The sequence below is a fragment of the Echinops telfairi genome, unplaced genomic scaffold (assembly GCF_000313985.2).
Source record: "Echinops telfairi isolate 266 unplaced genomic scaffold, ASM31398v2 ScPeMD7_7467;HRSCAF=8505_1, whole genome shotgun sequence".
Classification (NCBI taxonomy): domain Eukaryota; kingdom Metazoa; phylum Chordata; class Mammalia; order Afrosoricida; family Tenrecidae; genus Echinops; species Echinops telfairi.
The window spans coordinates 31,237,241-31,309,329 of record NW_022111368.1 but is presented as its reverse complement, the minus strand read 5'-3'; positions in this window follow the sequence as shown (position 1 = coordinate 31,309,329).

The following is a 72,089-nucleotide window of genomic DNA, read 5'->3' as shown; positions in this document are numbered from 1 at the left end:
GAAATATAAGGTTAAGGAAAGCTCATTTGGATACATTTGCTCCAGGATTTCTAGCTTCTCAGAGCACTGCTGACATGCAGATGTAGTAGGCTGGACAGTTGGGGTCCATTGTGCATATTGAGCACTAAGCACCTCGCAAGTATTCCTCCTCATTCTCAGTTTGCTCCCAAAGTCTCTGGATTTGATTTATTTAGCTTTCAAGCCATCCCCTGGGATTTCAGATCACCTAGAATATTTCTCCTGCCAATTTTCTGCTGAGGATTGTAAAGGCAATGACCTATGTGTGCACTCAGTCAGGCATATTTTCCCAGAAGTCTGACCCTACTTTATTTAAAGTGCAATTGCTTTTCATTTTGATGGTGTCTAATTTAATTTTTCATTTCTGAAAATCATTTCATTGGGTGCTCATACAATTCTTGTCACAAAACATCCATCTGTCCATTCTGTCAAGCACATTTGTACATTTGTTGACATCATCATTTTCAAAACATTTTCTTTCTACTCGAGTCCTTGGTAACAGCTTCTCATTTTTCCCCTCCTTCTTCCACCCTCCCTCACGAGTCCATGATGATTTATAAATTATTATTATTTTTTTCATGTCTTACACTGACTGATGGCTCCCTTTGCCCACTTTTCTGCTGTCCATCCCCCTGGGAGGGGTTATAATTAGATCCTCGTAATCGGTTCTCCCTTTCTCACCCCACCTTTCCCTTATCCTCCTGGTATGGCTACTCTCAACATTGGTCCTGAGGGCTTTATCTGTCCTGGATTCTCTGTTTCCACCTGTTATCTGTACTAGTGTACATGCTCTGGTCTAGCTGGAGTTGTAAGTTAATATTAGGGTCATGATAGTGGCAGGGGGCTGGAAAGGATTAAAGTTGAATGTTTCATCAGTGCTATACTGCACCCCGACTGGCTCATCTCTTTCTTGTGACCCTTCTGTAAGGGGATGCCCAGTTATCTATAGTTGGGCATTTGGTCTTCACTCTACCCTCCCCTCTTTCACAATGATATGATTTTTTTGTACTGGATTTTTCATGCCTGCTTCCTGATTCCATCAACACCTCGTGATCACATAGGCTGGTGTGCATCTTCCATATGGACTTGGTTTCTTCTCAGCTAGAGGGCCACTTGTTTATGTTCAAGCATTTCAAACCCCAGATGCTATATATTTTGATAGCTGGGCACCATCAGCTTTCTTCACCATATTGGCTTATGTACCCACTTTGTCTTCACCGATCATGTCAGGAAGGTGAGCATCACGGAATGCCATATTATTAGAACAAACTGTTCTTTCCTTGAGGGAGTACTTGAGTAGAGGCCCAATGTCCATCTGTTACCTTGATACTTAACATGTAAATATATGTACATAGATATATTTCCCCATCATCATATATAAAATATATTTACATATGTACTTTTCTATACTTAGACTTCTATAATGCCCTTTGGCTCCTAGCTCTTTCCCTTACTTCCTTTTACTTTCCTTTTGTCCCACTATCATGTTCAGCCTTCATTTGGATTTCAGTAATTCCTCTTGGTTACATTGCCCTTGATCAAGCTTTACATTCTCCTCGCCATTGATTTTAGATCACTTGTTGTTTCCTTGACCCTGGGTTTGTTAACACCCACTTCCTTTCCCCCACCTCCCCATGTACCCCTGGAACATTGGTCCTGTTGTTTTCTTCTCTGGATTGTTTATCCCACCTATCTTATCTAGATAGACATATAGGGATAATATGCACAAAAACAAGACAGAACAAAACAAAGCAACAAAAGAAAACAAAACAACAACAACAACATGGAAAAGCCTATAGACAGTTTAGGTCTGTTTGTTGACCTTTATGAGTGCCTGGCCCCATGGTCTATTTTTAGTATTTCCAGGGACTTCATTGCTCTGCTCCCCTTGCTGTTCTGTTGCATGCCCTTAGCATTTTGCCTTGGTGTAATTCTTCTTTTTTAGTTTTTGCTTTTAATGTAATTTTTAATCCAAAATCACATAAGATTTACTTTTGCTTTTTTTCTAGAGTTTTACAGATTTAGCTCTTAAGGGTATCCAAATCATTTAAATTTTTTGTACATGACAGAAGTCCAATTTTGTTCTTCTACAAGTGGATATCTAGATATCTCAGCATTGATTGTTGAAAATATAAATACTTCAAAATTGAATTATTTTAGACCCTTGTTGCCTATCAATTGACTATTATTTATAATAATAGCCCACCATTTATAGAGGTCTAAATAAAGGCACATACATATGTAAATATATTTATATATGAGAATGGGGAAATAATTTTATTTACATATATTTATAGGTTTAGTATTAAAGTATTTAGTATTTAATATTTAGATGAACATTGGCCCTCCACTCAATTACTCCCTCAATGCAAGAATATTTTGTTCTATTAAACTGGCATTCCATGATGCTCACCTTCCTGACATGATCGCTGAAGACAAAGTGGGTTCATAAGAAAATGTGGTGAAGTTGATGGAGCCCGACTATCAAAAGATATAGTGTCTAGAAACTTAAAGGCTTGAAGGCAAACAAGCAGCCATCTGGCTCAGAAGCAACAAAGTCCACATGGAAGAAGCATAACAGCCTGTGAAGGATGAGGTATCAGGCATCAAAGAACAAAAAATCATAGCATTGTGAATGAGGGGCAGTACGGCATGGGGACCCAAAGCCCATCTGTAGGAACTGGACATCCCCTTACAGAAGGGTCACAGGGAGGAGACAAGCCAGACAGGGTGCAGTGTAGCAAAGATGAAACATGCAACTTTCCTCAAGTTCCTTAATGCTTCCTGCCCACCACCACCCCGCCCCCCCACTATCACGATCCCAATTCTACCTTACAAATCTGGCTAGAAGAGAGGATGTACACTGGTACAGATAGGAACTGGGAACACAGGGAATCCAGGACGGATGATCCCTTCAGGACCAGTGAGGAGGGCGGCGATACCGAGAGGGCGGAGGGAAAGTGGGGTAGAAAGGAGGAACCAATTACAGGGATCTACATATAACCTCTTCCCTGGGGGATGGACAACAGAAAAGTGGGTGTAGGGAGATGTCGGACAGTGTGAGACATGACAAAATAATAATTTATAAATTATCAAGGGTCCATGAGGGAGGGGGGAGGGGGGAGCGAGGCGAGAAAATGAGGAGCTCATGCCAGGGGGTTATGTGGAGGGCAAATGTTTTGAGAATAATGAGGATAACAAATGTAAAAATGTGCTTTATACATTTGATGTATGTATGTATTGTAATAAGAGTTGTATGAGCCCCCAATAAAATGATTCTAAAAAAAGCAAGGTGAAAAGAAAATAATAATAATGGGCCACATGTAGATATCCACATATAGAAGAATAACGTGGGTCTTCTCTCCTATACAAAAATTTAAGTGATTCAGAGACATAAATGTAAGAGCTAAAACTAGAAGCATAGTGGTTACAAGTGGGGCTGATAACTGCAAATTCAGCAGTTTGAAACCACTGGATACCCTGTGAAAGAATGATATGTCTTTTTACTTCTGTAAACAGTCATGGTCTGGGAAATTCACAGGGAGAAATTCTACCCTGATTTATAGGGTCAATATGAGAGGGAATTAATTCAGTGGCAGTGAGTTTGGTTTGGTTTCATTATTATAAAGTTTGTCCCTAGGCTCTGAAGTCTACCTTTGATCTGTCTACCTTTATGCTACACTGTCTTAATTGGTTATGTAGAAGGCATTATGTTGTGCTGCTAACTGCAAGGTCATTAGTTCCACTCTACCTGCTGCTCCACAGGAGAAAGATGAGGTTTTATGCTTCCATAAAGATTTACAGGTCCTAGAGTCCAAAGCAACTGTTCTACACTACCCTGTTGGGCGGTTTTGAGTCAGAATCACTTCAATAGCAGTGGATAGTGAGTTTTGAAATGCAAAAGTACTTTTATTTTGCTTTTCCCCCCAAGGTTATTTTGACTATACTATTTCCATTGAATTTACAGAGGGCTATTGGTATCAGGTAGTCATTGTCTAAGGAGCCTTCATGATGTAGCAGTTAAGCAATCAATTGCTAACCAAAATGATAAATGTTTCAATTGGCTCTTCAGAAGAGAAACATAGCAATATGCTCCCATAAAGATTACAGCCTAGAAAACGGTATGGCGCTGTTTTACTCTATTCCATGAGGGTCATTAAGTCAAAATTAGCTTGAAGACCCCTAACAACAGTCAAAGTTTACAACAAAATCAGGTGAGATTTTGACAGGATCAGTTTTTTTCATAAGACCTTGAAAGGACATTGTTGAAACTCTAAATAGCCTTATACAGAAGTTCAGGGATGTTATAAATGTTTTCTTCATTAATTTAAATTTAGGATCAGTCCAGTCACTTAAATGAATAAATTGTATCAGTGGTCTCTTTGTGCCCCTGATGTGCCTCCCTTAGGGAATGTTGTCAATTCCCCTCCCATAAGCCATGTCCGTGTATCAGAAAGATTCCAAAGACCAATGATGAGATAACGTGTCCCTCATCTTGTCAGAAATAAAAATTTACATAACTGAAACATCAATTCCAAATACCATCTCTTTCCTCTCTAATATTTCCTTATTAATTATCACCATTGATATAATTCTTTGACCCCAACTTCTCAAAGTGTGTGCTAACATCCTTAGTGGATGACCTCACTCTATGATTCACTGATGAAATGGAATATTACTGTCCTAACCTTCTTACACCTGCTTTGACACCCACCTCCTTCATTTTCAGCTCTATTGTAATGGAGAAAGTGTTTTCCCTCCTAACGCAGTAACATTGCTGCTCCTCTGTCTCCTTTTCACCTTGCCTCACAAATACTTTGATTTTCAGTCTTTTTTTGTCCTCTGGTATGAATTTTTTGCCCCTCTTTTTCTATGGATTATTCCCCAAAGAACACAAACATACCCCAACAGCTCCCTTTGTTTCTAAAAGTATGTTCTCCATGACTGCCATTTCCCTTGCCAGTTGCCATTCAAATTCCTCATTGTGCATTGTCCAATTCCTAGATCAAGTTGCTACCAACCCTAACTTCCATTTCCTTCGTCAGTTCCCTTTGGTATGATTTGATACACAGTTATTCTAGACACCATGAATAACCCTGTTGTGAAAGCTGGTGGACACGCATTTTTCTTCACCTAATCTGTTCCCTCAGAAGCAATCAAAACAAATGGTCATTTTCTCCTTCTTGATACGTGAGCTCTTAGGGGCAACAAGAACATCCTACCAAATCGGCTTCTGCTGTTGCCTCTGTTACTTCTTTGGGGCCACCTTTTCTCTTCTTTCTGTTCTGCTGTACTTCTAAATGTTGACATTATCGGTGCTTACCCCTTGTTCCTCTTTTCCCTTTAATTTCTCATCTTGAGTGACTTTGTTTACCCCAATATATTTGCATTTCAACGTCTACTAACATTTCTAAACTATCTTTATATTGTTTCCTTTGAATCTTATTGTTGTTAGCTGACATTCAGTCAGCACACAACTTATGGAGATACCATTCACAACGGGAATCAACTATTGTGGCTCATAGGTTTTCCACATGCTGATTATCTTGGTAAGTAAACCACCAGGCCTTTTGTTCTGATTGATCTTGGTTTGAAAGCTCCACTGAAAGTTATTTAGCATCATATCAACATACAAGTCTCCAGTGACAGTTTTATGGCATCTCTACTTGAGGTGCATTTTCCAGGGATGGAACTTGGGTCTCCTACAGGGAAGCCAAGACTGTCACCACTAAGCCATCACTACCCTCCTTTTGATCCTCTGTGCCACCATTTTCTACCTGGGGAGTACTTGGCAACACTGATTATATTCTCAATGTCTCATTTTCCCATCTATAAAATAAAGGGCAATAATAATGTACCTACCTCATAGGTGTATTATGAATATTAAGTGAGTTAGTACATGTGAAATTATTAGAATCATGACTGACACATAATAAGTTGTCAAAGGGGCTAGAGTCTAGCTATGAATATACTTTCATCATCATTTTTATTTCCATCCAAAAAGTATCAGTTGAATCAATTATTTAAAATAGAGAATAAGCCCACTTTAGCAGAGGAAGTATAAAAATCTAAGACAGAGTACTGTTAGAGGCAGATAGAAGCTGAAATGGAAAAAGGGAAGCAAAGAGCATGACCTTGTGAGGGATAGGCTGTCAAGACCACCACTTGGCCACGAGAGGTTCTGTTGGGAATATTCTAGCTCTGTATGCTGTCCAGGTTCTAAGTGGTTTGGCATTTTCTTTTTCTCTGACTTTCTCCAATGACCCTTTCCATCTCTCATACTTAAGGCTTTGTGTCAACTTGGCAGGCCAGGATTCTCAGTGAGAGCTCTTGTGAGCAAGCAATCGGTTATAAGAAGGTTCATGTAGGATGCAACACTTCCTTAGCCCACAGCTCTGATTTAATCAATGGAAAGGACACGTCTTCAGCAGTATGGCCTGTTTCCAGTATATTAGGCCCCTGTGCCAAAGCTTTCTTTCTTCTTGATGGGTCATCAATCTGCAGTTTTTTGAGCTTGAGCCAATGGCCTGCTATATTGACAGCCAGTGTTGGGAGTCATCAGCACCCTGCTCTCTGACCAGCTGATCTTAGAATAATTTCTTTCTATAGTCACTCTCCTGTGGTCTTCATACCCACCTTGGCTACATCAATTCCTGCAGCTACTAGAGTCAGCAGAAGTCTCTAGCCAATCATCTGACCAATGTACCTAGGACTTGCAAATTTCTACAAATGTATGAGCCATTTTCTTGATGTATAGATATTTCACTTTTTGCCTCTCTAAAGAATCCCGTCTAAGATACCACCTTAGATAAATAGCTTGTAAAACCTTTTCCTTGTAATATGAAACCTCAAATTAACTTCTCTATCTGTTAAATTACTTCCTTAGAACACTTTCCAGGGATTATAATTACTCAGTCAATAAGAACAAACATTTGTATGTGTCTTGATGTAATCTATATGCATTTTTTAATATAAATACAGAACCAAGTCACAATCCTACCAGCATTGTGGGAGGGGTCTAATGAAAAGGAAATGAGAAAATGAAAGTGTCCCTAACTTCTTGAAGGACCCTAGTATGCACATCTTCAACTGTGACTGCATTTCGTATTTTACCTTTGTGTCATTTTTCACTGAGTTTACAAACTTGATGTGGAAGAAATATAAAGCATTTCCTCTTTGATGTGGTTTGTGGTCTTCATTAATGGGAGTATTTCATGAATACTTTAGTGGAATAAACATGGTCATGACTTCAGAGAGATTCCAAATGAAGATTCATTTTCCAGTTTGAATCTCAAGTGGCTTTCTAACATAAAGTAGAAAAATGATTCTTCCTACGACAGAGTGCAGGTATTTGATACATTTTTGCTCATTGTTGGGTTTTTGGAATTTGTCTTCGTGCATTATCTCCTCTCAGAACCCCAGTCAGGCATTTGCTCATGGGTATTTCCTGCCTTTGTCTCTGGGCAGATGAAAACTAAGGATCATAAACTTTTCTTATTTCAAATTGGCAAAGCAAAACACCATCTTTATATTTGCATATAGAAGGTTGTCAGCTATGCAATTTGTCAGCAAACTTCCTGTGATCCAGTTTCTTAGGTTAAATGTATTTATTCGACTGAAACAGATTTATAGACCATGAAAAATCCATCAATGATATTTTTTTCAGACAGAATAAAATGCAAGTGTGGGTGTCTTTGGAATAATACCTCCAAAATAACCTTAGGTTAACATAAGAAAAGGAAATGGAAAATAATTAAATATGTTTTCCTCTCTCATATTAGCCAGTAAAATTTAATCCATATCCAATCTATGCTCTTAATAAAGTCCCTTCCACTCCTGCATCCAGCACCTAATGGTATTTTTCTCATTTAAATATTATTACTATTATTATATTTACTTCTGAGGAAATTTTGAAGAAAAGTTAGTTTATATTCTTTTTCTAACCAAATGCTTCATTTCTACAACTGTATGTCCCATTTCCCCATTTCTGGAGGAAAAAGAATCATTTGTTTATTATATTTATTATATTTGCATCCTCTGTAAAAACTACCACAAAAACCTATACTAATAGTAAGGATGCACCACCATTTATTGATCATCTTAATTATCACCCAAACTCTTACTATTTATCAGTGTTTTAGATAGTGCACCAATAATGACTTTTCCTGTGGTAATCTTTAGTTCACTTCCATTGAAGCTATGATAAACTCATACTCATAAGGACCCTAGAGGACACAGTAGAACTTCCCTTTTGGATTTCTGAGACTGAACATTTTCACAGGAATATAAGAGGAGAAAGCCTCCTCCTGTCCCCATGGAGTGGCTAGTCCTGCGGAGTTTCCGACCTGGCAGTGAACAGTCCAAAGTAGCCCACTCTACTATCTGTCAGCACCAACCCAGTGGCAATGAGTTTGAGTTTGGAGATGATAGACTACCTTTCAGCATATCTTTAAGCAAAAACAAAAATAAACAGCATGTGGACACTGGAAAGCCATTATAGCCAGGGTTTGAGGATCTTATATATTTAAGGAATTTTTTAAAATATTGAGGTGAGCTAGTCTTTGTACAATATTTTTTCTCTCAAATCATTTGCTTACATGGCCATATACTTAAGGAGCTGGGCAGATAGACATGCCAGCCCACAAAATGAGCACCAGAATAAGACTCTTAGCAGTTGTACAGAGACAGGAACACAAATAATAAAATTCAGCGCTGCCAAGGCCCCTAGGGTTTACAGAACTAAGACTGTAAAGCATAGAATTTTTTTTTAAGGCACACCAGTTTGTGCCATGTAACAACTTGAAGCCTTTGCTGAATAATATGCAGCACAAATCATAAAAGAAAACCAACATAAAGTGGCAGCTGAAGAGCCAAAAAGTCATGGAACTTGGAGGGCTCATAATTTTGTTAACATAGATGGAAATAAGAATTTGCTAATGAGAAGGATATCTTGTCAAAATCCCACAATCTCAACTGAACCTGGAAATTGATTAACTCAGTTTATAAATTGTTCATTCCCAGAATGGATGAAAGTTGACTGATTCTGAGTACTGTAAATGCCTGCAAGAAGCAAAAATAAAATGTCAGTGAGTGAAAGATATTTTGCTAGAGTATCGTTTTTTTTCATAGTGAAGTCTCACATTTCATTAAAATACACCCCACATATACAGGCAAGCAAATAAAAATAAAGGACCAAAGAAAAAAAGACAAGAGAACAGACCAAGGCAATATCCATATCCTGACACTAACAGACAAAAGTTATTCAATATTTTGAGTCACATGTTCTAGAATGATAAATAGAGGTTGAAATAGAAAATTTCTTCAAAATAAATGGAAACTTTGAAAAAAATCTAGAAGAAAATAATTACAAATTGAAAAATAGAGACAAAACCAAACCCAATTCATGCACAAGAAGGAGAAAACAGAGGAGTGGGTTAGAAAAATGAAACACATCAGAAGAAATTGTTTAGACAGAATAAATGCTTTTAAATTATGAGTAATATGTTCATTATATGTGAGCACAGTCCAAGAAGAACTGCAGAGAAAGGAAGATTAGAACTATTTTATTATTATACATGTAAATAAGTCAGAGCCAAAACAAGGTCATTATATAGCCACCAAAGATCTTGGATAATGGTAAATGTTTGCAATCAACAACTATTCTAAAAGTGGTGATTCTACATCCCAGCCCACCAAGCCCTGAGGACAATATTATGACAGAGCAGCCAATACTTAGAGAGGATCACAGGGCAGGCCCCACCATGAGACATGATGTCCCTCACTGACCCCTAGTGCTATGCGGGACAGCATTGGGGACACAGTGCACGAGATGTACCTGATCTGACCCCACCACACCAGGGCAAAACACTAAGGGTGTGCAGCAGAAAAGCAAGGGGAGCAAATCTATGAAGTCCCTGAAGAATGTCAAAGGTGGACTTTGGGGCCAGGGCATGATACCCCAGCAGACTCGACTGGAAAACACTCATAAAGGTCAATGGACAGACCTGGACCTGTTTGAGGGCTTTTCATTTTTTGCTGTTGTTTTGTTTTTCAGTTGTTGTTGTTTTGTTTTCTTTTGTTCTTATGTTTTATTTTGCTTTGTTTTTGCACATATTATTGTCTCTGCAGGTCTATCTGGACAAGATAGGTGGGATGAACAATCCGGAGGAGAGAACAATGGAACAATTGGTTTTGGGGGAACACGGGAGAGGGGGAGTTCAGGGAAAGGAAGGAGGTTGCCAACAACCCAGGAGCAAGGGAAAAATAAGTGATCTGAAATTGAGGGTGAGGAGGGCATAGGATACTTGGGGAGGGGCTTGATCAAGGGCAAGGAAGCCAAGAGGAATCAAGGAAGCCCAAGGAAGATCAAGGAATCAAGGAAGCCCAAACAAAGGCCAAACATGATAGTGGGACAAGAGGAAAGTAAAAGGAAATAGAGGAAAGAACTGGGAGGCAAAGGACATTTATAGAGGTCTAAATACAGGTATGTATATATGTAAATACATTTTTATATAATGATAGGGGAATAGATCTATGTAAATATATTTATTAATAAAGTTTTATGGCAGCAGATGGACAATGGACCTCCACTCAAGTATTCCCTCAAGACAAGAACACTTTGTTCTAATCACCCAGCATTCTGTGATGCTCACCTTCCCAACACTATCGTTGAAGACAAAATGAGTGCATAAGCAAATGTGGTGAAGAAAGCTGATGGTGTCTGGCTATCAAAAGATACCGTGTCTGGGGTTTTTAAAGACTTGAACATAAACAAGTGGCCATCTAGCAGAGAAGGAACAAAGCCCATATGGAAGAAACACACCAGCCTGCGTGATCATGAGATGTCGATGGGATCAGGTATCTAGCATCAAAGACCTAGAACAAAAAATCATATTGCAGAGTCGAGACCCAAAGTCCATTAGTTATCAATTGAACATCCCCTTACAGAAGGGTCACAGGGAAGAGATAAGCCAGTCAGGGTGCAGTATAGCACCAACAAAACACACAACTTTCCTCTCGTCCTTTAATTCTTCTTCCAAGTCCTCCACTATCATGACCCCAATTCCACCTTAGAAATCTGGCTAGACCAGAACATGTACACTGGTACAGATCAGAGCTTGCAATACAGGGAATCCAGAACAGATAAACCCCTCAGGATCAATAATGAGAGTAGTGATACTAGGAGGGTAAGGGAAGGGGGGAGGAGTAAGGGGGAACCAATCACAATGATTGACATATGGTCCCCTCCTAGGGGGACAGACAACAGAAAAGTGGGTGAAGGGAGACAGTGGTCAGTAAGACATGAAAAAAATTATAAATTATCAAGGGTTCCTGGGGGAGGGAGGGTGGGGGAGAGGGGAAAATGAACTGATACCAAGAGCTCAAGTAGAAAGAAAATGTTTTGAAAATGATAACAGCAACATAAGTACAGATGTGCTTGACACAAAGGATACATATATGATGGATGGATTGCGATAAGAGCTGTATGAGCCCTCATTAAAATGATATATTTTTTTTGTACAAAGGTGGTGGTTCTAGCCCACCTGGTGGCCCTGTAGAAAAAATACCGAATGATCTGCCTCCATAAAATGTGTAGCCAAGAATGATGTGTGGAGTTCTACTCAGTAGCACACAGGATTAGAATGAACTTGACAACAACAAGTTATGTACCCACAATCATGACTAACATAAAATAAAACACCTGACAAATGCCAAATATTTCCAAAGATGCGGCATAATTGAAGGACTATTGTCCTGCTAAAGTGTATATTAGTACATCACTCAAGAAAACTGTTTAGAATACTATGTTGAACATACATACAGCTTCCAGCTTAAAAATTCAATTTCTGTTACAGGTAACAGAAACATATCCATACAGGCATTGAAATAATTATTAAAGTGACTTGTATCAATATTATTAGTAGCCAAAAATAAGTTAATATATAAAATTTTATCAACAATACAAAACAAAGCCAAACTCCTTGCTTTTGAATTGATTCTGACTCAAAGTGATCATACATTGAATTTTGGAGACTGTAAATCTTTATGAGATTAGGCCAACTAATCTTTCTATCTTAGAGCATCTGGTGGATTTGAACTGTTTACTTTGTGGGTAGCAATCCAAGGCTTGCCTGATAACACCACCAGAACTTTTTTTTTTAATAACAGAGTGAATTTTTTTAGTAATAGAGTGAATTTTTTAGAGTATATGACTACAGCAGAATATGATACAGTAATGAAAATTAACAAACTGTTGATACTTCTGTTGAAAGTCAAAGAATTCAGTATGGGTTGAAATTTATTATAAAGAAGATAGAAAACCCTCACAACTGGACCACAATGTGACATCATTATCATATAAAAAACTAAAATTTTCAGGATTTCACTTTACTTGAACTCACAATTAACATTTATGAAATTGGCAGTCAAGAAACCCAATGACATACTGCCCTGGGAAAATCTGCTGCACAACATATCTTTAAAGTGTTAATGACCAAAGAAGTCACTTTGAGTACTAAGGTGCCACTAACTCAACACAATATTTTTAATAGCTTCATATGCATATGAAAGTTGAACAAAGAAAGAAAAATCAGAGAAGAATTTATGCATTTAGATTAAGATGTTGGCAGAGAATATTGAAAACACCGTGGACTTCCAGAAGAACAAAAAAATCTGTCTAGGAGGAAATTCAGCCAAGGAATGTGAGACTTTGCCTCATATACTTTGTACAATTGTCATGAGAGACCAACTCTTGGAAAAAAGGGCATCATGTGTAATAAAGTAGAGAGGGTCAATAAGAAAGAGAAATAGCCTTTGGAGGGAGGGAAAAGATGAGGAGCTGTTCAAATAGAAAGAGAATGTTTAGAAAATGATGATGGCAACATATGTACAATATGTGCTGGACACAATGGATGGATGGATGGTGATAAGAGCTGTACCAGCCCCCAACAAAATAATTTTTAAACAAAGAAGAATAAAATGTTCTAAAATGAATTGTATTAATGATTGTACAACTCTTCTTTATATGGTTGAACTACTGAGTTGTGGATTATGTGCCAATAAAACTGTTTTTAAATTTAATAAAATGGATTGTTAAAAAAAGAAGAAAAAGAGAGAGACTGAAAGATCCTCAACAAAAAGGCTTGCCACCGTGATTGCCACAATGGGCTCCAACCTCACAAAGGTGAGTTTGGCGCAGGGCCAGACAGGGTTTTCTTCTGCTGTACACCAGGCTATGATGGAGAGCTGACATGACCGTACCGACCAACAATTGCCTCTCACAGAAACATGGATACGTCTCATACATAAAATGTTTACCAGAAGTTGTAAAATGCTAAATGGTACATTTATATAAAATTTGTATTTTTAATATTAAAAAGGATGCGTTAATCTATAATCCTAAAAGTCAAAGTAATGGTTACTTTAGTAGACAGAATAATCACTCTTCTCACAGATGTTCTGGGATTTATGGCTATATCATAAGGTAACATATATATATTATAATGGATATTTTTAAATGGCAGTAGGGACGTTGGGGATATGATTGCGGGTGTTGAGATCGAAAGCTTAACCTGAATTGTCCATATGGTGCTGACATCATCACACGCCCCCATCATGGAGCTGATTCTAAATCATAACAACCCCATGTAAGGTTACAAGAAGTCAATGGATCAGATAGCCTCATCTTTAGTCTGGGTTGCATCTGGTGGGCTAGAAGAACAGATAAGGAAATGGATTGAATTCTGACCAAAACCACCATATCAGAGATAGACTGGTGAATTGTTGTCTGACTTAACATGCTAGACCTTAATCAGCTCTGCTTGCTCAACACCAGTATAAGCACCCACATCTGTGAGTAAAAAGAAGAAAGATCATTATTTAAGGATATGGAAAAAAAAGTATATACCAGCTTCATATTGACAGGGAAGAAGCCCAGGATAAGCAAAGTATATCTCAGAAAGAAGAACAAAGTAGGAGGCCTTGCATGACCTGATCTCAAAACCGAATCCCCATCCACAGTAGTCAAAACATCCTGATACTGGAACAATGATATGTAGATACATAGAACAATGGAATAGGATATAAAACCAAGAAATAAAAGCACTCAATAAAAGCTAACTTATTTTTGACAAAGGATCAAAAATCATTAAATGGAAAAGGGGCATCCTCTTCAACAAATGGTCATGGAAAAATTGGATCACCATCTGCAGAAGAATGAAACAAAACCAATACCTCACCTTATGTTAGAAAACAAAACACAAACACTCAAGATGGATTAAAGACATAACTGTAAATCCAAAAGCTATAAGGATCATCAATGACAAAATTGAGACAAATTTAAGGGCAATATTGCAGGGCGCGCACATATTTACCAAATATAATAAAAGAAGCACACAGGGGAAGACAAAAATAGATGACTGGGACCTATTAACATTAAAACACTTATGTGCATCAAAAGACTTCATCCAAAGAGTAAACAGAGAGATTACAGACTGCGGAAAAATCATTAGATATGACACAACAAAAAAGGGAGTAATACTTTAAATAAATAAAACTCTACAGCATCTCAATAAGAAAAAAAATTATCTGATTAAAATGTGGGTAAAGGATATAAATTGATAATTCAAAGGGACAGCACTTGAATGGCTAACAAGCACCTGAGTAAATGCTCACAATCACTAGCCATCCAGGAGCTGCAAACAAAATAATGATGAGATATCACCATACTCACAACCACCATGCCACCAACCCCTCCAGGTCACAAAATGATGGTGGCCTTTATTTTCCTGGCTTTATAGATTCTTTTTTTTTCTAATTGTAAATCATTGTATTGGGAGCTTGTACAACTCTTATCACTATCCATACATACATCCATTGTGTCAAACACATTTGTACATATGTTGCCATCATCATTTTCAAAGCATTTTGTTTCTACTTGAGCCCTTAATATCAGTTCCTCATTTTTTCCATTCCCTCACCCTCCCTCCTTCAAGAACCCTTGATAATTATAAATTATTATTATTTTTTCATGTCTTGCACTGTCCAATGTCTCCCTTTACCCCCTTGTCTGTTGTGAGCGGGTTATAGGTAGGTCAGTGTGATCGGTTCCCCCTTCCTGCCCCCACCTTTCCCTTCTTGTTATTTCACTATTTTAAATAATTATCATATATTTTCTTGAAAAGCTAGCACAAAATAAAACTCTTCGTATTAAATAAGTTCCAGTGTCAGGCACTTGTTTTTGTTGTTGTTGTTGCTGTTAGTCGCCATTGAGTTGGCTCTGAACCATAGTGACTGTATGCATAACAGAATGAAACATTGCAAGATCTTGTGCCATCTCACAATTGTTCCTATGCCTGACCCCATTGACACACATAACCGCTATGTTAATCCATCTCCTCGAGGGCCTTGCTCTTTTCACTGCACCTCCATTGTACCAAACACGATGTCTTTCTCCAGGGACTGGTCTCTCCTGACAATAGGTCCAAAATATGTAAGCCAAAGTCTTGACATCCTTGCCTCTAAGGAGCACTCTGGCCTTACTTCTTTCAACACCGATCTGTTTGCCCTTTTAGCAATTTCTCACAGTCTCAAAAATTATACCCAACCAGGTGAATTACAAACAGTTGTAAACAAATTTGATTTTAAAATATTAAATAAGACAACCAATTTGCTTGGGACATCAGACAAGAAGATAAACTAGGCAGACTTATTAAACAGACTCACAACAACAAATACATAAGAAACCAAATGAACACATGCACATGAGAATCCTGCAATTCTGAGCATCAGCAGAAAGAAGAGAGAAGTGGATTGAACAGAGGAAGAAACTAGGGGGAAAGACCAAAGAAAGCAAGCAGCATTGGATAAATACCTGGCTTGGCACACAGTTGACTGGCAACAAAGAAGATTCTCCTTTGTTCCTTACATTTTCCTGGTGACAAGAATGGTGAACAGACTCACTCTGAGCCAGTGACCACGCCATGCAGCCCCTGCTCTGCCCAAGGGTACAGCCACTCTCTAGTGTACTGGCCATCATAGCCATGTGTATAGGTGTCTGGACTCAGCCTGATTAGACCAGAAAAAACATTCAGTGCTAGGTCGCTGGGCACCCTGGATGGGAAGGATCTCCTTTTATCATAAGACACTTTGGCCTAATCTGCCCTTTGAGCCTGAAATAGTTCCTTCCTGAAATGAGTGTCCTGGCTTTAATCGTCCCCTGTGCCTGCAGGAGCTACATCTGGGTCAGGTAGCCGGATCCTGATCATCTATAGGCTAGCATCCCAACCCTTTCTTTGCCCCCTTTCCCATGAACTCCTCAGCTGACAGAAGGGGCTGATCCATGCTGGGTGCCCTAAACTTGCAGGTTTCTCCTTTATTTTGTGTTACATTTTCTTTCACTTATCTTGTTTTCTTTCTCTTTTCTCTCTCTACTTTCCCCTTTCATTCATTTCTCTTAACTTTTTTCCTTTCCCTTCTTTAATTTTTCTCTTCCTATATTTTGATTTCACTTATTTTTACTTTTTTTGGTGTTGTTTGTCTTCCACCCAAACCCCACATTTTTTATTTTCTTGCCCTGCCTGATGGGAGAAAAAAATGTGCCTCTTGGAGTCCCACCTGCTGGGTGAGGGCCAAAGCTCACTTTTATATAATTTGATCATTTATAGAGAACAGCCACCCTAGCCAAACCAACCCACAACTTTGTTACATAAACAGAGCTGCCCTCACACTTATGTTCTCCATCCCACCAACCAGTAGACACGTGGTGATTGCATAAGAATGCTTCAAAATAAAATCATCAATTCCACACATGCACACAACAAACAAAAAATAACACCATGAGAAATGATACAATTTTAATTCACACAGAGAAACAAGTCAGGCTGACTTCTTCAAGCGACCTATACGCAGAGCCAAAATAACTTTCTCAGGAAGAAAGGGCTTTGGAACTACTTGATAAGGCATCCAAATGGACAGTACATGCAGACTCATTCAGTGAATTGAAAGACTGATCAAATCCAGGAAAACAAAGGTAGATGAACTTTACAAGAATTTAGGACACATTATAAGAGCAAATGAACAAATTAATGAAAAATTTAGAAACTATACAAAAACAGTAAATAGAAACCGAGAAGATTAATACTGAGATTTCAGAAATAGATAATATATTGAAAAGGCAAAATAGTATAATTGAATCAATGGAAGGCTGAATTTATAGGCTTCAAGACAAATCTCTTATTACAAATCTCCAATTTAAAAAATATATTTGTTTTAAGAATGCCAAGCATTTTATGGAATACAATCAAGAATAGCTTACACATGTTCAGAATTCTAGAACAAGAAGAAATGATGAAAACTACAGCGAAAATTGTTGAAGAGTTGATGGTAGAATATTTCCCTAACATCATGAATGAAAAATAAATATGCAAATAAAAAGCTGAATGAACCTCAAACAGGATCACAAGGAAAATCACCAAGGGATAGAATAATCAAATTTTACAAAATTATAAAGATAAGAAAATAATTCTGTCTTAGGACAGTTAGGGGGAAAATAGTTATCTGCTAAAGAGAATCAATAAGAATAAGCTCTGATTTCTGCAGAAGCTATTCAGACAGGGGACTAAGGATGACATATATAACATATATAAATGAATGAAAAAGGAAATAGCAAACTGTGGTAGGCTGGATTTTCTGGAGAAGCAAAATTTATGTCATATAATATATATCAATAAAATGGCTTATACAGTTGTAGAAGTGGGAAAGCATAAGTCCAGGCAGATTGCATGTTCTGGGTGTTACACTGGAGGCTTTGACCTACTTGCACAGTGCTGGAGGCTGATGAAACTAAGACTGGAAAGAAGATCATGGGCTGGTGGAAAATGAATTTAAGGTCAGTGGGTTGGGCTTGTGAATGGAAATGTGAATGAATCCAAGGCTTGCAGATCAATTGGCAAGTCAGAGGCCATGCAGCTGATGGCTCCCAGGATCGGCAGGCAATATGGCATATCTTTAACTAAGTCCAAAGAGCCAGAAGTCAATGGGCCAGATGTAGATGCAGACCCAGTACAAAACAAGTAAAGCATTTTCAAAGTGCCCACTTCTATAGGAAACAGGGCACAGACCTAAGGAAACCTTCTTTAAATAGCACCAGAGTTGTAATCTGAGTAAGGGGTTTGTATTCATCTCCACTATTACAACTGATTGACTCCTCACAGCACAACCTATCATGAAGTTGATCACACTGTGCTAGGTCACATCATGGGGGACTACTGTGTCTTAATTGCCCAACCACTGAGCATGTTGGCCCAGTCAAGTTCACATAAATCCTAAGTCTTAACACAAATCAAAAATTATATGTGCTAGTTACATAATTTCATGTCAACTTGAAGATATATAACAATGGAAGGGTGTAGTTTAGCCTGCCAAACAGGTCACAGACTAATAGTAACTACCTAGAGGCATTGTCTTCTCACAAGAAGGTTCCTGGGAACTTCTCCTCTCTCTCTGATATCACCTTCCTGTTGACAGACCTGGTTGCTGCAAGCCCTGTGATGCCACTACCACCATTGGTTCCACATGGTTCCACCCACCAACCTGTGATCTTCCTGTACTCTGCATCATTGTCTGGGGCTGTGTGAGTCTGAAGAGAGACTTGTGGACTAGTATGGACTTATGGACTTTATCTGGGCTGGGCTGGGCTGCTTGCTTGATATATAACTCTCCCTGATATAAAGCTCTCTCTTCTACAGCTATGAGTGCCAATGGATTTGTTTCTCGAGACAACCAGGCCTAAAACAATATGCCTATCATATGGTCTCTGAAATTAAAAAAACAAAAAAGAAGCACCCTCAAATTCACTGCCATCAAGTCAATTCTGACTCATAGCAACCCTAATTCCAAGGTCAGGAGTTTGACACGACCAGCTGCTCCTCTGGAGAAACATGAGGCTTTCTACTCCCATTAAGAGTGACAGTTCACAGAGGTGGTGCTTATCTGCTCTCTAGATTTATGAAGAGTTTGGGTAAACTTGATGACAGTAAGTTTTGAGTTTCTCAAATATGACAGAGAACTTAGGAAGTTTCAGATAAACAGAAATTCAAGAAATATTTAATACCAAGACCAACCATATAGAAAGTACTACAGGAAACTCTTCAAACAGAGAACCAAAAATGGCAGGCAGCAATCTGACATTAGCATAAATGATTAGAAGTCAACCTAGATATAGAAGAATTCAAAGTAAGACATAAAATAAACCTACAAGACTGAAAATTGGAAACCAATGATATCAATTGGGATAAAGAAAATCCCAAAGTAGCAGGAGGGACTAGTATAGTTACAGGATTTTCAAATTGAGGGGAAGTAGAATTTAAGAACCTTAGAACAAGGAAGATTGCAAAGAATGGTAGAGGCCTGGGTAGACAGACACTGGGAAAAGTACAAAATGTAAAGGTAACCGAGACAAATATATTTTTATGTTCATTATCCTGCAATAATAGTAATCTATGAGTACATGTGTAGATAGAGAGGAGAGCTGAATGGTTGTGGGAAGGAGAGTACCCCCATCCAAAATGGAATCTTTTTTCAAAGCTATGTATTTAAATTTTTTACCAAACAACCTTATCACCTTCAAAGTACTCTCCATTACACTTAATACATTTGTCAAATCTGTGAGCCCGTTCTTGGGAACATTTTTCAAACTCATCTGTTTGAATGGCTGACAGAACCTCCTTCATTTTTTTCTTCACCTCTTCTACCTTGCCAAACCGCTGTCCTTTCATATCCCTCTTCATTCTCAGAAGCAAAAAGAAGTCACATGAAGGGAGGTCATGTGTGTAAGGTGGTGGGACAAGAGTGGCTTGCTGTTTTTGCCCAAAACTGGAGATGGCTGCATAAGCGGGTGCATTGTCGTGGTTGCTAAACCAGTTCCCTGTCTGCCACAAATCAGGCCTTTTTCTGTCATACACCGTTACCCTATCTTTTCGAACCTCTAAATAGAAAGCTGGATTAACAGTCTGACCTGTTGGAAAGAATTCCAAATGCACTACATTTTCGACCGTTTGGGAGCTGATGGATGTCCAGGACAAGGTTTGTCATCAATCCACATTTCACCTTTATTTGAAATGAGAAAACCACTCTTACACTTGAGTTTTTCCCCACAGCGCTGTCCTTGTAAGCTGTGTTCAACATCACAACAGTTTCTGCAGCATGTTTCGTGAGCAGGAAACAAAAATTCACAGTTGCATGCTATTCTTTTAAATTGGCCATCACAAAAATCTCAGTTTAAGTGAACATGCTTTTAAGAAAAAGTTCACTGTGACCAGAAACGCCATTGGGTATACTAACTCAGATCCAGGTGCTGGATGCTTGTCTAGTCAGAAAAATGCTTACTACGAAAGCTCCACTTCACCCCGAGCCATTCCATTTTTGTTTGCTTATTTGTTTAGGGGGGATGGAAGTGGGATTGATACTACCCTCATATAAACTTGACAGAGCATACTTGTACAGTCATATTTAGCTTTGCTGCAACTATGTCTGTGGGGACTACATTATGAAAAGTTCTTAGCCATAATTAGACACCTTGGCAGAATGAACAGCTGGGCAGAGGGACTCAGGGCCAAAGTCTTCAGGGGACACCAAAGCCAATTGGCATGACATAGTCCACAAAGTCTACATTGTACTTTGATGAGTAGCAAAAAGCTCATGGTTGGCCATGTAAGGTGCAACTATACATCTTTCCTTGTCTGATAGAAAAAGAAAAGTGGTGAAAAATTGAAAACACATGTAAATAATTAGTCTAATGAATAAATCAACCTTGCAAATATCAATCTCTATGACCCCCCAGACTGAAAGAACTAGAGAGTTCCAGGTTGCCATTAGCACGTACTCTGAAAGAGATCTCATTTTGAGAAGGTCCTGGATAGAGTTGGAGAAAGATGTGGTACAAAATTCAAAATCATGAAGGAGACCAGGCTTGCTTGGGCAATAGAGCCTTGTGGAACCAGGAGACTGTAGTCCTTGGTCACCTTTGATCCTCTAGTTCCCTCTGGAACTAAACTCACCTCTGCTGTTTAATTTTTGGCCAAAGAATAGTGAGGTCTGCAATGGTAATAATTACAGTATTGATGTTTTTACACCTTAGAATAATAAACCCTTTGGGATCGAGAAAGCATTATTTACCCAAGGACAAAATTCAGAAGGATTAGAAATGAAGGAGGAATAGAGAGATAGAGAAAGAAACCACAAGGAGTGGGTGAGGTGGGTGATGTTACATTGCAGGTATTGAAATGAATGAGCTGAGACAGACTAGTTATGAATCATTACATGCAAAACGTATGTTCTGCTCTGTAAACCTACATCCAATTAACAATGATAAGTTTTTAAAAATTAAATCCAGGTGGGACAGAGTGACAAAGTGATAAAAAAATGAAGTTTAGATGGGGATATTAGAAATATTTCTAGATTCTGGTATTTAATAGACTTTGAAATGGTGAGGAAGGATGCGATGAAGATGGGTGCTCACGTATAAGCCACTGTGGCGTTTTCTATGTGCTTGTCCCTTGGTCCTCATAAGACACTGCGACACAAAACCACACGGCTACCTAATGTGTGCGAGACTAGACTGTGCTCCAAGGGATTTTCAAACGCTGCTTTTCCAGAAGTAGATCCCCTATCCTTTCTTTAGAGGCCACTTTGGGTAGATTCAAACTGGTTACCTCTTAGCTAGCATCCAAGCACATTAATTGTTTGTACTACATAGGAACTCCATGAAAATGTGTGCTATTGTTAGCTCAAGTTTACAGATGAGCCACCTGGGCCTCAAGGAGGTTAAAGGCAAGGCTGAGCACGCACCAGAGCTGAACCTCTGTACCTGACCCCAGTGTGAGCTCAGTTTGCTGCAGTGTTGTTCACATTCATGCCTGGAGCTACCTGAGTTGATATATGTGGAAGCATCAGAAAAGGTTTTAAAGGAAGAGAAAACAAAACACGTCAAGAATCAATAACCAAACTAATATTTTGAAATATTAATTCCCCCCTTTATTTTTCTTTGTCTCCTCTTACATGACCCTGCCCCGGGTCAATCAGAGAAGCCCGTGTGGCCTGCAAGAGAGTTGGGGTTATAAAGTGTAGGGAAGCAAGGAGAGAAAAAGAGTCATCAATAATCTATGTTGTTATTTTTGTTCATTTGTCTTCTTGACATACAAAAGGGTCTCCTGATACTACAAAAAGAAGTATTTATTTTGAAACCCTAAACTTTTATTTGCAGAAGGCAGACTGCTTTATTTTGTATTTTTAAGCAAATGGAATGATATTTTTTTCTATTAAGTTAAAAATAAAAAGCTCTGGAGAAAGCAAGGTTTTTTGTGTGGATATTAGAAGACTGAACCTCCACTGCCCTCTCGGAGTAAATAAGGAGAGTGAGTAGAGTATAACCTTGGGAGAGGCAGGAAGCATCACAAGATGAATCGTGGGGACCCCACATAGGAGTAAATCCATAAAAGGTGTAATTCCAAAGAGATAACTAAAGACTGGGATAACTATTTCTCACTAGCCTAGTAGCTTCTTCAATCCAATGCCAATATCAACAGAGCAGGTCTATCCTTTAAGTGAAGGTCACGTTTTGCAAACAGCTAGGCTAGCAATCCCCATTACAACTGGGAATGACTGTCCTTGATCAGTGCCAGCGGTTCCCAAACTTATGTGGACGACTGCACACTTTTCAGGACAAATACTGCTCAGAGCTACCATGCAATGAAAAATATTTGTACTTTATCCCATAATCCAGGATAAAGTGTAGGTATCTGCATTTATAGCCCTTCTTGGATTGTAGCAACAAAATTCCCAAGAGAGGCAGTATTATCTACTTTGGAAAACATTTATTAATACCTTGGTACAACTACCTATGCATTGTCTCATAACACTGCTATTCATTCAGGCAAATAGAACTTCAACACAACTGCCATGAACAAGAACCCCACTTCTACTTTTTTACAGACTTGTGGCACCTCCAATAGAGAGTGTATATTTTCTATCCAGAGAGAGTAGTGTAACAAAAAGAATGCTTTAACCTCTATGCATGCACTAGGTACACACTGACAGATTCAAAGCAATAAGATTTTTAGAACTATCATTAAGCAAAGATGTAGCAGCAGCAAAAAAATGAAAAATGAAATATAATTAATTCACAATTGAAAAGGTTGACTTCTGGAACAGACTTAGAAAGGAACAGTTTTAGCAATGCTGACACTAACATCACATTGCCATTGTGTCACTTCTGCCTCATAGTGACCTCGTAGGACAGAGGAGAACTGCCCTGCAGATATCTGAGACTGGAACTCTCAACTGAAGTCCTTTCCCCAGAGGAGGTGGTGGCTCAAGCTGCTGACCTTTCAGTTAACAGCCCAGTGCACAGCCATTGTACCACCAGAGGCTGGGTTCTAGTTTCTTCTTTTGTGATCACCTCATATCAGAAATAAAGAGAAAGACCCTCGGTTGTCACAGTGGCTACCACAATGGGTTCAATTACAACAATAATTGTGAGAGTGGCACAAAAACTGGAAGTATTTGGTTTTATTGTGCAATAGTGTCTTGTGAGTTGAAGCCAACTTGATGGCGCTTAACAACCTCATCAACTCCCTACCATTTCGTAACCATAGTTACACCCAGTTCTATTGAGTCCATTTCAACTCACCGCAATACTATGGGACAGCGTGGAGTTGCCCCATGGGGTGTCCAAGGCTGTCAATATTTACAGAAGCAACTTCCATATCTTTTCCCCACAGATTCACTAGTGAGATCCAACCCCTGACCTTCTGGTTAACAACCTAGTCCTTAATCTCTTAGCCAGGAGGGCCCCTTCTGGCACCAAAGTAAGGGTAAATAAGAATCTTATGCCTCTAATTTAACTGCAACTTTGACTTGTGTGCCCACACAGGATTTTATTTCACTTGTAATCAAAGGTGTATTATATATAAGCTGATCAGAAACAGGAAGATGGAGCTGGAAAGTCACAGGGTGGCAGATGCTGAGCTGAATTAATCCAAGATTGACCAAAGTAATCCAAGGTAGGCAGGCGACATAGTAGGAGGTCAATGAACTAGATGCAGGATCTCCACCGAGCAGCAGGAATCAGCTAACTTGCACGCACTGTCAATTTATACTAAGAGTAGGACACACCCTGAAGAAACCCTCCCTCCATCGTATCAATACTGTGACCAGATTAAAATGATTGAGTCTCTCCCCAAAAGCTTGGCTGCTTCAAAAAAGCACCCATCATGAAGTTGACCACGTGAGAATCCTGGCCCACAAAAATTGACATGAAACCTATCACACAGGAATTGCTTGTCAGTTTATATAGAGAGGAATGGAGAAACAGGTGTAGATAAGGAGCCCTAGAGGTGCTGGGTATTAGGTGTTGGGCTGCTAATCAAAATATTGGTGGGTGGTTTAAACGATTGAACGCACCACAGCTTCCCCACAGAAGAGGGATGATGCTCCTGTAACTATTTGTCACCAGAAACCATAAGTAGCAGTTTTAAGGGTCTCTATAAGTTTAAATCAACTCAATGGCAGTGGGTTTACAGAAATAGATACATGGAGCCACCCCTCATGTCTCAGTTTATCATAATGTGTTAGGTGGCATGTTGTTGCTAGAAGTTATGCCACAGGTATTTCAAATACCGGTACACTCACCCATGGTGGACAGGCTCTGTGGAGCTCCAAAACCAACACAAACTCGCAAACAACACTGTCATCAAGTCGATACTGAGTCATCGTAACCCTATAGGATGGTCGAACTGCCCCCTGTGCCTTGGCTTTCCAAGACTGTAACTCTTTATGGAAGTAGAAAGCCTCATCTGCCTCTTAAGGAGTAGCTGGATGTTTTCAAACTGCTGACCTTGAGGTTGGTGGCCCAACGTATATCCACAATGTCACCAGAGCGGAGAAAAAGAATCTAGTCATTTACTTTCGAAAAATTGGCCATGGCGACCTTACGGGTAATGGCAGAATATGAGCTGCAATGGGGCCAGAAGATGAGCTCCTTGCTGAGCTGAATGATGTAAATGGAAGAAACCTCTCAAACTTGAGGTTGTTAACGTGGCATGACTCTGCAGGAGATGAAAGATCTGTAAATATCCACCTATTATCAAGCATATAATGGACAAAGGATGAGTAAAAGAACAATGGAAGTTGTCCAAATGAAAGCGAACACGTGAAGACTGATATCCTAGTGAGTGGAAATGAACTAGCATTGGTCATTTGAACCAGGGAGTCTGATTGTCTGCATTGCCATTAATGAGAAACAGAAGAGGAATGGTGTCCGAAGCAGCATCAAAAAGATTGCTTTGAGCATTATAAAGTGGATACTGGAAACTCCAGTTTGGCAAAATATAGCACTTCATCATTTGATCGACCTTTTAACTCATTTTAAATTTATTCCAGTTTTAAAACATTTTCTGCTCTCTTTCCAATTGGGGTTTTTCTCCGTCTTATATGACCATTGTTGCTAGATCCTTTTTTGTTTGTTTTATTTGCTTTGCATGTTTCTCTGTATAGGAAATACAGAAGAGGTAAACTATAGAGACAGCAACTTGATTAATAACTTCCTGGAATGGAAAGGGAGTTGGGGGAGGAATGGGGAATCCACAACAATAAGTACAAGAAGGAAGCACATGTTCTAAAGTCGATTTTGGTAATGATTGCACAACTCTTAATATAATTGAACTATTAAATTGCATGATATATAAATTACATCTCAATAAAATTATTAAAAGGTAACATATTTAAGATCTATGCTGAAACATAAGCTATCAATATAGTACAGTATAACATAACTCCTATCTTACACTACTGACGAGTTCCTATCTTACACTACTAATGGGTTCCAGAGGGGTATGGTCTGCAAGGAGAAAACTCACATACAAAAGGGATAGCCAAAAGTTGAACCAAAAATATAGACACTCCAGAGCCTTGAACCTTATTAGAGGTAGGCTTAAGTATATTCCCTGCATGTCGCCTGGAACACAGGACAGGGTGACTCAAAGGGGCATTTCACAATTCTTTGAAGGTTTACAAAGAAGCATTAACACAGCAGCCAAATCATTCACAGGCAGGGGGAGGAGAAGGTTGGGAACATGAAGTAACTGATAAGCTGGCAGGTTGCTGCTCTTCAGCTCCAGTCAGGGAACAGGAGGCAAGCATCCATTTACCTAAGGTGGAGAGATAGGCCAGCCATTGCTTCTTCAGGCCTGGGCTGAGCCATTAACATTTTCCCATGGGCCATGAACTGCGGAAGGTAGTGATCCTGTCCCATTTGCCTAAGGAGCAAACAACTTTTTCCTCACAGGATAGTATCTATTTGCTATCAAAGAAAACCAGCTGATATTCAACCACTACTTCCCGCAATGAAGAAATTGCACCAACTTTTGCAGTCCAAAATTGAGCAAACATGCAATCAAATCACATTAAAAATTATTGGGGATTGGAATGAGAATGGAAAATATGGCCTTTTTCATAGAAATGATGTGGGAGATCATATGATAAAATTTTGGAATACCAAAGACTCATTCATTGGAAATATATATTTTTCAACATCATAAATGTCAATTATACACATGAACCTCACTGGATGAAATATCCAAGAATATCATCGACACATCTGTAGAAAGAGATAGTGGAGATTCTCAGTATCTTCTATCAGAACAAAGTCAGAAACTTTCTGCAAAGCAGACTATCAATTGCTTATGTTCTACTTTAAATTGAAGCTGAAGAAAATTAAAATGAGCCCCTGAGCATCCAGTTATGGCCCTGATTCTATCCCACCTGTCTTTCGAGACCACCTCAAGAATAGATTTGATGTTCTGAGCACTAGGGTCCAAACACCCGAAGAGTGGCACCTGACATCAAAGGCATCATACATGAAGAAACTCAAAAGTCATTGAAAAGACAGGACACTAAAGTGAATGTCAGAAGAGACTTTGAAACTTGCTTTTGAACTTAGAGTAGCTAAAGCAAATGGGCGAAATGATGAAGTAAGAACTTGAACAGATGATCTCACATGGCAGTTTAAAAAAAAGCATTGTAATGCAAAGACCTGGAGTTAGAAAACCAAGAAGGAAGAACATGTACAGCATTTCTTACACTGAAAGAACTGAAGGAAAAATTCAAGCTTCGAGTTGCAATGCTGAAGAATTCTATGGGCAAACTCACAAGCAACACAAGAAGCATGACATCAATCATTTCAGGAAATAGCAAAGATTTTGAAGGAAGAAATCTAAGCTTCACTGAAGCCACTGGAAAAAAAGCCAGACTCCAAGGACTGGCAGAAAAACTGAGAAGCTTCAACAAATGAATACAGTGCTGAAGTGCTAACGCTTCTGTGCCGAGAAATGTAGAAGGCAGCTACTTAGTTAACAAATTGTAAGTGGTTCATTTTTATGCCTATTCCAAAGAAAATTGGCCCTTCAAAAGGTGGAAATTATAAAACTATATCATGAATAGCACATGTTCGTAAAATTATGCTGACAATAATTTTAAAATAATTACAGCAGTGTATATAAAGGAAATTGGCAAAAAATCAAGCTGGGTACAGGAATATATCTAAAGGAAACTGTCCAAAAAATCAACAGAAAAATAGAATGAAGGATATCATTGCTGATGTCAAACGGATCTTGGCTGAAGCAGAGAATAACTCAAAAAAAATATTTATCTGTGCTTTATTGTCCATACAAAGACATTCAACTGTGGATAATGATGAACTATGGGCAAAATTGAGAAGAATGGGAATTCTAGAACACTTAATTATGCTCATCTGGAATCTATACATAGAGCAAAAGATCGTTGTTTAAACAGAACATGAGGACACTGTGTACATTACAACAAGGAAAGATGTGAACCACAATTGTATCCTTTTAATATGTTTGTTCCATCTGTTTGTTGAGCAAATAATTTGAGAAGCTGGACTGTATGAAAAATAACACATATCAGGATTGGAATAAGAATTATTAAACCCTTTCACTTCCAAATAATATTTTGTTTGGAAGATTTTGTACAGAGGATTTTTTTAACTTAAAATAATGTATATCAAATCAGTGAGTGGTCTATAATGTTAACTAAAATGGATTTTGACTTGTATTATATCAGACACCTATTCTAATGGACACTGATGGTCCAAGTGGTGGGTTGAGACATGAAAACAACATTGTGTCTTTGCAGTTTTATTTCACTTGAAAATGTAGTTTAACTCATAAGGCCTTATCTCACTGTACAGAAGACAGAAGAGAAATAAATTACATAATCACTCCTGTAGTATGTACCTTTCATAAAAAAAAAAAATCTCTCAACAGAGTACTTACTATATCACTAGTGAACATTATTCTGCTTTATATACAGTGGGGGTGGGGAGAAGCTTCCGAAGTCTCCCCAGAAGTAGAAAATATAAGTGTGACTTATATGCCCCATGAGTTTCAAAATAGCAACTGATATGTAGATGACACCACCTTGTTTACTGAACGCGAAAGGGATAGGAAGCGTCCGCTGACTATCAAAGATGACAGCCTTAAATACGGATCACGACAAAGGGGAGAACACCCCCAATTTGAACAAATAACTCCCTGATACAAAGGATCTATTTCATTGGGCAAATATGCTGTAAAAGGGGTTTGGGGGTTTTTTGTTTAGAAAACATGTCACTTTGAGGACTGAAGCACCTGACAGAAGCCATGGTTTCAATTGCCTCATATGGATGCAAAAGCTGAGCAATGAATAAGAAGGATTTTTAAAAAGATACTTTAGAATTATGGTTTTGGCAAAGAATATTAACTATACCATGGAATTCCAGAAGAGTAGACATATAGATCTTGAAAGAAGTGTAACCAGAATGCTTTAGAAGTGAAGATGGTGAGACTTTATTTTACATACTGTGGACATGCTATCAAGAAGGACCGATCTCTGGAGAAAGACAGTGTGCTTGGTAAAGCAGAATTGATCAAGAGGATGCCCCTCATTGAGCTGAACTGCCACACTGGCTGAAACAATGAACTTAAACACGGCGATGACAGTGAGGTTGGCACCGGGCAGGACCACGTTCTGTTGTGTTGTGTCTAGGGTTGGCTTGAGTCAGAACTGAGTCAGCAGCAACTAACACCAACATATCGTATATATTTACACATATATGTATAAATATGTAGGTATATATATATATATATTGTGTATATATATATATATATATAGTTTGTATTTTGTGCCATCAGGTTGATGTCGACTTTTAGTAATCCCCATGATTAAGTAGACCTGTCCATGGTCGGGGGCAGATTGCTCAGTAAGCAAAGTAATCACAGACTTAGTTCTGCTTTTTTAATATTATGTAGTGAATAGTTTAACATATTTTCACTCCATTCATCCCCATCAGGAGCTTTAATTTTGAAAAAAAGATTTTGATTCTGTGGAAAGTACTATGGACTTGGGAAAGACAGCAATGTCCTTGGTGTGGTGGAAAAAATAGGAAATTAAGTAAACACAAGTAAGCCTTTACTTACCTTATATATGTGGTAGCTTAATATTGACCATAGAATAGTCTAGGCTATGTTCTTTATAGAAGCAGATTGCCGGTACTCCCTCCTGAGCTGGTGCTGGGTGAGTTTGAGATAGAACTGAATACTTATACCACCAGCTCTATCAATCATTCTCTCTCTCATACGGAAAAACAAGAAGACTTTTTAGAGTGTGATGTTGTATGTGTAATTGTTATTGTTTTTTTAAATACTCAAATTACATGTAACATTTTCAATAAGTCATGTTTTGGTCAGAAAATACATGTAGTAAACTTGTTTATTTGTTCTGTCAAAAGACATGAACTAAAAGAGAAATGTGACGATAAAGGAATGTAATAATATTCTGCCCTTGCCAGACAGTGAGTATAGCCGTTGGATGGCAAGAGCCAGGCATACATTGTTTTCATAAACCCAACCCATGAAGCAGAACAACAAACAATTTGATAAAAAATAGATTGTATCCAATGTGCTGACATATTCAGAGTCCTGGCATTCTCCGTTAACTCTAAAGTAAGTAATTCAAGCAATTATACATTTACTGAGGAGATAAATTACATCATGTGGATTTTTAAAAGGTCCTTGTTTGGCAAGCAATGCTAAGAAAGGACACCTCCAGGAATCATTGCCACGAATATAAAAAGGTCATCAGGTGGAGCCTCCCTGTAAGACAACATGGAGAACGGCTCTTCTCTTACAAACGGAGTGGGTTCCACAGGGTATGAACCATGGAAGGTGGTGGTCTTGTCCCTTTCCCCCCACAAAGCCCCACCCCTGTGCGGCTGCAACAAGCCAACCACAAACAAGCTGTTTCCACAATGAGATTTATAGGTACTCACGATGCATATACCTGAGTTAAAAAGAAAAAAATATATTGTTGTTGTTAAGGTATTCTCATTTCTTCAGTGTTTTGGTCAGAGGACTAACTGAATGGAACTTAGTATTCTCTCAGATGTACTCTGCTGTTTTATAAAGATTGATTTGTGTCCCTATAAAATATGTTGAATTCTGGGCCTTTGTGAATACAATCCTGTTTGGGTGTAGTGTTTTTTGTTATGAGATCATCCTACTGTAGACTGGATCCTAAACCTAATCACTGTTTAGTTATATATTAAAGAGCGCATGATAAATACACACCCACTGAGGGCACATGTCAAAGAGGATCTTCTGTACTCATAGAAAAGTAAAGGAGTGCAAGGAATTCCTAGGGTTGAAGAAGAAAATCAAGGGTCCCTCCCTAGAACTATACCCTGAAATTGGTCTGTCAGCCTCTTGAACTTTGGGAAAACCAATTTCTGGTCTTTAAAGGCATCTACGTAGTGTGTTTCTGTTTAGCGCTTGGTAACTATGGCAAACACCTTCCAATTCTTTTTTTCACTCTTGCTAACTTAAATCTCTGTATGATTGAGGCATGAACAGTGGACGGCTATGGAGATTCTTTGTAGCAAAAGTTGGCTCTGTCTTAAAATTTACCCGATGAAACTTCCCATTAAGTTAATTCCTGTTGCTTGAGTTTTAAGAAATCTCACACTGTGTGAGTGTGCTACACTCACAAACTTTCAGGAGTGTTTCCTATCAACTCCCATCTCAACCCAATTTCTATGGGAGCACATTCATTTTTTATGATGTCGGACAAAATATCACCCTCTTTTTGAAGTGATCCTCATGCTTCAAATATTAACTCATCTCCAGGGACTTCTCCCTCTAATAGCACCTTCTATTTTAGTGTGTAATGCATTTTATGTATTGGTTGACATTCATTTCTCTCAAATGTTTGTTTTTCATTATCAAGCATCCTGATTACTGCCTTTGCTGTATCACACAGATTTTGGTATGTTGTATTCTCATTCTCATTGGATTATAGAAATTTTCTAATTTCGTGTTGAATAAGGCTTAATACCCACTCCTTTTGAAGACATAAGTTATTCATTCTCATGTATTGGCCCTTGTTTCTTTATCTTTCTTTTGTGGATTTCCAGGTTTATGGTGCAGTGGTCTGAGAAGGAAGTGTGAGTGACCACTACATGTTTGAATTTACATAAACTTGACTGTATCCCAGCATATAGTCTATCCTAGAATACATGCTATGTGTACTTGAAAGAATGTGTATTTTTTGTGCAGTTGGATAGTGAGCTCTGAATATGTCTATCAGGTCAAGTTGTCTTATTATAGATTTTAGTTCTGTAGCCTCCTTGTTGAGTTTCTTTCCTGCTGATCTATCCTTCTTGGCGAGTAGTGTATTGAAGTCTCTTTCTATGATTGTCCACTGCGTAATTTCTTTTTTAATGGATTTGATTGACATATTTTGCAGGTCTCTCTTTTGGCACATATATGTTTAATACACTCAATGAATCTTGGTCTACTGATTTCTTAGGCATTATATTATGCCCATGCTTATCTATTTTTATGCCTTGTGCCATGAAATCTATTTTGTCAGAGATTAAAATTGTGACGCCTGCTTTTTTTAGATCGCAATTAGCTTGATATGCCTTCTGCCAACCTTTGATCCTCAACCTATTTTTGTCTGTGAGCTTGAGCTATGTCTCTTGCAGACAACAGATTGCTGAGATTTGTTTCCTAATCTGCTAACCTTTGTCTTTTGATGGGTGATTAAGACCATTGATGTTCAGAGTTAGTACATCCATGTGTGGATTCTTCGCTGTCATCGTGTACCTTTTGTGATAGTCATTTTCCTCCGTCCCTTCTTAGCAGTGTGTTCTCTTTGTGTGTGGGATTCATGCTTGCCTTCTTTTCACCTTTGGGTTAAAGGTGTCTTCATGCTTTCCTTCTTTTCACTTTTGGGTTAAAGGTGTCTTGGGCCTTGCTTTCATTACTCTGACTTGTGGTTACTGTTACACTATGTGGTAGTCACATGTCTGTGTTCTGTGGATGTTGGTCTACTGACCAAAGCAAGTTGGAAAGTAATTTTTGTAGTTCTGGGTGTTTTTTGGATGTATTCTCTAAATTTTTCCTAATGTGGGCCAACCCTTACGTCTATGTCTATTTTGATAGAGAGTTTGGTGGGATAGAAGATTCTTGGGTTATCATTATTCTCCTTCAACTTTTGGAAGATGCTATTCCATTCTCTTCTCTCCTTTACAGTTTCTGCTAATAAGTTTGAGCATACTCTTCTCTGGTTACCCTTATAGATGTCTGCTTTTTTTCCCCTCTAGCTGCTCTTATTTTCTCCTTTTCCTCAAAGTTGTATAATTTTACTGCTATATACTATGCTGTTTTCTTCATGTTCAGAATAATTGGTGTACTCTCTGCTTCCTGGATGGTCCTTCATTAAATGGGGGAATTTTTTCTTCCAGGAATAACCTTGCTATTTTGGCTGCTTATTTGCTCATTATGTCTTGCTCTGGTAATCCAATTATTCAAATATGGTTTCTCTTCACAGCATTGTGTATTGTTCCCAGGTTTTCTTCAGCTTCATTGATTATCTTGTTTGATTGTTTTTCACACTTGTTTTACATTCTACTTGGCTATTTTTGAGTTTGCTGATATGATCCTTCACCTCTTCCATCCTCTTGGCTAGGTCTTTTACCGTTTGTTCTGCTTCTGACACATTTTCCCTTAACTCTTGCATTTCTCTTTGGTAAACAGGCTCCATCCTCTCTATTTTTTCATCCTTTTTCTGTATTGATTCCTTCATCTACTATATGACTCTAAGCAGCACACTGAAGATTTATGTCTGTGGAAGTTCAAAGTCTGCCTCTTCTATATACATCGCTAGGTTCAGATCATCCTCAGACATTGCATTTTGTTTCTCTTGCTTTATTGCAGTGCCTATTGCTATGGATTGTTGTCTGCATGGTGTTTTGGCAGAACTTGGGGCTATTTTCCTGGGAGTCCAGAAGCCCTGTGACTTCTTTCTCAGAGGATATTAGGGCTGATTCTAAGGACTAACTGAGGCAAGCTGTGCTGTGGGTTAAACCTGCATCTTTATCTCATTTGGGTTGGCTCTGACCCTACCATGCCAGAGCAATCTATTTGGAGGGTGTTATGGGTGGCTCTCTCAGGCAGGGTGGGCGGGGAAATCTCAGGCAGCAAGGTGGTGCTGGTCAGGCTGATCACATGCAGTGTGGGCCAGTGCTCACATGCCTTATTGGGGAGGGAGAGTTATTCAAGGGACTTGTCCACAGACTGGTCATATGCTTCAATAGCTTGCAGTAGCACTAGGTCTGTTGTAAGCAGTGAGGATGGCACTGGGCAGGCTGATCACACACAGGGGCACTGGCATTCAGGGGTACCTTGGTGCAGAGGAATGTGGGGGATATGTACTTAGTTGGTAAGTTGGTAGAGATTAGGTATTGTCAAGGTGTAGAAAGCAGGTACTAGATATCATGGTTGGTGTGTGTGTGATGAGTATGTTAAATCTACCAGGTTCCCTTATCAACCCTGTAAATTGTGAAAGGGAGAGTACAGACTTTTAATTATTTATGTTTATAAATAATTAAAGGCCCCTTTATAGCAGGTTTCTGCACAGCTTTAAGTTCTCCCCCTATAACATATAATCCCAACATAGATTTAGGTTATTATTGTGGGTGACCTGTGAGTTGGGCCTTTTGTTCAGCAGGTGTTTAAGGTAAGGGGACCCCAAGTACACTGGCTACCTTTCCAGGGGTGGGGAAGTTCACTGAGTACCCCTGATGTCATAAGTCACAATTCCTGTGAGGGGTAAAGGAATCCTGTGTTTTCTTTCTCCGAAGCTAATGCTATTAAATCTAATAACTATCGGGAGCTAGTTCAAGTTCTGTCTCTGTCCCTTTGGAGGCTGGCTCTCTCCTTAGAAAGTTGCAATTTTACTTGATGAATTTAAAGGACATTGTGTGTTGCTGATGTGAAGGGAACGGGTTCCAGAAGTTATCATGGTTGAGGTAAAGAAGGCATATAGAGGATCCGTCTGAATCCCTTGTCAATCTGGCATATTATGTAGGTAATGTATTTGGTGGTATGATGTTTTAATGCCTTGTGGTCCTGTAGGGTGTCAGAGAGGGGGTGAAATTCAGGCTAGCGGGGATGCTTTAGTGTCTGGTATGTCTGAGAGAGCTGTGCTCTTGTGATTGAGTGCATTATCTTCAGAGAATGTACCTCTGATGAATCAGGTCAGAGGGGATGAAAGGGATGGTGGAGATGGCCAAGTAGGGGTGGGCGGATGGGGTCTATTCCTGTCACTTACAAAAGTAGCCTAAGGGAATGGAGTATAGCAATTACTTACTCAGTGAAATGCTTGTTTTACTGAGTTGCTATTGGATGGTCTTTTAATAGTTTTGAAAAGACTCTTTGTCAAGCCCCCAAATGGTAGAACAAGTTTTTGGCCTAGGCTGTGGCTTTTAGCTCCTGTAGGCTTTTCCTGTTTTGCTACATTAAAACTATGTTAATGAACCAAGTTAATGAACCAGGTAATGGCTCACATTCAATGTTACTCTAAGGAACACAGCCTCAGAATAGAAGCATTTATTAAAAGTTTTATTTGTTTGTTTTAAAGGGTTCTAGGGTGCCCTGGTATCAGGGAAAGGGGACCAGATTGGTCACATGGGTTTGGAGCCCACTGGATCTGAATTCTCCCAGCTGCCCTCCTGTGTCACTTCCTACTCTCTCCTGCACAGCTTTTGTAGGCTGTGTGCCAGGGATCTTCATTCTGCCACAGGTAAATTTTCTAGGGGCTCTCCAATTGCAGCAAATTAGTGTATACTTATCTATCTTTACTGCACGAGGATCTGGGGAGAGGAGGAAAGGAGATGGGTGATGTTGTCATTCCATTCCTGCCCAAGAATGCAGACATGTGGAGGGTAGCAGAGAGGAGAACACCATGGTGAGCTCTTGTGGCTAGTTTTCAGAAGCTTCCTGTGAGCCTGGGATTATGACCACCTTTAGACAGCAGTCTGGGGAAATTACTGCACACTGTGGGTCTTGGATCTGGGTGCAAGAAGGGGTGGCAGATGCTGTCCACTGGAGCTGGTGAGAGATTAGCAGAGCCAGAGGGCAGATGCAGTGAACTTAGAACCATTTCAGCAAGCCCTTGAATTGCATTGTGGGGGAAAATCTCAGGGGGACGTCTGAACTACAGACCCCAGTAAACTTGAATTCTATTTCTAGCACCCAGCCTCCCAATATTGACCTCCTTACCTCTTAATTTTCTGATCTTACAACAGAAGCACTGGGTGGGTGATTCTACCTGGAAGCCATTTTGACTTCTCCCCACACGCCAGACAACTTCTACTTCTGAAATTTCAGCCCACAAAATCCCTATGGTTTACAATGGTATGATTTTCAACTATTCCTGGGGATGACTTAGGGGCAGGCAGCACAGGGTCGCCATTAATCAGAAGCACACTTGATGATTGCTAAGTCTGAAGAGTGCTATAATGCACGAGGTCCACCTCCTTCTCAGGCGATCACCGTCCAAATCAACAAGGATGTTGGGACTCTCTGCCAGACAGAATAAAGACGTGGCCTCCAAGATAGTTGCCCCTAGCTGTATATGTGTGATGTATAGATAGTACCTATGAAGATGTCCAAAGTAATCGACAGATAGTCTCTGTATTCTTGCCTCTAAGGAGCATTCTGGTCTTACTCCTTCCAAGGCAGATTCATTTGTCCTCCTGTCAGTCCATCATGCTTTCAATATTCTTTGCCAGCACTTTAATTTATTTGCATCGATACTTCTTTGATCTCCTATATGCAGTGTCAAACTTTGACATGCGTATAAAGTTATTGAAAATACCATAGTGTGTGTCATGTATACCTTAGTCCCCAAAGTAAAATCCCTGCCTTTCAATCTTTAAAGAGGTCTTGTGCAGCAGATTTACCCAATGCAAGTCGACATTTGATCTCTTGACTGCTGCTCCCAAGAGTATTGATTGAGGATACAAGCAAGATGATATCCTTGACGATTTCAATCTTTTCATTTATCCTGATGTTGTAAGGATTTTAAAATACATGTATTATTAATAAGTAATCCATAATGAAGTTTGTAATCCTTTATCTTCATCAGCAAGTTATTTAAGTTCACTTCACTTTTAGCAGGTAATGCTATGTCATCTGAATATTTTAAGTTGTTAATAAGCCTTCCTGCAATCCTGATCCCACATTTTTCTTCATGTAAGCCAGGTTTTCTGATGATTTGCTCAGCACACTTATTGAAAAAGTACGTAAAGATGCATACCTTTCCTGATTTTAAATCGTGTATCAGTCCCTTGTTCTGGTCACACAACTTACTCTTGATCCATGTACATGTGCCACATAACCACAATGAAGTGTTTTGGTATACCCATTCTTCTTGAGGCTATCCAGAGTTTGTTATGGTCCACACAGTCGAATGCCTTGGCCTTCTCACTAAAACACACTCAAACATCTTTTTGGTATTCTCTGCTTTCAGCCAAGATACATCGGACATCAGCAATGATATCCCCAGTTCCATGCCTTCTTCTAAATCCAGCCTGAAAACTCTGGCAGCTTTCTGTGAAAGTGCCCCTGGCACCATTCTTCTGAGTGAAACTACTTCCCCACAGAAGACCTCAACTTAACTAAAGTCAAGTTGGTGGGAGAGGGAACAAACCATTCAATTGCCACCATACACTTTTGTCCAGAGGTCACTCCAAATCAACATGCAGTCCTATAAGCATGACTAACGAATGTCACTGACATTTCAAGTCAAGATATTGGGGGAAGTAAGAAGATGGACATGCCTGTCTCAGAGAAGAGTGTTACATTTATTTTAGTGAATAATTGAGGTGGGGCAACCTGGAAATGAGAAAAACCCTAACAATACTTATATAATTCTCCCAAGTGGAGAATTCGCCTAGTACTGTGTTAGTAACTGAATACCTTTGACTTAGTTTCTTTTCAGACATTGATGATTAAGGCCAGGTGCTATAGACAACAGGGATTTTAGATTTTGTCCTTCCAAGGCTCACATCATTCTTCATATCTCACATCTGAAGAACCTGGTGTGGAAACCCCACTAAGTAAAGCAGCCTCTACCTTAAACTCACCTATAGTAGATTTAAGGAATAGACATCCTCCCTTGGCTTAAGGTTGAAATGCCTGAGTATGGGTATAAGCAGATGAAATGGTAGTCATGGACTTTCTTTTGTATCTTTTGTTTTTAAGGCGCACAATGAATGGTGGCCCAGGATAACCATATCTTTACTAATCAATGTGCTCTTTGCTTTTCATGACATGTATTGATCTGGCAGACATGGATCTATCTTTGTGAATGAGTGTTCTTGAAAATGTTTCCCTATACTCAAGCCTCATTATTCATGTTAATAGTGTTCAGTCACTTTAGCTTTTAATCTGTACCAGTCAACAATTCATGTATTATAGTCTGAAAAGCCATAACACACATATATAATTTCCTTTTCAAAATAGTATTTGAAATTGTATACCATTGGCTTACTTTATGATAAAATCAATAGAATTGCCTTATGTCCCGATGGGGATGATTTATAATGTTCTCTATTATAAAATGATAATGATGTCTCTGAAGTGAACCAGAGACATATATAAACATTTGATATAAGAATGAAATTTGGGCTCATATTTATTTGTAGCCCTAATCTAAGAATGAGGAGCTCTAGTAGCATAATAGATCTAGTAGCATAGTAGATAGTGGTCACATATTAAGCTACTAAACACAGGGTCAGCAGTTCAAAACCACGAGTGGTTCACTGGTGAAAAAATAAAACAAAAGAATGGGGCGTTCTACTATCATAGAGTTACAGTTTCAGAAACTCACAGAGGAAATTCTACCTGTCCTATAAGGTCACTATGAGTCAGCATCAACTCTATTGCAGTGAATTTGGTTTTGGTTTTAATCTAAAAAATAATTAATTCTTATGATATTGCCCTCCTGGATACTCAACTAAAGAAGAGTTCACTGAAGATATGGGTGCTATAAGACAGTGTGGTGAAGAAATCAGATGGTGCCCAGCTATCAGAAAGAAAAGCATCTGAGGTCATACCAGCTTGTCTTAAAACAACCAGTCATCCAATTGAGGCAGCAACTAAGTCCACATGGAAGAAGCACATCAGCCTGTGTGATGCAAGGATTATAAATAAAATCCAAATCTGGAAGAAGGAACAGTATCAGAACTTTAATTCTGAACACCCAGTTTGCAAAAGGCTATGGATGACAATGGAAATTCCATTTGTAGTGGCCCTATAGGGTTAAGCCTCTGGTGAAACCCCTCAGCTCAAAGTTTGGGTATATGAATAGACTTACTATCACAGTCAATTATGGAAAATGTAGTTATGTCAAAATGTAACACCTTGTCATTTCACATCCATTTTGACCCATTGTAAAGTTTTATCATATTTCCTGCTTTCTTTTTGATTGAGGTTTTTCTCCGATTTTTTTTGTCATTATTGTTTGGTTAATGTTGGTTTCTTATTTTTTTTGATGATTTTTTTTTATACAAAATCCAGGATAGGTAAATCTATACAGATAGCAGCTAGGGCATGACAGGGAAGGTCAAAGGGAAATGGAGAGCCAACAATAACAAGTAAAAGAAATAAGAGAATGTTCTAAAATTGACTGTGGTAATTATTGTTCAACTCTTCTTAATATGATAGAACTACTCAATTGTATGATACATAAATTATATACCAATAAAACTATTGTAAAAATAGTTTCTATGATGCAGTGCTTAAGCACACAGGTAGTAACCCAAACAAAAACTGGAAGTTCGATTTTCACCCAGTCTCTCTGTGGGGGAAAGATATGACAATCTGCTTCCATGAGGTACAGCCTTGGAAACTTTGTGTCAGTTCTATTCTGTCCTGTAGGGTCACTTTGAGTCTGAATCAATTTGACAGCAGTGGGTTTGTTTTAATATGAGTGACTTGGAAATAGGAACCAGTGATTTTTAAATTAAACAAAACAGTTTTTAAGGTAAAATAATTAGCCTGAAACAGTTTGGACTCAATAATAAAACCTTGAACTCTATAAAACAAAACTTAAATAACTACTAGAAGAACTTGGCAAACAGTCAATAAGTGTGAATCCTTTTAATGTACCTCTCTTATGAACTGACAGGATTAGCAGAAAATTATTAGGTCTATTAAAGTGTAAAATAACAATAAATGCACTTTAACTAATAGGTTTATATTGAACTTCGCATGCAACAAATATATGCAAAGCATTTTAGAACTCATAGAATATGAGCAATATCCATTTATATTTAAGAGGATCCTAACTTTTTAAAACCAGTAACAAAAAGATAGTTAAAATGATAATGTGTTTATGAATCTTCTTGCCCTGATCCATAGACTAAACCAAACCCATTGTCTTTGAATCTTTTTGCACGCACATTGGCTCTGAGGCTGTAAGTCAGATGAGAACATCCCAGAGGGGTTCCATTGCTGTAAATGTTCATGGAAGCAGATGGCCACAGCTTTTCCTTGAGGAACAGCTGATGGCCTCAAATACTCATCTTTTCGGTTAACAATTGAGTGCTTTAAGCACTGGAACACCAGGGTTACCTTTTAAGTCTTGTAATAATTTATGTTCATTTAGTTACCGAGATCTGATACTTCACTACAGATTTAGGGAACATAGTTTTGACATCACTTGTATAGCTATTCCTCCAAGATATCCCTCCCCTAAACCAAAGTGTGCGGGTTGTTTTAGGTCAGTTCTCTAGAGAAGCAAAACCTATGATGTTAGTTGTTGTTCGGTGCCTTCAAATTGGTTCTGACTCATAGCGACCCTGTGCGCCACAGAACAAAATGCTCCCCGGCCTTGTGCCATCCTTACGATGGCTCTTATGTTTGAGCCCATCGATGCAGCCACCCTATCAATCCATCATGTTGAAGGTCTTCCACTTTGGCACTGCCACACTACTTCACCAAGCATGAGGTACTTCTCCAGAGACTGGTCTCTCCTGATAATATTTCCGAAGCACATGAGATGGGTCTCACCATCCTTGCCTCTAAGGATCATTCTGGCTGTACTTCTTCCAAGACAGATGTGTTTTCTTTTGTCAGTCCATGGTGTTTAAATATTCTTTTTCATCATCATAATTCACAAACATCAATTCTATTTTGGTCTTCCTTATTCAACATGCAACTTTTACATGCAAGTGAAGTTTATATATCTATATACATATATATCTATATGGATCCATGTGTGTCTGTATCTCTACCCATACCTATATTTATATCTAGATCTTTACCTATATTTATATGTACATCATCTAGAGGGAGAGAGAGATTGATCTCCATCAAGAACATGGCTTACATAGTTGGGAGGGTTGAAAGTTCCAAGTCCATGTGTTGAGTGTCAGGCTTCTCCAGAAGACAATAGCTGCAAGGGCTTATAACCTCAAGATGGACAGTTCAGATGGCAGGCTTAGGGCTGCAGAGGTGAGTGAATTCAAGGCTCACAGGAAAGACAGGAGGCCGCAGGGTTGTCAGAAAATATTTTATGCTGCTGACTCAAATGCAAAGAATTGAAGGTCAAGTAGCCAGGTTTAAGATCCATGACCCAGAAAAAAACAAAAAAACAAATAAGGTTGATCACAGTATCTTCTTATATTGGAAGCAGGTAGCATCCTTGAAAAGAACTCATCATAGAGTATTGCTAGGTCTTAACTGACAAACCACCGAGAATCCTGGCCCAGCCAAGTTGACACAACACCTTAGCTATCCCAGAGCGAGTGCCAATTTCTGAGGAAAGAGAAACCAACATTCAAAAAAAATTTGAATTATACTCTCCAAATAAAACGAACTCATGATACATTTAAAAATCCCAGATGTGTATGTTCAGTTCACTTTTCAATGCTCTGTTGTCTCTGATTATAAAATTCTAAATTTATACATCACCCTGTCTCAGAAGCCTTCCTGAAGTTCCTAACATCATGTAGCACTGAAGCATTTGAAATTCAGAGAAATTCTAAGCAAAGTGGATTGTTTATAGCCATGATTTAGAAAGCAAAGACCCTTTTGATATTAACTTCTAAAATATATTGAGACTGATTTTTTTTTTATATCTTAGTTTGAGGGTAGGGACTGAATGCTTCAGAGAGCCGACATACTGTACAGGGCACAGAGGGTTAGGTACAGAGATACCACATTCCATCAGGAAGACAATTGGCCCTCTGCCAATCAACTCTTCTGACTTCTGAGGCCTCGTGAGCATCACAGCGGACTTGTGTTACCTCAATGCCCCCTGAACCTCATTTTATTGTTTCCAGGTAGTTATTTATATCGTCAATATATGTAAGAATTATCCCCTCCACCTCCCCAGGTTTTTGTCTAGAACCGTCCACAGGGGACTAGTAAGAGTAACATTTTGAGCAATATGTCAGCATGCCTCAGGAATGGAAAACTAATCTTGATGTCTTATCCAGATATAAAAGATAAGAGAAGGGGGTGTGTGAAATCTCATCTTTTAAAACATTCAAAGTTTAATCTTGATGTTTCATGTTTCTAATTGTAATTATTTAGTAGACTCAGGGAAGATTGAAAAACATGCTAAATGTCCAATCATTTTGAATAATACAATTATCTATGCTGAGTAACTTCCAAATTATTAAAGTTGTCCAAAGCCTCTTTGGAAAGAGATCTATTTATAGGACTTAAAGGACTGAATCATTTCCATGATGTGAAGTCACAACTCCACTTCCTAATTTTATTATCATAGAAAGGGCAATAGATCAGATATTTCAATTCTCTGAAATTGAAATGCTTTGTTTTTGCCATTTCCACCATTTGTAAAATAATTCAAATGGTATTTTTAGTGTGTCTATGCAGATGCTATGGGTTGAAATCCATCATTTTCCTTGGTTTTAATTGGAAAGGTGTCTTAATGACAGTGAAAATTACAGAAGAGAGTAACAAAACATTCTACAATAATTGGAAAGAATACACAGGTGGTTAAAAATGCAGTTAAAAATTCCAATGATTTTGAAAACACCTTAATAATGAATTTGAGTGGTTTATTTGCCTATTTTATCAGTTAGGGCCCAGGGTGAAAATGATATACTTAAAGTACGTAATAAAACCTAAGATACTGAAGAGGCCATTCCTGGAAGTGTGGGGAAAATTAAAGGACTAAAAAGCACTGCTGAGGCACTTCCAGGAGTGCAACAACAAAGCAACAACGAGGTGCTGCCACAGTCCTGAGGCCCAACAGAGAGTCATCATTGTTAGGTGAAGAGGGCTTGGAACCCATTCTTCCTCATTCAGGCATGGCTGTTGACATGGAAATGGAATGGACCCAACTTCATTAAATCTGGGTGAAGCAGTAAGATAGTTGGAACCAGGAAAACTTCCTGTTGACACCCAGCTGGAAAGGTAATCTTTAGATTACGTTAGAAAACAAAGGCAGTGTGAGCATTGAGCATCGCATAACCACCAAATCTCTTCATCAACAGAGTTAGTAACAACAGTGTCCTGCTCAAACAAGTGCCTGAGTGTGTACTTTGAATGTATACCTCTCTCTCCATTTTCCTAGCAATAAGCTAATCCTATTGCATCAGGCTCCTGAAGGGGCTCACACCAGACCTCTTCTATTCTCCCTTTTTTAGTTGCCACCAATAATTTCATCTTGCAAGTTATTATTCCATTTCACCTATATTTGGAGAATTCAGGTCTTTCCCAATTCTGCTCAGTTAATCATGACTGAATCAGGTAAAACTAGTTCAAAACCTTGCTTCAAATAAATATTCTTTCACAAAGAGCATTACCATCAGTAAGAATCTTGTTAGAAACGCAAATCATTGGGTTGCATCAGACATCTACTGTACTAGAAACTTGGGAGTTAAAACTTAAAATTCTGTTTTAACAAGCTCTCCAGGAAACTCTGATGCATGCTCACATTTGAGAGCTACTGTCTAATAAAATCATAAGAGCAAGTACCACAGTGAAGCAAGGATGGGGGACTTTTCTCTTCCCCAAATCCAGTCTTCTATCAGTGCCACATTCTCAAAACCATCTGAAAACCAGTGATAATCACAGTGTCCAAGATGATGAGTCTCCAGCATTGCCATCAAGTACTAAATTGACTTGATTCCCTATAGAAAGGAGCCCTGGTGCATTGGACTGTTAACTGCAAGGTCAGCTGTTCAAACCCATCAGTAGCTGTGAGGGAGAAAAATGAAGTGGTCTGTTCTGGTTAAGGTCGAAAGCCGCAAACCCAGGGAACGTTCTATGCTGTCCTATGGGGTAGCTATGAGTCAGAATGAACTTAATGGCAGTGGACTTGGAGCTACTTATATAAGAGGACACTTCATATGCCTGGAACAGTCCACTTGTTGCATGTTCCTTCGAAATACATAGAGGTTTTGATAATAAATTCTATGGTCATTCTCAGTATTGGATAGAAGGATGAGGCTCCTCTATCCTAGATGGATAGAGAAAAACTTGTTGCATTTACAAAAGCGCATAGAGGTGCACCTCACAGCACTTGTCAAAGGTACTGTTCTAGAAAGCACAAACTAGACTCCAATCTCAAAAGACATTGAATTCCTGGGAAAAAAAATTTTTTTAAGAGGGAAGGACTGTACATGCTCCACATCTGAGACATCTCAGCAATATTTTCCAAATTTAAGATGACACTGTGCTTAATTTTAAAAAAAATAAAAAACCCTTTTGTAGTCATTACTTTAGACAGAACATTTATTACCCTCCCCTGGTGCAGACAATCCGTGTGGATGGCAAACAGCATATATAATTAAAGATCTCTCTGCTCTGCGGTGCTCTGTGATTAATGCCTGAGGTAGGCATTTTGATTCTTGTACTAATAGAACCTGACTGGCTCTGAAACGCTGGTGTTGTTCAGGTACCTCAGGAGTAATAAAAGGTTGCTCTTGGCTTATTGCACAATTCCTTGAGTCATTAATTATAGCTGCCCAAAGTGGAAAGTTTATAATTAAACATATAATTTACTCTTCTACTTTTGGATGAAGTAAATTAAGGCAATTAGATTTCTTTTGATTAAGCATATGGAGCCATTTACAAAGTGCACAGGTGTGTACAAGCAGACGGGGGGGCTACAAAAACATCTATGTGTCAAGTGGATTCTGTCACTCTGTTGTCACTCCCTGGCTGAAGTCATTATGCTAATCCATTTGAAGTGGATTTCTTTAGCTTTCCTGGTTTGCTGCTGCTTTGTTTATTCCTTTGCATCCTTGGGTACTTAAATAGCAGCACGTAATGATCAGGTGTAAGTACCAGCTAATCACAAAGCTAATTTCGGTTAGGAATCCACACAATATCATTTTAGTGAATACTTTCTGTGCCATTCAACCCCTGCATGAGTTTCATAATGCTTTGACATCTGAAAAACTGCAATTAGAGAGCAATTTAACATTTTTATCAGTTTTATTGCATCAATATTGTGTTTAATTGTTTGCAATCTTCCAGGAAAATTACATCTATCTTCCTCACTGTTTGTGCTATGTTATGTACATTATAGCTCATACTCAAAGTATTTTCATTTTTCTTCAGGGTTTATCTTTCTGGGCAGGAATTTCTCCATTTCCCATTATAAAAATGGATTTTATATGAAAACAACTTTCCCCTGAGTATAAACAGAATTATGAAGAGGATTCTTTACAAATCCATATTTTTTTCAACTATAGTTTGTACAGTTAGTAAATGTACATTTTAAATGAATATATTGTTCCTTTTCAAATGTCTGCACTTGCAAGACATTTGAAATGACGAAATACATATCGCTTTACAAACTTCTGAATACATAGTAGCATTTTGAACTTGTGTATTATCTACATTCATAACTATGATAAATGTGTAATTTCTATTGTGTAATGGTCTACATGGGAGCCCTAGTAGCACAGAGTTTACCGGTTGGGCTCCTAGTCACAAGTACAGCCATTCAAAACCACTATGCACTCCATGGGAGAAAGGTGAGGTTTTCTAGTCCTGTAAAGAGTTACAGACTCTGAAGCCCACAGGGCAGTTCTACTCTGTCCTGTAAGATTGCTCCGAGCCAGGGTTGACTCGATGGCAGTCAGTGTGTTAAAAACATGAATGCCGACCTTTCAGTTAGCATCTGCCTACCAGTAAAATACAGCAAAGTGATAGGCTATCAACTCAGATTTATATTCTCTGCCCTGTAAAAGGGGACCCTGGGTGATACAAAGCACTCAGTAGCTAACCAAAAGTTTGGAGGTTCAAGCCTCCTCAGAGCTACCTCAGAAGAAATGCTTGGTGGTCTGTCACAGATAATCTGTGGAGCACAGTTCAGCCCTGTTACACACGCAGTCAGCATGAGTCGGAATCAACTCAATGGCAACTGGTATTATCTATTAAGATGCTAAGTATCATGCAACAAGCCATCCTATCAGGAGGCTCATATGGTAAGGAACTGAGAGTGACTTTAGTGATGGAAAATATTCTCTGGCTGACAACCAGCAAGAAATTGAAACCCTTAGTACAACTGCAAGGACCTAAATTCTGAACGAACCACATCACCCTGGAAAATTGAGCCTTGGGAGGGAGCGCAACACTGACCAATGTCTTGTCTGTTACTTTCTCAGGACTTGAGCAGACAGTTAAGCTAAATTATGCCTAGGCTCTGTACCCACAGGAACTGTGAGGTAAGAAATATGAGTTGTTTTAAGTCACGGAGTTTGTGATAATACTGTTACAGAACAATACAAAACTAATAAATTAGGTAAAGATAAGTGAAGAGCAACAAAATCAGTCAATGTGAGAGAAGCCACAATTTCCTCACCACCCATGCCAACATAGTTGGGGGAGAAAAAGTAGACTTTAGTCAACAGCAGTAAATATCTAACCTACTTTCACGCAGTTGATGGCAACTCACAGCGAGCCAATAGGGAGGGCAGAGCAGAGACCAGGGGGACCTCTGAAGCTTAACCTTCAAGGCAGTTGACTGTCACATCATTTCTCCCCCAGTGACAGTGGAGTTCAAACTGCTAACCACCCACCTGCAACTGAGGGCTTCACCTCTGTTGTTATTTTGTTTCTTCCCTAAGACATATTAGTAAAACTAAATTCTTAATAAAACGTGCTTGAGCTCATAATGCGAATGCTGATCCGATTTCCGTAAAACTCTACTTGCTGGTGGCACAAAGGTTGCTGTGGTTGATATAAGTGTCCAGGCAGCTTAAACATCCTGGGAAGCTGGAATTCCCTGTCCAGCTCATTCTTGCTTCTCTTGGTCTTCATCAAACAGTCCTTGTCTCAAAGGGCAAGCTACTCAATGGGGAAGGTCATAAAAACGCCCTCTTTCTAGAGCAGGGTGAGTTTGGCAGTAGTACTCTCTTGTCTGGGCCCCCTGTGGCATCCAAAGGATGCAGTTTCTCTTGTGGCTCCTGTCATGTGTGGCACAAGCATACCCTTGAACAACAATCACCTTTCAGAATGCACTACTACAATTCTTATGAGTCACAAAGGTGAGAAAATATAACCAAGAAAGTATACTGACCCCTACAGAATAACCCACATTATCTACAGATTTCAGGACCAGGTTGTTCTGCTACCAGCAAAGCTAATTTACTAACTTCTGGTTTCAGCACCAACGGGTCTATCACTACTCACATCTTTATAATAAGAAAAGCTTTTAAAATTAAAGTTAATTTCTCTTCTTGGACCTATCAGAAAATCTACATCGCAGAAAAACCACCATTCTTAAGTCCAGAGAGGAAGATGCATCCTGTGGGCAGAGCTTAGATTTGCTCACCTGTAGCAGAAGCCCCGGGAGCCACAGTGCATTGGTGAAACAAACAAACAAAAAGAGAACCTATCGCCATGGAGTCACATGATGACCAACAGAGTAGAACTGCCCCTGTGGGTTTCGAAAGCTATAATCCTTTACAGGAGCAGCAAGTTGTATCCTTGGTCCCTGAAGCCGCTGGTGGGCTCAAACTGCTGTCCTCATGGTGAGGCTAGAACAAGCTTGAATCAGGAAATATTCCTTCCTCAGATGGTACAAGGGTCCAGTAAGATCTTTTACCTTGAAGAATAGGTCTTCATTACACAGGGACCCTGGCACAGTACTTCTCAGGAAGTACTTTTTGTTTCTCCCTTTCTCTCCATGGTTACACCTTGCTGAGGCGCTAGGAGGTAAAATCCACAACATTTGGGAACCTTTTAAGACCACGGGAGTTTGTCACTAGCCTGTTAGTGCACACACAGACCCTAGCAGTTCATCAAAATTACAATTATGCAGTGCGACCACTAGCCTGCCACTAATAGCAAAACCTAGCTTGAAATAGAACTAAGTGCTACTTAGTATTGACACTTAAAGATTGATACTCCCAAATGTCAAAATTTTACATAAAAATTCAATATTCGGGGTGGTATGATAGGTGAAATAAAGACAATTTGACCAATAAAAAAAGGAAAAGATCTTACAAAATAGATTTCACAAAAATTGTCAACTGATCATCAAGCAGTAAATGTAATTCAATGAAGATAATATAGTCATTTCATAAAATGGTGCTGTAGTAATTGGACATCAACCTACCACCAAAAAATAAAAATAAAGCACTATGTACACATAGACCTTCCTCCTTTCACAAACAAAAAAGGATTATAGACCCAAATATAAAATAAAACTACAAAGTTTGTGTAAAAGATTAAAAACCTTACATGACCACACATTTGATGAATTTGAATCTGTGTAAGATAATATTGATGCTTGACTTCATTATATTTATAAACCTCTGGTCTGCAAAAATACCATTTAAAGAGTGGGAAGACAATCCATAGACTTGAAGATACATTTGAAAAACACATTGTTTGATAAACAGAACCAGGCAAAGGCAGGCAAGAGGTTTACAATGCAATACAAAATGAAGATGGAGTCACACACTTCTATGCTACCCACTGCCCCTGCCCCCGGCACAGAGGGAGGTGGAGGACAGAGAAGACACAGGTTCTTATCAATGGAAGGGATCTGAAATAGTGAAAAGGTGTGGGTGGGAAAGATTAGATGTTCACACCACACCCACAATGGCTGAATTAACTCTTGGTTTAGGGCAATAAGGGCATGGATACACTCTGGGGTTCAAGGGTACACTTACCTGATAGGGGGTGGTACACAAGCCAATAGCAGAAGACCTACCAGAAATCAGCCAATGGAGGAAGGTCTACAACCCAAACAACCTTATTCTGTATAGATTGTGCAATCTTTGGCAGTCCATGGTACATTCAATTATATCCTAATACCATAATTCAAATGCATCAATTATTCTCCCATCTTGTTTACTTACTGTGCAGCTTTCTCATGTCTATGAGGCAATTGAAGAAAGAATGGATTGAGACACCCAACCTGTAATCCTCATTGTGACATCTCTGCTCTTTACACACATTTAAAGGTTGCTTTTTGTTTTGTTTGGTTGGCATCCGATATGCCCCGTTCGATAGGTCATTGGATTTCTTGACTGCTGCTCCATGGGCATTGATTGTGAATCCAAGTAGAATAAAATCTCTGACGACTTCAAACTTGTCCACGTTTATCATGATGTCACTATTGAACCAGTTGTGAGGATTTTTGTACTCTTTACATTGAGTTGTAATCTTGATGCTAAGTTCCCCATAGTATTCAGCTTCTTGGATTATTTGTTCAGCAAACAGGTTGAATGTATGCATAGACGTATTTATAGATAGATTTTTATATGAATGCAAAGTAGTAAACACAGATATATTTCCTTCTCCATCGGCTGAGAAGGCCTAGAAGCACTTGTACCGCAGTAGTAAAAAACCACACCTAGTATTGAGATCTTGGTTTCTAGTAAAGGGAGTCAGAATTCCATGGAAAAATTACTGATTCTAGGACTGGAACTGAAAATATGCAAGATTATCCTGGAGCACCTGGTAGGTCCAAATAATAAAACAATGCTCAAATAATACACACACATACGCACACACATGCACATATACAATGATAGACATATATCAAAAGAAAATGGAAGTCAACAAATAGAGTTTGCAATGGCAAAAGCTGGAACAATTTGAACAACAACATAAAACCATATTGAATTATAACCCAATCTATAGAACAAATATCCATGACACCATACTGATACAAATAAATGAGTGGATAAATAAATAGATAAATCTTCTATTTAGTTGAATTCTAAATTATATAACTTTTCTTTCAGGATTTGGAGCATAGATCATTACTTCAAATTAACTTGTTACCAAAAGCACAGTATGTAAAATGGGGGAGGGAGGGAGTAACTTTATAATATAAAAATAAAACAAAAACAAACCACGTCAGCCAAGTGATCAAGATCAGTATCAATAATGATAATTCATGGTGATAGTATATACTCTTGATGTGCTATGATAAAAATTGCACTTTCCTTCCATACATTCTCTCTTGAAACTCATAACCCTAATCAAGTAGAAAAGAAAATCAGACAAATTCCAACTGAAGGGTATTCTATAAATGTCTGATCAACTCTCCTCAAAATGATCAAAGCCATCAAAAGCAAAGATAGTCTAAAATAGTATCATGGTCAAGAGAAAAGTAAGGAGAAATGGTAACTAAATATAAGTGTGTTCTCTACTCTGGGTAGACTAGAGAAACATATTCATAAGCATGCATATGTGTATAAGAGAGAGTTTTATATAAAGGGCAATTGTACATTAAGAAAGTATCACAACCCAGTCCAGTCTAAGCCTATAAGTCCAATATTAGCACATACGTCAAATACCAATCTATAAAATCCTCAGACTCACGAAGCCCATGCGATGACGCTGAACGCAGGACAATCACAGGTCAGTGGATGAAAATGCCATTGAATCCAGTGACATTGTAAGCATCTCAGCACTGGCAGGGGTCTTTATGGCTTCTCCAGGTCCAGGGTTACGGCTACATCAGGGAAAGTCCATATGGCTTCTCCAGCTCCCAGGGCGTAGTGCCATGTGTCTTGTCAGTAAAGTGCCTCCAAAGGAGTGAGTAGAGAGAACGCGTCTCCCACCTGCAAGGAAGAAATAGTATCCTCAGAGGGAAGGCCATGCCCACAGAGGCCTCATTGGCTATATCTCGATTGACAGCTGGACTCCACTCAATCCTCTCAAGTCCCAAATTGACACCAGATTATGTAAGTACCACAATAAATTTTCCTAGAGAAGAAAAAGGATATCAGATACAAACTAAGCAATTCTCAGTAGAATAAAGATTTTAGTTAATAATAATGTAGCAATAGGGGTTCATTCATTGTAACATATGCCCCACTCAACCTGGGGTATGTAGGAGACACATGGACTATTTTGAAATTTTTTATTCTGATCTAAAATTATTATTAAAATGTAACTGCATTTTAAAAATTAAATCATAATTGATGTATGTTAGTAGAAGTAGTAATTTCATTTAACACCAGAAGTTTTGACAGCATCTGAAAGTAAAAGTATCATAGTATAAGTGTGTCTTAAAGTGAAGGGAGGTTTTAAACTCTCTGGAGTGTCCTACATTTGAGTTGGGAACAGGTCTTTAATCGACTTTTTCATTTCAGTTTGGACCAGAGATCCTTCTGATGAGAAAGGTGGGAACACCGAGACGGAGAAAAGAAGAAAAGCAGCATTAGCTGAACCACAGAGATTCACATGTAGCAGTTTCACTTGTCATCCTTTCATTACACCCCCATCTCAGGACTCTTTTTGCATGAATCCTACAATAAGTAAATACATAAGGAAAGAAAGAGAGGAATCTTACGAGGATATCAAAAAGTATTGCCACAGAATCATGGAAACCTGTATTAAACAGCAATATAACTGAATTAGTCTAGGTACTTTAGAGAAACAAATCCACAGCAACTCATGTATAAGAGAGTTATATGTAAAGAAAGTGTGCATCATGAAAACATCCCAACTCAATGCTGCCCAAGCCCACAAGTCCAACATTAACCCATTAACCCAACACCAGTCCACAAAGTCCTCCACCTCACAAAACAGAGGCAATGATGCCGACTGCAGGAGGAAAGCAGAATCAGTGAATGTATAAGCATCTCAGCCCTGGTAGGGGTCTCCACACGGGTGCTCCAGCACCCAGGGCTGCATTGGGATAGGTCCATGTGGCTTCTTCTTGGGGATGTCTTGTAGGAAGTCAACCTTGCAAGCTGAAGCAGGGAACTGCTAAGGCAGCTGCACCCTGGTGCGACCATCACAAAGCAAGAGACCCGAGAACTAGAAAGGCGAGGCTCACCACCCATTTATCTGCCTTTCAATTAGCCCCACATGTGATTATTGGCCAGGTTGGCACAATTAACTAACTCAATGACAATGTGAGACTCTTGGTTCTAGACATATCCTCCACCTAGGTCTACCTCAGTGGTTCTCAACCTTCCTAATGCTGTGACCCTTTAATACAGTGCCTCATGCTGTGGTGATCCCCTAACCATAAAATTATTTTTGTTGCTACTTCATTACTGTAATTTTGCTACTTTTATGAATTGGGTAACCCCTGTGAAAGGGATGTTCGATCCACAAAGTGGTTGCGACTCAGGTTGAGAACTGCTGGCCTACTGAAGGTTATGTTTATACCTCTTTAACCCTTTCCCAAAGACTTCTGCCCTCTTCCATACATACAGGTCAAAAAAGCAGTTGGACTAGCTATCGGGACTCAAAATGTGTTTCTTTTCAATGTTCTTTTCATTTGGGGAACAAATAGAAGTGTGTAGAAGCAAAATCAGGACTGTAGGGTGGATTTGGTAAAGTTTTCCAACGAAATTATTGTAAGACAGTTCTTGCTGCCCTTGTAGAATGAGCAGGTACATTGTTGGGAAGGAAAAAAAAAATCCTTGACATAAATTGTTAACTTTTTCTCACCAACGCGGTTTCCCATTTTCCTTTAAAAATGTCATAATGATCCTTCCTGGTGGCATGTATCATCTGGAACCCTGGTATCAGTGCTTTCTTTCTGACCTAGCTGCTGCGCAGAGCAATTCTATTATACAACAGAATGAAACTTTTGAACGAATTTAGAAGGAGCCAGAATCTTTACAAAGGACTCTACTTTTAAGTACAGAAACCCGGAGTGAAGAACATCTGAAACAAGTAGTGCCATCTTGAAAAAAAGTAATTTGGGGGTAAAAACCCAGAAAAATCCTCAACCACCAAGGAGTCAACGCTGACTCATTGTGACCCTATCCACAGGCCAGAGTAGAACTGCCTCTGGGACAATAACGTTTCAGGGGTAGAAAGCCTTGGCAGAGAAGCTGGTGGTTTCAAACTACAGACCTTGAGGATCACAGCCCAACATGTAACCATGCTGTGACCAGTCCTCCTATTGAATGAGGATTTAGAGACCTGGTTACCTTTGGGAAAGATAGATACAATTCCAAACTAATTCTCCTTTTCCTTCTTTCTAAAGAACCACAATTCTATTCAAAATGACACAGCCTACTTTAAAACAATTCCTCAGCCTATTTTGTAAGTGTTGTTCTTGTTACCTGCCATCAAGTTGGTACCCGGATCCTGGTGACCCCATACGCTCACCCAAAACCAAACTCATTGCCATCAAATCAATGCCAACTCTTAGTGACCCTATAGGATAGGGTAGAACTGCCCCTATGAGTTTCTGAGGCTGTAACTCTTTATTGGAGTAGAAAGCCCCATTTTTCTCCTGAGGAGCACTCATAGTTTTGAACCACACACCTGGTGACAACAGCTCAACCTGTAACTACTGATCCACCTGGCACAGTGGAATTAATTTCTTCCCAGTCCTGTACAATCCCCATGATTGGTTTTGGATTGAACCACTGTGATTCATACCATTTTCAGTGACTGTTTTCAGAAACACATTGCCAGGCCTTTCTTCCTAGTTCATCTTAATCCAGAAGCTCTACTGAAAACTATTCAGCATTTAAACAATATATAAGCCTCCACTGACATAAAGGTCTTGGTTGTAGGAAGTGCCTTGCGCAGTAATCAAATCTGGTACTCCTCTATGGAAGTAGAGAATTCTACCAAGGAATCACAAGCCATTGGTTGTCATCTGGCAGAGGCCTGTTCAATGAGAAGCAAAAATACAAAAATACTTCATAAATAGGGCGGGCTGAGCTGGCACAGACCATTTGTCTCATGCCCTTTTCCTTTTCTCCTGCTTGGAACATGCTTATGAAACCTGAAGGGAGGCTGGGAGGAGTGGACTTCTTGTGACTGTGAAGTGATAGTATCATGGCTGCTGGGCTCTGAGCAGCACCGTGGAGCCACACATCAGATCAGGACTGTTACGTTGGACATCTCACTGCATAGGAAGAAAGCATTCTAATTAGTTTAAAATTGTCCCATATGTCTGACACCAATTTATAAAGTCCTCTTCAGACTCACAAAACACATGCAATGATGCTGGATGCAGGAAGATCAGAGGCCAGTTGGTGAGGAGTCTTATGGATCCAGTGGCAGTGGAAGCCTCTCAGTGCTGGCAGGGGATCACCACGTGGCTCCTGCTGCTCCAGGGCTCTAGTGTAGTTCCATGTGTCTTGTCCGCAGGAATGTCTTGCAGAGATTGAGCATGTGCCCTGACTTCAATGAGATATTTATCTCCCTAGTGCCTCCAAATGAGGTCTTCAAGCTGTGACCTGATTCACAGGCTAAACTCCACCCCTTCACTCTTAAAGTCTCAAATTGACAACAGAGTATGTAACTACCCCAACTATGAAGACAATTTGTAATGGGTGCATTGACCAATGCCTTTTGCTTGTTTGCTTGTTTGCCCCAACCACAGGTGGAAGTTTTAAACCTCATGATGATTTCTGAGTTAGTGTCCTAGGGCTGCCATCATGAAAAGGAGTCCTGATGACCTAATGGGTAACATGCTCCTCAGGCTGCTAACTACAAGGTCAGTAATTCAAACTAATCAGCCACTCCAGGGGATAAAGATAAGGTGTCTGCTCTCATAAAACCAACTCAGGGTCCCTATGAGTCAGAATCAACTCCATGGCCGTGGGATGGGCCATAACAAATGACCTCAAGTCAGGTGGCTTAAAACAACAGGCACCTATTCCCTCACAGTTCTATAGGCTATAAGACCAAAATGGAAGTGTTGGCAGGATCATGCTCCTTTGAAGGTGCTCCATCAGGAGCCTCTCTGGTCTCCTTTAGCTTCTAGTAGTCTCCAGCATTTCTTGGCTTGTGATACAGTAACTCCAGTCTCAGCCTCTTTCCTCATGCGAGCATTTTCCTTTTGTGTCTGTTCTGTGTTCTCCTCTTACGGAGACACCAGTCTTGTTGGATCGAGGACCCACCCTAAACAAACAACCAAACACAGTCAATTAAGTTCTGGCTCACCTTGGTTGTCAATGCACCACAGTGTTGACTCTTATTCATAGTGAACCGATGTGCAAACCACTGCCATCCTCACTTTGCTCATACACTGGAACCCATTGTCGCAGCCAGAGTGTCACTCCATATCTTCGATGGCCTTCCTCTTTTTCACTGGCCTTCTGCTTTACCAACCCGAGGTGCTTCTGCAGGTACTAGTCTCTCCTGATAACATGTCCAAATTACATGAGATGACATCTCACCATCCTTGTTTCTAAAGAACTGGGTGCATGTCCTCCAGGACAGGTGTGTTTGTTCTTCTGGCAGTCCATGGGACTTCCAGGATTCTTCCTCAGCACCATTCTTCTCTGGTCTGTCTTATTCATTGTTCAACTTTCAAATGCACGCAAGACAATTGAAAATACAGTTGCTTGTGTTCACTGCACCTTAATCCTCAAAGCGGCATCTTTGCCCTTTAATAGATATTGCGCAGAAGCTTTGTCTAATGTAATCAGTACTTTGATTTCTTCACTGTTGCTTCCCTGATTGTTGCTTGTCAATTTAAGTAAAATTAAATCCTTGGTAACTTCAGTCTAATGACCTCTTAATTTGATCACATATTCACAGGGCCTATTTCTAAATAAGACCACATTCATAGGTGCCAAGGAATAGGAAGTCAACATCAGTTTTTGAAAGTGCAGTTCAACTCATAGTGCTTCCTGTGCCTGCTTTCTTTGCCTATGTTTAATGTGTCTTTCATGGTGAGTTTCAGCAAAATCAAATGGGCGTGGCCACATGGTGAGTGATGTTTTCAGAATGGTGTGTTATTCGCTCTTAATTCATTTTCCTTCTAAATCATTGGTAGACTCGACTTGAACATAGATTACTACTCTCACTAACTGCCATCAAATGAATGCTGACTCATAGTGACCTCCTGTGGGTTTCCCAAACTCTAGCTGTTTAAGAGAATAGAAAGTCCAATCTTTCTCGGGTAGCTGCTGGTGGTTTCAAACTCCTGACCATGAAGATTGCTGCCCAACATGTAACCACTAACGCAGAAATAATGATATTCTTTCTCTTCAGAATCAACCTCAGCATATTAAAAAAGGCAGTTTTTCTTTCTTTTTGAACAGTTTTATTGGCATATAGTTCATATATCATACAATTCAATGGTTCATCCATATTAAGAAGAGTTGTATAATCATCACAATAATATGTTTTAGAACATTTTCTTCTTTATTTTACTCATTGTTATTGACTTCCTATTTCCCTCTAACCACCTAGGCCATACCGCCAAGAAATCAATAATCCAATTACTGTATCTATAGATTTACCTATTCTGAATGTTATATATAGCAGAACACCAAAAACAAAACACAACAATAACAAAGTAAAATAGAAAAAAGCCTCAATCAGAAAGAAAGCAGAAAATATTAAAACTTTAATAAATTTAAATTGTGTAAAAAATGAAGAACCGCCTTTCTAAATGGGCATTCTATCTGCACCAATTGTCCTTCCTTTCCAGAACTTCCCCTTTCTGTCTTTTTTAAATCAGTTTATTAAGGGTTCAGACAACTCATCATAATCCATGCATACATCAATTGTGTAAAGCACATTTGTACCTTCATTGCCCTCGACATTCTCAAAACATTTCCTCTCCACTTAAACCTCTGGCATCAAGTCCTCATTTTTCCCCTCCCTCCCCGCTCTCCCTTCCCTCATAAACCCTTGATAATTTATAAATTATTATTTTGTCATATCTTGCCCTGTTCAACATCTCTATTCACCCACTTTTCTGTTGTCCGTCCCCCAGGGAGGAGGTCACACGTAGATCCTTGTAATCGGTTTCCCCTTTCCAACCGACCTCCCTCTACACTCCCAGTATCGCCGCTCACACCACTGGTCCTGTAGGAATCATCCGTCCTGGATTCCCTATGTTTCCAGTTCCTATCTGTACCAGTGTACATCCTCTGGTCTAGCCAGACTTCCAAGGTTGAATTCAGATCATGATAGTGGGGGCGGGGAGGAAGCACTTAGGAACTAGAGGAAAGATGTATTTTTCATCGTTGTTACATCGCACCCTGACTGGCTTGTCTCCTCCGCAAGACCCCTCTCCACGGGGATCTCCAGTGGCCTACAAATGGGCTTTGGGTCTCCACTCTGCATTCCCCTGCTCATTCACTATGGTAAGATTTTTTGTTCTGATGATGCCTTACACCTGATCCCTTCAACACCTTGTCATCGCACAGGCTAGTGTGCTTTTTCCATGTGGGCTTTGTTGCTTATGAGTTGGATGGCCGCTTATTTACCTTCAAGCCTTTAAGTCCCCAGATGCTATATCTTTTAATATTTTGATATTTAAAAATATATATATTTTTAGAAAAAAAATCACTGTATGAGAAATCCACACTTGTTAACCATACCAAGACAGTGAAAATAGACTAATAACAATCTTATAGACAGAGGGTTGGGGTTTATCTCCACCCCTTACCCAGGTGTCTTTACATAATCCCTTAAATAGCTAAGAGTTATTAGCCTTAGGTCTTGGAGCATCATAATTAGTGACAAAATAAGTTTAGGAATTCAAAGTAGCTCTTCCACCTAAGCTCTGCCTTCACACAATCTGGTTTTTGTCAACTCAACTGCAAATCTGTGTTATTTGAGAGAAGACAAATCATTGTCAAGAGTGTGGGCAAAGAGATGTGTAAGTAATTCATAATGACCCCTTTGCATCCAAATAGAACCATGTTCCACATTCTTTTCCATGGCTGTTGTTGTTTTTGTTGTTGTTGTTGTTTTACAGATGCAGATCACCAGGCCTTTCTTCTCAGGTGACCCTGGGTGGCCTCAAACTTCCGACTTTACCCTTTACAGCTGAGAGTGTTTGCATCTCTGCAATCATTAAGGACTCTGCATAGGCATTATTGGTTATTGGATCAACAACGAAAGGTAAAGATTGCTAGGAGAAATTGATTGTTAATGTAGTTCACTGTGATTTTTTATTATCGAGTTAAAGATAATATAAATGGTGCATTTCTATAATCCCTAACACATTAGAAGGAAAAGTTCTGCTTCATTTATCTATTAAGATATCTTAGCTATGTCACTAAATTAAAGTGTGATAAAATATAACAAGATACAAGCCTTTTTTGTACTCACTTCACTCCTTTCTCCCCAAGGAAATATTGTAGAATCTCACTCTTAATGCTGGGATCAAGTTAGAGTTAGAGTTATATATTACACAGCTCACTGCATTCACAAAAGGCATGATTTGACCCAGGGCATTAAACTATCTGAGACTTAGCAGGGTTTTCTGAGTAATAATCATAATCCTTAGGACCTGCCTGCAGTGTCTATTTTTCCCCCAGTGCTATAAAAATATTTGAGATCCATTATTCTGTTTTCTTAAAACAGTTCATAAGGGCTAACCACTTTATTTTTTTCTACTCAATTGACAGGGAATCAAAGGGGCCGAACCACTAGATGTGGACTGGAAGCTGTCACCCGTGTGAAGATGCTTTTAGTTCTAGTGTTATGCTGGACAATACGTGAAGCTCAGAACTCGCCGTGAGCTTTTCTTCTTTTATCTGTAAATGTATTGCCTGGTCTCCTGTCAGCTAATACGTCTCAGGCTATAGTGCCCACTGCTGACTTAGGAATCGAGATCTTCTGACATGACTGCATTGAAGTTACAACCCAGTATTTCCAGCATCTCATTAGACATGTTTTGGAGTTAATCTGTTATTTCAAAACCAATACGTAAAAGACTAAGCATCCCTCAACTGGTTTTTCTCCCACCACCTCATGTATGGCAAGGGCACCACAATTTTCTTAGCCACCAGCCCTGAAAACTTCAAGTTACCTTTGAAGTCAATAAAATGTAAATCTTGATTCTTGCAAACACTATATTCTGTAAGTTGCAAGGCAAAAGTTTTCCTTTTTTTGTTTTTTTTTTTAAAGGGGTGTGCAGCCATTTCTTCACAAAATGAATTACTTTCCTCTTCAACCTCCATTAACACCCCCTTACAGGAGAACAAAGGTGAAAGGCCACGTGGCAATCGTTTAACCTTTACAGGCTCCTTGGCTACATTTCAACTACTCAACTTCAAATAGTAGCTCAAAAGCATCCAGAGACGAGATATAAGAGAAACGAGTGTAGTCTGCTGTAGTGTTGCCTATTCTAAGTCAAAGCTCATATAAATAATGTATTTACACAACATAAAATCACTAAAATATGAGAAAGATAAGCTCTGGACTTGGCTGTGGTTCAATAAAACAAACTTCACAAAACAGGTGGTGGACAGGAATTAGCTCCCAGTTCACAGTTTGATGTCCCTATAACCTAGCTACCACACACTTGAATCACTGAACATCTCCGCACTGTCCTTCCTGATGAAAGTTTCTCCCTTAAACAAATCTGTCTACAAACAGGTCCTCGATTGATATTCTTTAAAGAGTTTTATTATGTCATGCCTTTCCTAATTATTTCCCAGGGAGAAGCAGGCTACACAAAAGCAGCCCAGAAAGAACAGTGTATATTGTATGTTTAACTATAGATTTGAGGAAAATTAATATTTTTACAACAGAGGAAGCACAAGTATATTGTGAAATATATGTGAACATAACACATAATTTTCAGGTAAAGCATAAGACTTTATGGAAACCATGGGCTTACCAGTAGCCCTCCAGGTTCTGTCCATGGCTGCTGGATGCATCAAAGAAACTGTTGGAGCAATACTATCAAGCACGTTAATCACAACGAGGTCCTATGAGCCCTACCCAACTAGTCTTTTATCTAGAAAGACTGTTTCATCATTTTTTCACCCATTTCCATCAAGATTCTGCATGACTTTTGGAAAACTTCCTCTTGTCTATCCCCGGTTTCACACGATTTATTGCCTGGTTCCGTGTGCATTTCTCCCACAAATACCCCTGGCGTGGCCTAATTTATAGAGAAATAAGATTTTGTGACGATGGTCTGGTAAATTACCTAACTGAAATTTCAAACTTGACAAATGAAGCAACTGAGTCAATACTGTCAAAGAAAGCCGTGTTTCGAGAACACTTTGGCTTGTGGTGATTAACATTGTGCTGATTATTGCATTATGGCTACGAAGAAACATCAGAATAGAATGGTTGTTTTCATAAAGCTCAATAATGACTCGTGTAAGTCTAAACATCACTTTAGTGGCAAGCTTACAGTCAAGTTATGACTTCAAACCTACTTTCTCTCTCTCATTCTAATACTCTTTCACCTAAAATATATTTTAAAAAGCTATCTATTCTATTTTCCCTTTTTTTTCCCACGTTGTTATGATCACCTAAGGTTATTTATGTTGTTGCTGTGCTCGGGTGCTATCATTGTGACAGACGGAAGCATGGCCTGACCGGTCGTGCACCATTCTCACAATTGTACCTCTGCCTGAGCCCACTGTTGCAGCCACGGTGTGAAACCATCTCCTTCACCGTCCCTCTGCCCTACCTAATCTGATGTCATTCTCCAGGGATCAGTCTCTCCTGACAACATGACCGAATTCTGTTGGAAGTCCTGCCGTCCTTGCCAGACTGGCTGTTGTTCTTCCAAGACAGATCGGTTTGTCCGTTTAGCAGTTCATGACACTTGCAATATTCTTCTCCAGCATCCACAGGGAGCTCCGGACACTCCGGCCAGATTCAGAGGAGCACGGAGAACACGAGATATCACTGCTGATGGCAGATGGATCTTGGCTGAAAGCAGAGACTATCAGACAGTGGGTTTGTGTTTTATTGACTCTGCAAAGGCACTGGACTCTGTGGATCATAATACACTACGGATATCCTTGAGAAGAATGGGAATTTCAGAACACTTCATTTTGCTCATGAGGATCTTGTACACGGCTATATATGGGGGGGTATGTTAAATATTCAAACATGTGATCCTATATATTTGTGCACATATGTTTGCATGTTTTATGGGCTTGATATTTTATGTGTATTCATTTTCTAAGTATACTCTACATTTTTCCTATACTGTACCAAACCAAATCGGATACTTTCCTCTGAGAATTATCTAGATGCACCATCTCAGTGCACACGACTTACCTAATGAAACTTAAAACTGAAACCTCGTGTCTTGATATGACTTTTCTATTGATTCCAAGGAAATTTAACTTGGGAAAATAAGATTTTAAAATAAATAATTTCACTGAAGACCAATTTGTCAAAGAAAACAGTTCTCTCACCTAGGTAAACAACCCCCTTCTCAAAATTATAGTTAGTTCACCTGAGCAAACAACTGACTTACCAAGCAATATTTTTCTTATCAAAATTTCTTTCAAGAATTTTATATCTCTGTAATCTCCCAATATTACAGTATAATATCCTGCCTTTTATCCAATCCCATTCAATCCTTTCCTTCCCCAACTTGCCCTAAGTCATGCAATTAATTGAATTGGGTCCCCCCTAAATCTCTGTTAAATTCCTGGCCCTAGTATCTGTGGGCATCGTCCTGTTTAAACATAAAAACCCAGATCACTGTATTCAGTTAAATCTGACTCATAGCCACTCTACAGGGTGGGGTAGAACTGCCTTTTGATTTTCCAAGACTGCAACTATTTGTGGGAATAGAAATCCTGGTCTTTCTCCAGTGGAACAGCTGGTGGTTCGAACTGAGTCTTGCATTTAGCAACACAGTGTCTAACCACTCTGCCACTTGGGCTCCTCTGTTTTAAAAGAGGGACATTTCTTTTGTTCACTGAGGGAATTTATGGATTCTAAATGAAATCACTTCTGGGTGATAAAATTCCAGACTAAATACAGAAGCAAATGCACAGGGAAGGAACACCAAGGATCGAAAATATGCCCAGGCTACCAACTAGGATGGAATAAAACCCCTGATTAAGCCAGAAAAACTGTGATAAAATAAAGCTCTCGTCTTTCAAGTTATCTATTTGTTGAAATGTGTTAACGTAGTGTTAGCTAACACTGACTCCCCCATCTCATCTGAGATATTGCCTGTCAATTGGGTGTTCTTTACTTCTAAATATTTAATAAACTTGATTTGGTAAGATCAACAATTAAGCCAATCACTTCTCTTTCTTTAATAATATTTTATTATTGGCTAAGTGAACATTTAAACAGATGGCAGTCAACACATCTGCCTTTCGGATAAAGTGATCGAAGGTTATAGACTCAGCCAAATGATAGAGGATAGATTGTATTTTTCTGTTTCTTTAGCCTCTATTCTGTTGTACAGATACAATTGGCTTCTCAATAGAATATGCATACTCTGAATTTCTAAGCCACTTGATTCTTAATTTAGCTTAACACAGGGAGTAAAACATTTACAACAACTCTAATTCTCCAGACAATATCCTTTTATTAGGTGTAGGAAACTGGGAAAACATTCCATATATTTAGACATTTTAAAACACAAGCACAGAAACCACGACAGTGTATTTCCCAAACCTGATGTCTGGGGAAAGCTTTTTCTGTGTGTTGTTGATTGAATTCTCATGACAACTGAGAAAGAATGCAAGGAGTCCTGGAGACACAGTTACCATGTGCTTAGCTGCTAACAGAAAGGTTGGCAGTTTGAACTCACCAGCAACTTTTCAGAAGATACCTGATCATCTATTTCCATAAGCATTGCAATTTAGGCAACACTATGGAGCAGTAATACTCTGCCTTGTAGGGAGGGTTGCTATGAGTCGAGTTGGAATCCACTTGTGGACACACAAGAACAACAAGGTCAACATCCAGAGGAGAAAAATCATCTCAGAAAAGAACTTGTGGCATCTTAATAGTCTGAACAGGTTTAAACCTTCATAACCCTTTCTTTTTATTAACTACCTCCTTTGTATCATACTGTGACTAGAGTTGTATTCAAAAGCACAAGCTAGATCACATCACCTTCCCTTTCTGGGAAACGTAACTTGCCAGGAAGGTACAGTGGTGGTTGAATGGCAATCGAATGAATTCGAAAACCATTGAATAGCCTGCTCTGCTTGCCAGACCCAGAGTAACATTTGTACGTCTCTTCTTTCAGCTTCATGCTGCCTGAATGGAAACTAGTAAAGCACTGCTTCATACGAGGGGGTAATCCCCCCCGCCAAAAAAATGGAAAAAAGCTTCACTGGGCTGCACTTTTATAGTATTCCTTTTTCCTGCTAGGTGAGCATCAAGTAACTTTCTCTGAGTTAGTGCACCCAGAGCCGTCGCCTGGGAAGGTTCTCTCTGGTCATAGTGAATTTTTCATAAAAAACGGTTTCTTTCAATTCTCATTTTTTATTCTGGCTGATTTAAGAGAATGGCGTGCAGTTGTTAAATTTTGTTTCCTGCTCAGGAAAAATGCTGCAGAAACTGTTGTGAGGTTGAATACAGCAAACCAGGACAGCACTATGGGAAAAAGCTCAAGTGTATGAGTGGTTTTCTGCTTTAAAAAAAAGGTGAAAGTTCAATTGATGACAAACCTTCTGGACATCTGTCAACTTCCTGAATGGATGGAAATGTCAACTCATAGTGCATCTGGAGTTCTTTCCACCAGGTCAGACTGTTATTCAAGCATTCTATTTAGGAGTTCTGAAAAGATTGTAAAACAAAAAAGGCCTGATTTGTGGCACAAGGGAGGATTGGTTCTGCCACCACAACAGTGCACCTGCTCATGCAGCCATCTTAATGCACCAGTTTTTGGCAAAAAAAACAGCATGCCTCTCTTGCCCCTTGCACGTTATTCATTTGACCTTGCTCTGGGCAACTTCTCTTTGTTTCTGTGAATGCAGAGGGACATAAAAGGACAGTGATTTGACCAGGTAAAAGAGGTGAAGATAAAAATGAGGGAGGTGCTGTCAGCCATCCAAACATGAGTTTGAAAAATATTTCCAAGAATAGAATTGCAGATTTGACAAATGTATTAAGTGTAAGGGAGAGTATTTGAGGGTGAGAAGGTTGTCTTGCAAAAAAAAAAAAATTTAAATACATAGCTTTGGAAAGAAACGTTTTGAGTTTGGTTTTTGTTTGTTTGTTGGCTATCCCCTCATATAAGATAGTCATCAGTCTAAATGCTCATGATTTTTTTCTCTCAGCATGTTCCAAATATAGCTCAACATTTTTCCCTCCTTCATGTGTGAAATGCGTGTTTTGTTCCCCCCCACCCCACCCCCCACTTTTCCGTTAAAGAGTTAAATTTGTTTTTCTTTCCAGAGATTTAACATTGAGCCCAGGTTCTATTTGTGCTTCAACTTCCCTATGAACCAAATGGGAAGTGTGATGGTGCATTAACTTGATAGCACAGAGAAATGGTCTACATTTCCAGAGCTTAGCATACCGGGGAGGACATGATGCTTATTAGATGGAGCAACCATCAGGAGCAAAAATGATACAAAAGGAAAGCAAGCAACATCGGTTGCTTCAATGCCTTTGGTCGCTGGCCATCTAAAACTCACCTTCATCTGGGATCATAATGGAAGAAGAACATTGAATTGGTGGCACCTTCGGTAATTGAAATTCATCCATGCATGATGATAATGCTTTCAGAAGATTTGGGAGTTCTTGTACAAATGTTGAATATGTCCCCATTAAAATGTGACTAATACTTACTTAGGAATGAGGTCATTTTTTTTTTAGCACCGAGCAAGCGACGTGTTTATTCAAGGAGGCACATTTCTACATTTAAGGAACAATAAATACAAAAACATCAATCAATAAAGCACATTGACATCTTCCCATTCAGGAAAGAATACATTGTGAGAAACTTTCACATCAGAGAACAGCTTCTCATTTTTAAACAGAGCATTGTGGATAAGTGACCCCTGTTGTTTCATCATCACCACATACTGATAACTTTATACATTCATTCAACTTGATTCATGAGGATGAGGCTTGACAGTATTGAATACATCTTAATTGAGCTTTTCTAGGGCAATTTATACCACATTGAACTGTCCCTTCACTAACCCTGCAGCTTTATTGTCTGCATGATGCATTTGCATGATCAACCAGCCATCATGACGTCTCGTGAATCATTAGCTCATCTTTAATTTTCTCTTAATTTTCAAATTGTTTATTCTTCTCTCACCTGTCAGTGTGAATATTTTGGAATCCTTGAATGTCATTTTAATGCAGAGAAAAATAATTTTGGATTTTAAAATATGTTGAAGTTCAAAAACATATGTTTATACTTTTAAAAAGCATGTTTTCTGAACTAAGTATGTTTTAAGGATCTTACTGTTAATTTTATATAACTACTAAATTTTGAAAATCAATTCTTAGAGGTCTTTTACGCATTGCTAAATAAATCCCTTTAGATATTTTCACTATGTTTTTTCTATGTAATGTTTTGACAAACGTTTGTTTTTCTTGTTAGGTGCTATTGAGCTGGTTCTAACCCATAGTGCCCCTCTGGCCTGGCACCATCCTCACAATTGTGCCTATGCAGGAGCCCACTGCTGCAGTCCAGGTGTCAACCCATCTGCTGATGGCCTTCCTCTTTTTCCTCCACTTGACCAAGCCAGAGGTCTTCCTCCAGGAACTGCTCTCTCTTGACAATATGTACAAAGTATGGAAGATGAAGTCTCACTATGCCTGCCTGTAAGGGGCCCTCTGGCTGTATTTCTTCCACGACAGATGTGCCCTTTCAGCAGTCCATGGTACTTTTAACAGTCTGCCAGCACCACATTCCAAATGCACAGAGCAGAGGCAGCCATTCTTCTTCAGACTTCTTCATTCCGTTTCTCATGGGCTTCAGTCGTCCACTCGCCAACAAAACCTCCCAGGACAGTCAAACCCCTGAGAAAATAAAGATCTAGTTGTTAAAAAGAAAGTAAAATTATTTTCTCACTATTTAATTTTAGAAAACTATAAATTAAGTAAATAACTATCAACCACAATAAGATTGTGCTGTTAAAACAAATAATTCTATTATCATACAAGGTTGTTGGAGTAGGATTATGCTTATATATTACCAAACATAATTATTTTAGGTGAATTGGATGAAAAACAAATTGGGTTGAATGGAAATTAAAGTTTTGTTGTTTTTAATAAAACTTTAAAATTATTTAAGAAGAGATACATATAATAAAACCTGGATAATAATATACTTGCTAAGCCTTTAGCATTGCTGTTCATTTTTCAGAATTTTATTTTCTAATTTATTCTTAGCTTAATGGGTCTTCTCTGCCTATTTAACCACATGTTTATGATTATAAAGTATATACAACAATTTATCTGACTTATGCAATTTTTCTGAGGGTAAATAGGCCAAAATGGAATATATCCAAATACTAGTTTCTTACTGATAACCTTTTGGCACCCTGGGTTGATTCTGCAACTTACTGAATGCATCTTAAAGCAATTTGCCCAGCAAATTATTTTCCTTACAGAAAATTAATTTATTTTACTCTAGTGCTACTAATTTGACTTTTTCAGGGATAGAAATTAAAGTCCCAAAGCAAATGTGAAACATGTCTCTTCCCAGTTTCCTTAATGTTCCCTGACCCCAAGTGGAAAAGCCTGCCTCAGTGGTCTAGCCTACTGCTGTGAAGTCAATTCTTACTCTGTGAGCAGGGAGAGCTGCTCCGCAGGGTTTCCACTGGGTAAATCCTTCCTGAAGCAAATTACCTTTTCTTCTGAAGGGTGGTGGTTTCACCCACCAGACTGAACTTCAATTCCCAATCTAATGCTTAACCCAATGAATGACTCGGGATCCTCCCTTTGAGGCTAGTCTGTCTTTACAATCCTTAGATCACACAGGCTGGTGTGTCTCTTGCATGTGGATTTACCTCACTTAGATGACTGATACCTCACTTAGATGACTGCATGTTATAAGACACGCCTCTAAGATCCCAGGCTTTATTTTTTCTGATAGGTGGGCACAATCTAATTTCTTTATCACACTTTGTTATAGCACCCATACCTTCAGTAGTTGTTTTTCATGATGGCAAGTATTGAATAGAACCAAGTCATAAGGACTAGTTATTCTTAGATTAAGGCTATGCTTAAGTGCAAGCTCAAAATCTATTCCTATATTTGTGGTTCATAAATGTCTCTCATCCACTTTAGAGACATCCTTATCATTTTATTTGGAAAATTATAAATCATGTTGCATATTTATTATCTCATTAATTTAGTCAATGATATAGAACTTAAATAACTGTTGAGAAAAGGAGAGTATGCATGTACAGGACAGGTTTTTAGATAAAAATATAGAGATTTTTTTACTTGTGCAGATGGAAAGACACCTTTTTTATCATTTTATTGGGGGCTCATACATCTCTTATCACAATTCATCCATCCATCCATTGTATGTCAAGCAAATTTTTACTTTTGTTGCCCTCATCATTCTCAAAACATTTGCTTTCTATTTGACCCTTGGTATCAGCTCCTCATTTTCCTTGATAATTTATAAATTAGTATTTCTTTGTTATATCTTAAACTGTCTGACGTCTTCCTTCACCCACTTTTCTGTTGCCTGTCCCCCGGGAGGAGGTTATATGTAGATCCTTGTAATTGGTTCCCCCTTTCCCACACCTTCCTTCCACCCTCCTGGTATTGCCACTCTCACTACTGGTCCTGCAGGGATCATCTGTCCTGGATTCCCTGTGTTTCCAGTTCCTATCTGTACCAGTGTACATCCTCTGGTCTAGCCAGACTTGTTAGGTAGAATTGGGATCATGATAGTGGGGGGGGGGGGGGGGTGAAGGAAGCATTTAGGAACTGGAGTAAAATTGTATGTTTCATGGTTGCTACACTGCACCCAGACTGGCTCCCTCCTCCCCCCCCCCTCCTCCTTCCCTAGAGGGATGTCCTGTTGCCTACAGATGGGCTTTAGGTTCCCAATCTGTGCTCCCCACTTATTCACAATGACATGTTTTTTTGTTCTTTGATGCCTGATACTTGATCCCTTCTACACCTCATGATCACACAGGCTGGTGTGCTTCTTCCATGTGAACTTTGTTGCTTCTGAGCTAGATTGCCATTTGAAGGTAAACAAGACCCCAAATGCTATGTCTCATTCACAAAGGCAGAACTATGTCTACTGAACTTAAAACATAATATAAAAGCAAAGAGAGTATGAAATTAGCAACTATATGCTAGTCTTGAGTTGCCATTTATTAGGTGCTCTCAAAGCTGGAGTTGGAACCAATGAACCAAAGGCCACTAATTCCAAATCTTTAACCTTAGGATAACAGTCATCTTCTTCTCACATTAGAGTGTTTTAGCCTTAAGTCCAAAGGAGTATTTCAGTTCCTTTAATCCGTAACAGGTGTGTTTAAGGCAATGTTCAGTTTACTTAGTGGTGTTTGCAAATCAAATCCTTCTGGTGTGGCCTGTGAAGGATGTTGTGCATCTGGAAATGACAGACTCAAAGTCTCAATTGTCTTTAGCACTTGGCCTGAGTCACCAAGGCTGAGAAATTAGGTCCAAGTGCCTAAATAGGAACATAATACTCAACATATTCTCCCATGGGGCGTCTGTATAAATAATGCTAAGGGTTTTTCCTAATGTCAGGCTGCTTCACCTGATGTACCCACCGAAAGAAGTGAAATCACCTTCTCTGAGACAGACAAGTCCCCGCCTCCTTTGGACTTCAAATTCCATTAAGGTTCACTAAGAACCCTCGTAGAAGTATCTGCTGAATTGGGGGACCATGGAACAATGTTCTATGGGAAAAACTGTTTAGTCTTCCCCTTCTCCCTGCAACATGAGAAACTGAGCAAAGCGAATGAGTCCTTCTCTATCAACGTGGCTTTTAAGAGGCACATATAGAGGGGGGTGATATATGATTTATGGGTAATAGGCAGCCTCTCTACCTTGTTTGAGAGAACAAAAGAGAGGATTACATGAACTGAGAACAGGTGCCTTCCCTTGTCTTGGTGTGTATGCTTATAATAGTGGTCTCATACAATATTTGTCTTTTTGTGATTAATTTCATTTAGCATAATGGTTTCCAGGTCAATCGATGTCATGAGGCATTTTGTGGTTTCATCACTGTTTTCCAGGGCTGCATATCTATCTCTATCGCATCTATATCATCTATCCATCTATAATAGATACTATATGTATACGCCAGAGTTTCCAAAATAAAGGTAGACAATTCTGCTGCTTTGTGTATGTAAAGTGCATAGCATGTACGCCTTATTCCACAGCTTCGTACTTACCTCATAGCTAACAGCTTGCTTAGTCAGCTTTGTCATTGCCCTTTGCTGGCAAGCAAGTTGTATGCTTGAAGAGTGAACAGTTAGCCTTGGCCCGAGGACATTGTAGCCATTCTTCCCATTGACATCAAATGGAATGGTATCCAAAGTTCTGTAAATGAAAAGGCTTATAAATCAGGACTAAATTCCAGACTAATTCTTTGGTAATACCATATCGCAGGTGCCAGCACTCAATTAGCTGAAAAAATAAGCAACCAATCCCCCAACATCTAACAAATGATTTGTATTTTTGTGCAATAAGTACTCAATGTGATTATTATATTTTACCTTGATTTAAGATGACAACTTTTGCATTCCCTAAATATTAATTAGAGCTGGATTTTCCTCTGTGAGAGAGCAAATAGGTAATTAGATGATCAATTCTAGCTTCCTGCCACTTATCTCATTGGAGGCATTTAAAACAATTAGCTCATCTATTTGTTCCCTTTAAAGAATACGAAGCATGGCTCCCTGTGTCTGTTTGGAGGAATTATCACTAAAAGTGCCAAATGTGGGAAATAAAGTGCAGTGTAGCACGTAATGGGGTACAATTCACAGCCAACAAAATGTTAGATTTCAGGGAATCCCTAACTGGTTCCAAATGCTTCTGTCCAAAGTCCCCCTCACAGGTGCACAATTCAGAGAGACTGAGAAAATAAAAAACTAAAATTACATACATATGCATAATCATGCCCCCACACACGTACCACATATATTAGTAGTTTGCCATTGAATGTCTTTATGTCATCTAAGGCTACTTATTTATTTATTGTTATAATTACATTGCAACATAATGAAACACATAAAATATATATTGGAAATTTTGAGAATTTGGATAACGAACAAAAACAAAGATTCGTTCTTTTAATTACGAGATCTATCCCATCTTATCTATATCTACTCTAGAAAACATACAGGAATTTGTAGATAATTTAGCCTTTGATAATGAAAGCACTGATTATGAGAACAAATATTCAAGATGTAGATTTAAGTCATTTTGACTTTTACAGTGAGTCGCATCTGTTTGTAAGGATTTTTAAGACTTGGGGTAAAAATAAAAAGACTTGGAGTTACAGTTGGAAAACAAGGAACTTCTGTTTTAAAGATGGATTTCTCTGACCATCCTCTGATTGCTAAGGGACCTATATAGAAATTGCCTTGCTTGAAAAACCTTACGTTTTTTCTAGTTTCATTGATGTAGACGTTAAAAGCTTCTACCTCTTCTCCTGGGTCAGTACATCAACTGAAAAGACTTTTGAAAAGGGCACAGGCACACAACAGCTCATTTTTTTAAGCTATGAAAAGGATGCTCTTGGGGAAACATGCAGACTCACAGGCTTCATAAAGTCTTCTAGACTTGGGGGGCGGCGGGCGGCAGGGAGGTCTTGTTCCCAATCTAAGTTCCCGTTCTCAGCGTTGTGTTTACTCCGCCATGGTGGAAGTAACAAGTTCTGGGATACTCCTTCAAACACACACACACACACACACACACACACACACACACAGCCACAAAATACTACTGTCCAAAAGACAGAGTTACTTTTTAGAGTTTTCAATGGTTTAGGGCTTCAGAAATCTTGTGAAATAAAACATATTTACTTACTAACAACATCCAAATTGTTGGCTACTCTTCAGCTCAACAGCTTTCTAAGAACACAGTCGCCCTCGAGGGAACAGAAACCTAAGTTTGGGATGAGAAGATAGCATCCTGAGAGGAAAATGATTAACATAAACGTACCAGGGTCACTTCACTGCAGTACCTCCCGTCTCCTCAGGGGCAGCAGCGTTAAAGCGCTTTCCTTATTGCTCCTTTAGTTCCTTCTACATCCACTGGCATCCAGTAGCCCTGGGGGTTCCGTGGGAAAGCACTGGGCTGCTCGTGGAAAGGGAGGAGGATGTAGAAGTCTGCCTCGGGAAGGATTTCCAGTCTAGGGGAACCCCTGGATTCGTTTTACTCCGTGTTGTGCGGTTGCTATGAGTCAATATGGACAGTGGGTTTTATGAATTTTTCATCTACGTGTTGTTACTGAATTGATTCGGATGCAATGGCTGGTTTTTCCTAAAGCAGACCACCAGGATGTTTTTCCAAGGAACCTCTGGGTGGATTTGAATCCTCACTCTAACAATTAGCAGTTGCGTGCATTAGCCACGTGCATTACTTAAGGACTTCATTAAGTCTTCCTAATGAAGCCGCATTTTAAGATGGAGATTTTCTTCTTTTGTCAGAAATCCTTTACATAGCCTTGAAGATGGCAATAGTACCCTGTGATGTGGGCAGAGCGTTTGCTTCTGAGCCAAGTTGATTGGGATTGTGTCTCTATGTTGCTGTGCTCTACATCTGTGACTTAGAAGCCATCTAACTCCTGGGGAGTACAAATAGTTAACATGCAAATATTAACCAAACGTTCAAAAATTGAGGTCCGTCCAGAGATATAAAGGAAGAAGGACTTGGTGAATCTACTTCCAAAACACAATGAACACTAATGAAGTACAACTATTTTCTAACACACATGGGGTCATCATGAATTGGAATGATTTCCATGACACAACGGGTACTAGTGATGTGAATTTGCAAGAAACACTTAGGACATTTGAAAGTCACATAAAAAGCATTTGACAGACAATAATGTCTGTTAGTTGGAATTGTTTTCAGAATGGTACTGCTTCCTCAAATATTTAGGAATAAACTGAATCTTATCATTCCTATTGGTCCAAGTCTGTCATCTCTGGAGTATTCCTACCGAAGTAAGAGCTAGACAAATCCCTTGAAATATGCATCTAGATGTCCAATTTACCCCGAAGTTTTCCTTAAAATCTTTCTCTTGAGCAACGAATGGGAAATAATGTAATTTTGAATTATCACATGAATAATATGATTGAAAATGTAGGTGTGTTCACCTATAAAACCGTGTCTACTCTTCTCAGCTATCTACTTCGGAACATCTATCTAGCTCATCTCGATTTGCAGAAGCAGTTAGCCTGCTCAAGCTCTAAGCATTCACACCCTTCTCTGGGTTCTCTGATTTAGCAGTTCAGATGTTATCTCTGATGTTTCCCTCACAAATAGTACAGGGATAAATCTTACTTGCTTTTCCTTCTTCAATACCTGAGAACATATAATTTGAAGAAAATTTCTTATAATTTT